General features: G+C 38.9%; 3 protein-coding genes and 1 long non-coding RNA gene across 8 annotated transcripts; 3 read left to right on the top strand and 1 right to left on the bottom strand.

Moving 5' to 3' along the window:
- The first annotated feature begins 12,412 nt into the window (after positions 1-12,412).
- On the top strand, positions 12,413-38,323 carry LOC145642610 (protein STRICTOSIDINE SYNTHASE-LIKE 7-like). 2 transcript variants are annotated; one of them, XM_081693813.1, is made up of 5 exons: positions 12,413-12,766; positions 12,848-12,981; positions 35,656-35,963; positions 36,291-36,423; positions 37,955-38,323. In XM_081693813.1, exons 1-5 carry the CDS (start codon positions 12,604-12,606, stop codon positions 38,222-38,224), a joined length of 1,008 nt encoding a protein of 335 aa, XP_081549939.1. In that variant the 5' UTR covers positions 12,413-12,603; the 3' UTR covers positions 38,225-38,323. The 2 variants fall into 2 exon arrangements, with proteins under 2 accessions (XP_081549939.1, XP_081549931.1); XM_081693805.1 differs by having other exon boundaries at positions 12,460-12,981.
- LOC145642625 (uncharacterized) lies at positions 13,935-19,272 on the bottom strand. 4 transcript variants are annotated; one of them, XR_014115709.1, is made up of 5 exons: positions 18,836-19,272; positions 18,397-18,611; positions 17,599-17,699; positions 15,947-16,653; positions 13,935-15,258 (listed from the first exon to the last, which is right to left on the bottom strand). It is a non-coding gene; the product is annotated as an uncharacterized LOC145642625 (long non-coding RNA). The 4 variants fall into 4 exon arrangements; XR_014115708.1 differs by having other exon boundaries at positions 13,935-14,747; positions 18,397-18,605; positions 18,836-19,267; XR_014115707.1 differs by having other exon boundaries at positions 13,935-14,889; positions 18,397-18,605; positions 18,836-19,267.
- Positions 38,324-47,814: 9,491 nt separating the features above from the next.
- On the top strand, positions 47,815-49,007 carry LOC145629416 (uncharacterized). Its single transcript, XM_081682017.1, has 4 exons — positions 47,815-48,096; positions 48,169-48,330; positions 48,409-48,732; positions 48,810-49,007. The coding sequence occupies exons 1-4, from the start codon at positions 47,845-47,847 to the stop codon at positions 49,005-49,007; spliced, it is 936 nt and encodes a 311-aa protein (XP_081538143.1). The 5' UTR covers positions 47,815-47,844.
- Positions 49,008-49,034: 27 nt separating this feature from the next.
- Positions 49,035-49,749, top strand: LOC145571558 (uncharacterized). The gene is made up of 2 exons (XM_081630622.1): positions 49,035-49,140; positions 49,220-49,749. The coding sequence occupies exons 1-2, from the start codon at positions 49,048-49,050 to the stop codon at positions 49,736-49,738; spliced, it is 612 nt and encodes a 203-aa protein (XP_081486748.1). The 5' UTR covers positions 49,035-49,047; the 3' UTR covers positions 49,739-49,749.
- Positions 49,750-72,089: the final 22,340 nt, after the last annotated feature.

The following is a 72,089-nucleotide window of genomic DNA, read 5'->3' on the forward strand; positions in this document are numbered from 1 at the left end:
CATCTCGTGCTATCTTCTCAAATCTTGGTGACAACCTCCACAATCTTAGCGAATGCTGTCGAAGACTGCCCATCTCGTACTGTCTTCTCAAATCTTTGGTGACAATCTCCACAATCTTAGCGAATGCTGTCGAAAATAACTTTACTTGAAGTCATCCTCAGTTTTTGCGATAATATTCCGAAGAAAATCACCGAAGACCAACGCTTGTTGATCTTTAAAGCTCGCTTGAACTTTGCTTTAGCCGGTGCGTCGGCACTTCCGCTGCTTGTAAACCAGTATGTCGGTGCTTTAATTGCGAACCTGTATGTCGGTGCTTCTGTTGTTTATGAACCATTATGTTGGTGCCTTTGAGATGAGCCAATGTTTAGGCGCTTTAAGCTAAGTGAGACGATCTTTCGTCAGGTCGATCACTTATTTGCGATTGTAATCAAGCCGACTACTTAATAATGTTAAATTGCTTATAGGGGCTAACTGGCGTACCAAGCAACCCAAAATTGCTGCACTAGGTTCGCATAATCTAATATGGGGGCCACGCATTGTGTTGCTGAACCAGCGCTCGCTAGAACTATCTGTCGCCGCGCTTTTCTTCTGCCGCTAGGCGATTGCCTTGTCGTCTGGCGCTGGATTTGGGTCTTCCCTATTTTTTCCTTGCTGCTGCTGTTCGTTGCTCGGTTTCACTTCGTACTTTGTACTTGGTCGTTTCCTTTCAACCAAATCCGCTCAAATCTTTTGTAAATTAAAGCTCTTAATCTCTAATTTACCGATCCATGTAATTTTGCTCAAATTCTTCTCATCTTGGAAGAATCTCTTGTGTCATATTCGCGGTTTTTTTGAAAAAAAAAATCCGGGAATGTTCTTTCTCGCTGGGATGTACCTGCATTTATATCTTTGACTATAGGACTTTGATAATCTCTTTAATTATCTTAGGGTTGACCTAAGGTTTAGTGTTGCTTGACTCATTGACTTGACATGACTCAAGTTATAAACTTGACTTAATGATGACTCACTTCGTGTGACTCGTGTGTGTATAGTGTTGACTCAATGTGATAACACGACATGACTCAATATGTACATGAGTCGTGTGTGCATTGTGATCGTGCGACTCGAAAATGCAAAAGAGCAAAAAAAATTCGTCATTTTTGTGGAGGGTACTGACTTTCTCCCGAAAAAGAATCAAAGTTTTTGAAGGTGCATGTTGAATTAGCTTAGTCAAATGTTGTTTGATACTCTCCCTCAAGGTGCAAGGATTAATTTATCGTAGGCTATCTCAATTGTTGACTCAATGATGAAAGTATGTAGGTAACTTAGGCACGGAGGCTAATCACTTTATACTTCGATGCAATGATGATTGTGATTGATGAGTGATGTTGATATGACAAGGCATGCTTCAACGTTGTGTTAAGATTTCATGACAAAGGGTTCCTAAGGGAAGTATATTTAGTCATGTATCTGTGATGTGTGTGAAAGTGACACTAAAGTTAGGCTGCAAAGGCTAAGTGTGTGGAAAAATATTATTTTTAGAAGAGTCAAATAATGGTGACTCTTAGGCTGGGTAGGCTAATGATGTAAGGATCAAGCCCCCAAGTCTAGCTTTAAATGAATAGGGATGAGCACAGGAGATCCCTTGATATGATCATGATGTGAGAATGTGAATGTGAATATGAATGCATGTTTATTACGGCCGCACCTCGATGTGAGGTTGCCTACGTATCCGTTAGGAATCAGGCCGAACGTAGCTCTAGCCGAACCCCGCACAAGTGTGTATACCTCAAAAAGGACTTTTTAAGGGTTGTAATGTGGTTAGGATAAAGGTTATAGAAGAAGGGGATAAAAGGCTCAGGACCCTCGATAAGCCCCCAAGGTGTGCAATCTTGCTTTTGAATCTTTGTATTTTTATGCTTGAGGCTATCTACTCTTTTTTAGCTTTTTCTTTTGCTTTAGCATTTATCTTATTTTTTATAAGTGTGGGCAATCCCAATCATGCGGTCTATCACTCACTTGGCATTCATGTTTCTCAGGCACGGTACCGAGTACTCGATAAGAGACGCAATCTGAGACGTGTTCATATCAAAGACATGTTTATGTCAAAGACATTGGAACACTTGCCCTTTTGTACACTTTTATTTATTATTATTATTTTTTATTTATTGAATTCACTCAAGCTTTTGAAGTTACATAAGTTACACACCATCCCATCCCAAGGTTAGGTAGATAAGGGTTGAAAAATGAAAGGTCTATCGTTAGACGAGGCTCAAAGTGGTTTATCAAAAAAGATTGTGTATATGAAGGGTGAGAGGTAATATATAATGTGGCTACAAGGGATGCCTATAATCATTGGTATACCTTGTGCTTAGTTTGACATGGACTCTTTTTTTTTTTTTTTTTTTTTTTTTTTTTTTTTTTTTTTTTTTCAATGCAATGATCTATGTAAGGAAATAAATGCTCATCAATATACCTATACTAAAGGCGAAACCAGAAATGACACTTGTCATAACCTGGTTAAAAAATTTCCCTCCAAAAAGTCTTTCTTTTTTTTTTTTTTGGCAAAGTTTTTAGAGAAGTATCTAATTTAATACTTACTTTACAATAATATTTCTTTTCTATTTGGCAAGTATATTCATTTTTACACATTCAACAAAGATTTATATATTTATTTATTTTATGACGGGAACAAAGTCATGTAATACAATAATGTAATATTACCTATAACTTTGTAATGTAATCCATAGTTATTTTTATTAGTCGTGCATGCATTTCTTCCTCTGTTTTCTTTAAAGATTTAAAAAAATTATAATTACAGAACTTTCATCCTATTTTGCAATTTAATATTATATTTATAGTAAAATAATTGTATTAAACTAATGATAAATATTGAAATTACCGTGCATGGCACGGGATCTAACCTAGTTTTATTAAAAGGGAAAAAGAAAGAATCTACAAAATTAATATAAGGGAAAAGAAAGGTTCTTATGCTAGACTTATTGGGGGAAGGGTAAATAAAAGAAACAGAAAAAGAGGAGGTCACGAAATCTTGTCGTTGAAGCTCGCCTCTTGTCTTGTGTCGTTTGCTTTATCATCACTCGCTCTTCTTGTTAGCCGGAGGCATGGGAAGCTTGTTATTATTGATCAAATGTTGGATAGCCTCCTTTAGCTTCCAACAGCTCTCAGTAGCATGACCCCTACCTTGATGGTACTTGCAGTGTTCATCTGGATTCCAACTAGGCAAACTCTTTTCAGGTACGGGATCTTGAATAGGTCCAATGGGAGTAATGAGTCCCTTAGCATGGAGTCGATCAAAGGCAGTATCATAACTCAACCCAATGGGGGTGAAGTCTTTCCTTAGTTGCTTCTTAGATCCTTGGTTATCCATGGATAAAACTTCACTGAGATCAAAGGTACTAACATTGTTACTAGAGTGGGCGTTTTCGGAAGAAGAAGGATTGTCGTTCTTCTTTCCTTTCCAGCCACTGTTGTTGCTATTGTTAGTAGCTTTTTGCTTTGCGAGGTCATCTTCGATCTTGATACCTATGTCATAGACAGCTTTGAAAGTATTTAAGTTGTGTTGATATTTTAAGTGCTTTAAATACTTTTCTTGTAAGTTTTTTATGAACATCCTCACGGATTCTTTTTCGGGGGGCACCTCAATCATTTTAGCGGAAGTTTCCCTCCACTTATTGAAGAAAGAAGTAAAGCCTTCATTCTCTCTTTGTCTTATCATCTCAAGTTGTCTATAATCGGTTTCGACTTGAATATTGCAGTTATATCTATCAATGAAAGCACTTACTATCGATTCCCATGTAGAGGTTTTCTCTTTGTCAAGGGAAAAGAACCATTGTTGACAAACGGTCTCAAGAGATAAAGAAAATAAGGAATGAAAGACTTTCCTATCGATCCCCTTATTGCTCATTATAGTTTCAAAGGCTCTTAAGTGACGATAAGGATTATCTGTTGCTTTGAATTTAGGGATGTCAATGGCATTGAACTTATGCGGAAGAAGTTCCTTGTCCAGCGAGACCCCTTGTGAACTAATGCCTTGGAACTTGTAGCCACTAGATAGCTTGCTCAAGCTTTATTGCATAAGATCCATTTTTTGTTGCTTCACATGGTCATTGATTTGAAGGGTTAAAGCCTTCAACACTTCAGTTACATCAGTCAATTGATTCCTAAGTTCGTTGACTTCTTATTGAGTTGCCATTATCTTTTTAGCTTTCCTCTTTTGGCGAATCAGTTTATCAAAAAGTAAGACTTGAACAAACATGTTGTCCTTGATTAACCGCCCTTCTCTCCTTGACCAAGTAATGTGGAAAGGGAAATTAGGGATATTCACTGTTAATTATTTGACTTAAACTCGATTCAACATGCATGGATGGAAGAAGGTAGAAAGAATGAAGGTCGTGATATGGAGAAAGCATGATGTAGATGATGGAAAGATGATGTAGATGGAGAGATATGAAAAAAAATAGGAATGGAATGTACCCCCAACTCAAATGACGGAAAAAACCGACTCATGCATGAACCTAAGACATGGTCATGGTGACATATACTCAAAGTGTGTGCTAAGACTAGTGAGTGTAGTGAGTGTAGGTGACATATTAAGACTCTTGTGTAAGACCATGTGGCTAGACTATGTGACTGGACTCAATTAAGGACTTAACGAAGGTATTGTTATTAATAAAAATAATCGAATTAATTAGCAAATTGTTTAATTAGACACAAAGTGATGACTCGAATAATATACCGAACTGTCGCCAAAACGACAGAACTGGCGCCGCAATCTGCAGTGTAGCGCAAGATGACAGAGATGTCGCCAGGCGCTGCACTCCACAGAGTGGCGCTGCAGTCCAAATCGCGGCGCCATTGCTGGAACGTTGATCTGGGACTGCTTTCAGTATTATTACTCTACAGGGTATGCCTAAAGTCATACTAAGTCAATTCTGATTAAATTATTAGACTTTAATTACTCAAAATTAATTAATTAATTAATTAATTAGGAAAATTCCTTTTATTCATTAAGAAGTTTATTTAATCTTAAACACAAGTCAAACAAATGGTTAGGAAAAAACACATAGAGTATGCACAACAAATAATGCACAATTAGTCAAGTAGGCACATTATGATGCAATGAGTTCGCAACCAAACCATGGCTCTAGTTCTCTAAAGTTTGGGATATGGGTTAGTCAAAGAAGGTCCATGGTTAATTGTCTGGATGCACTGCGCGGAAGCCTTACCTTTGAAGGGTTGGCGCGAGTGGATGGGACATTGCAAGTTAAAAACTCGCTTCCATGGTTTGGTGAATTCAACATTCTCGGATGTACCTTTTGTTGCACAGAGCGTTCAATCAGGTAGATGGAGCATGAATTCCCAGAGGGTTATGTCCATATGTAGAACACATATGGGTTTCAGAAAAGTGAGAAAAACTCAATCAGGAAGTAGGATCGAGCAAACAGTGCTAAAATATGGTCAAAATTAGAACGCATATTTCTGGCTCGGTATTGGAAGAACTTGGCGCCAGCGAACAGAGGTCGGCGCCGCGATTTGGCTCTGGCGCCAGGCGACAAGAGCTGTCTCCTGGCGCCAGAGTCAAATCATTGGCACTAGACTCTGTTTTCTGACGCTAATTCCTACATGCCTCAGCAGCTTTCTGTGCTTGATAAAATTTTCCAGTTTTGCGCAGCATTATTTCGATCCTAGTTGTGAAAGATATTCCTCAAATTGCCTACGTATAAAAATCCTATGTTTTTAACTCATTACGGATGGTCTTTCCAATGCGATCTTTTTTATGCATATGACAATAATTTTAATCAAAATTACGCATATGAAATACTTAGAACTTTTTGAGTCTCATCCACTCATTCTAAATCATTGCCAAAATACATTTTAGGAATTAAAATAGAAATACTCCCCAGTGGAGTCGCCAAAAACTGTAGGGAATATTTCAAGCATTACCCCAAACTTGAACCCCACTGTGATCATACACTAAAGTACGGTGGCGTCCAAAGGGAAAGAAGATAGAGCAAAAGAGTCGCCAACAAATTTTAGGAACTTGTAAACCGTTCACAAGGTGAAGGTTAGACCCCTTAACGATCCAAGAGATCGTCAACTCCAATAGGTCTGGAACCATGACTGGTAGTTCGGGGATGAAAGTACAAATCCAATCTAAAAGAGACTGAACCTGCCCTAATAATAGGCCTCTACTTTATTCTGATCGTATTCATGTGCGCTTTCTGACTAACATGCAATCAATAAGTTTACCCTAAATCTGTTTATCTATGTTGGTTGAATATGAATGCACAAATAAACTATTATTGGCGATCACTTGAATTATAATCAAATTAACCCTAAACAAGATTATTAATTATCTTATTAAGCCTGATTACAGGTACCAATTCCCTTTTAACATGCATAAAAGGTGTGATCAAGCAATAACAATAAATACCAAGCAACATAATAATAAACATAATAATAATAATAATAATAATAATAATAATAATAATAATAATAATAATAATAATAATAATAATAATAATAATAATAATAATAATAATAATCATAACAATTATAATAATCTTAATAATAATAATCCAAATCATAATCATAATTATCATAATCATGTTAAAGCATAATATTAATAGCAAGATCCTAGGCATAACACTAACAAGATTAATAACAAACCCTAGCATGTCACTAAACAATAAAAATCAAAGCTTTAACCCTAACATGATACTAACAATCATAAATATTAGGAAAGAATAGGAAGCATCGCAGAAATCACAATTGTCATATTTGATATTAGAAATAATAGCTGTTACCCTAAACATGATACTAGGAAAAACAAAACGCCCTAACACAACACTAGGAATTATAATAACAACCTAGACATGATTTCTATATCATAATATCAATAAATCAATTAAAGTACTTACTTGGATGCCTCGTACCTCTTTCTAATAACAAAATACACGCGTTAGTAACTTCAAGGAAAATATAAATCAAACAATTAAATTAAATAATTGAAAGAGAGATTTGGGACCAAACCCTCAGAAATCAAACCTTTCACGTCTAGGGCGAAGGCAACTTCGAATTTGGCTAGGTGTGTCTAGATCTTGTGAATGCGGAATTTTGTATGCAAAAGGTTTAGTTTAGAAAAGAGAGAGAGAGAGAATAATCAAGAATTTCTTGAAGAGAGAGAATTGAGAATTAGAGAGTTGTTGATAATTCAAAATGGAGATTTTAGGAGGCTATTTATAGAGAAAATCAGCCGGATGGATAAAAAAAAAATCAGAGTTTCGAAGAGAATAAAATGAATTAGCGCCAGACGCCAAGGTTAGCGCCAGGCTCTAATCCCGTCGTCAGGCGCTAGAAAACAATTTCCACGCGTTTTCTTAATTTTGATAAAATTTAGCCGTACAGGAGGGAAAAATCATATTTTTCCTTAAAGACACTTCTTTTATTCTGATTAAAACTCTAAAAAGTCAACTAAAGTCAATTTATCAATGCTAATTAAATTAGGAATGAAAAGAACCTTCTAGAAGAATCTAGAAAACTATAATCAATTCTAATTGCATTAGGAATGATAAATCAATATTAGGCCTTCCTCTAGATCATTGGGCCACATATAAATATCAAACCGGGCCCAGTTTAGTATTTTTGCCATAACTTTCTCATTATTTATCGGAATTGGGCTTATAATATATCGTTGGAAAGCTCTTTTCGAACCCGACCTAACTATACTATCATTGGACCCTTGCCATGGACTAAACCAAACTGGATTGGCTGTTTTCTTAAAATAGGTTTTCAAAAATAGAGAGAAAGAAATGAAATAAAAACTAACCGCAACACTAGACTTTCCACACTTTTGCTTTATTCGATAATCAAATGACGTGAAAGGTATTCATCACTGGGTTTGGTTTTGGGGAGACACATTTGGCTGTCTACAACTTCAATCATATTAGCGGAAGTTTCCTTCTACTTGTTGAAGAAGGAGGTAAACCCTTCGTTTTCTTTTTGCTTTAGCATCTCAAGTTTTCTATGGTCAGTTTCAACTTGAATAGTACAGTTATATCTATCAATGAAAGCGTTTACAATAGCATCCCATGTACATGTTTTTTCTTTGTCAAGAGAAAAGAACCATTGCTGACAAACAGTTTCAAGAGATAAAGAAAACAATGAATGAAAGGCTTTCCTCTCAATCATGTTTATTTTTAATATACTATATGTTTATTTTTATACTTGTTCATTTTTATTACTAAATGTTCAATTTTTTTGTTTATGTTTTCATATTTAACTAAATGTTTACAAGAATTCTAAAGGGTGTGGTCCAGCTATACTAAGATTATATGATAGTCATTTTCATTTTAATATGCTACATGTTCATTTTTTTTTGATGTGTTTTCTTTTTATTATTAAATATTCATTTTTGTGAAAGTGTATTTTTTTATTCATTAATGTTCATATATTGTTATTTAATTTTTTTTGGAAATTTAGTAAAAACCAAACCCTAAATACACAACTTTTCTAAATAACCACTTTTTTTTTCCAAATTAACATGTAATACACAAAACTAGTAGGAATCACCACCCCCTCCCTTATCCCGACTAGTTTTTCGGCAAATTTTTCGATTTAGATTTTAGAATTAAAATTAAATTAAAAGAAACCCAAACCCAGCCCTGCCACCTCTAGCACCCCTCGCTTCCCTGTCTCCCTTACCTACACCTCCTCCCTTCCTCGTCTCTTTTTCCAGCCCCCTTTCCTTCCCCTCCTTGGTTTAGGGTATATAGTTTCGGGATGGCGAGGGTTATGTGATGCCGCGACAACGACAACGCGTCTCCATCTTATACACCACATACGACAACGCCAGCAACCAATTACTACCCTAAACCAATCCCAAAACCCCTTTATGATTTCCTTGCAAACGAGAACAATCTCATTATTGGGGTCGAGATTCAATTTTATGTTAAGTAGCTTATGATTGAGTGCAAATTGTTGTGAAGAACACACTCAATCTGGGTTCATCTAGCGGTGGAGAAGGTAACAAGTCTTTGAAAAGGAATGTGTTTCAAAGGACTTGCGAAGATTTTAATGGTGGAGAAGGGGGTTTTGCGGCAGCGATGGGGGACCGGTTGGGATTTTGCGAGCAGGGTAGGGCCTTCGTAAGGTTTGTGGTGAGGGATAGGGGATTGGTGGGGTTCGACAACTAGGGTAGTGGTTGGTTGGGGTCGGAATGGTCTAGAAGGTGGTTGGTTGTTTTTGTTTTGTTTTTTTTTTTAAAAAAAAAAAATTTGTTTTAATCTCTATAGTTTTTTTTTTTTTTTACAATTTTATTATTTTTTATCAATATGGTGGTGACACGTGGGGCCTAAGTCAGAAAACAGGCTAGAATAAGTGATGAGGTGGTGAATCCTACTGGTTTTGTGTTTTATTTTTTTTATTTTTTTTTGTAAAAAAAAAGGTAGTTATTTAGAAAAATGGCGTATTTGGAGGTGGTTTTTTTTTCAAAAAATTTCCTTTTTTTAATTAAAATTTTATTTTATTTTATATGATGTGATGAAACAATGAAACCCCATTTGGCTCATATGCATCTCATTTTGTAGAATTCAACCAAACACTAAGGCGTGGAAATAGGGATGGCAAGATTGGCAACGGGTCGAATTTGGAGCAAATTATACTAAATTCTACTCCGACCCTAAAGGAAGTCATGCCTAAATTTGACTCTGAATTCGATCCAACGTTATTATACGGCCTTAGACTCCGACTCGGATCTGATCCGACTCGACCGAGTTTCTTTGCTTTTTTCGATTTCTTAAAATACATTTATAATGAATTGCCAATTGACAAATGTAAATTGCGATGCCTCTTTGAGCGATGAAGGGTGGGTAAGCCTTGGTGCTGCTGCGTGTATAACAGTGGTGATGTTCTTTTTGCTGGAATTCGATGAACCAGAGGCAGCTGGCCTACTAAAGTGGCAGAGTGCAAAGCGATCTTGTTTGGGTTGAAGCTTACTCGAAGATATGGAGTCAAGAAGTTGGTGATTGAATCGGATAGCCAAGTGGTCATTAATCGTCTATTGAAAGCTGCAGCTTTCTTTTCAGATCTTGATACGATTCTAGATGATGTTATGTTTGTTTGTAAGGATTTTGATTTTGTTTCGTTGTCTCATGTTTGTAGGGATGAGAACTTTGTTGCCCACCATTTAGGTAGGATAGTACCTTTTGGTCTTGAGCACGTATGGGAGTCTCATTGTCCTCCTTCCATTGCTCCTTATGGACAATTTGTCCAAATCTTAATGGAAGGTGCATCTAGCTTTGTTTCAAAAGAAAAAAATAATAATAAAAAATAAAAAATCCAAATAACAACAATAAAACAGTAAAAAAATCCAAAAAAAAAAAAGTAACAATAACAATAAATCCAAATAACAACAAAGCAAACAGTAGACTTTACTTGTTAAATTGTCTACATTATGACAAAAAAAAATTCCTAAAACTCATAGTAAATATCTAGTACAATAGCAACAACCAACTAAACTCGAAGTCGGTTATTTTCTTGGATTTTTTTATAGGATCTGACCTCAATCCTTGAATCGGATTATTTTAACGGAGTTGAACACGGAGTAAATTTTTTTCTCGGATCGACGCAGAGTAGGGTTGGATCTAGACTGAATTGCCAAGCCTACATGGAAATATTACTCACCATGATTATATCCAAGTAGTGAAAGGGCAAGATGTTGGGATCAACCGAAATTACCTCACTAAATGGGAAGTGGATTTTGCTGTCATGTTTGGAGCCAAAACACTTGGATTAGCACAACACTAGGAGGGTCCTTTCGACGGTAGGGCTCGCTTAACTTGATTTGGGCAAGTCGAGGTTATATGGGGCTATGGGCTTAGCCCTTTTGTGAAATGGTTTGTCAAGTACATTGTTTCATGCATATTCATCACTTCTCTTGTCGGATAACAAAATCATGTCCAACGGGCAGCGACTCTATATTTGGCCGTAAACTAAGAGCGTAGCCCAAGTCTTAAGTCTTTAGATTTGAGATGACATCATCATCTCGAATGTGTCATCTCAAATCTAAAGACTTATGTCTAAGATTTCCTCTATTTGTCTTCTTAAATCTCAAGCAAGTCTCAAGTTGAGTCTTGGAAGTTGAGTCTTGAAATTCCAAAACTCAACTTAAGACTTGAGATTGGAACTCACCTCAAGCTTTGTTCATTAATGTTGTTATTATATACTTCCTCTGTTCTTTTTTACTTGACCCGCTTTGACTTTTGCACTATTCACCACCCCTCCTTTGACCGTGTTTTGTGAATAATATGTAAGGATCGGAAAAACATATTCATGTTGGATCATTTTAAATTCGTCTCAATAAGTACTATCATAATATATAACTTTTATATTTTTTAATTATGGAGAAATAAAGTTATTGACCGTTAAAGTTTTGCATTGGCAAGCGTGATAAAAGAAACAGGTCAAGTAAAAATGAACAGAGAAAGTAGAAAATATATAGAGATAGTTAAAAAAAAAAAAAAATTTATATATTTGAGTCTTAATGCTAAAGTGATAAATTTGAACAAGTCTTAGTGAGTATCAACAAAAATTTAAAGACATAATTTTCTATGGAGATCACAAAAAATGATGGCATATCTAAGTTTTAAGAGTTAGGGCTAAACTTACTCTACTCCAACAATCAAGTTTTTTTTTTTTTTTTTTTTTTTTTTTTTTTTTTTTGAAAGTAAAATACATTGGGGAGCTTAGGTACGTCTTCTCACAAGACCGTGACCTAAACTATCTAGGAGCAAAAAATAAGAAAATTTACTATCCAAAAAAGGATCTATATCCTGATGAGTCGGAGTAGAGTAGCCAAGAGAGGCAACATAGTCTGCTGCCCGATTGCCTTCCCGATAGATATGTCTTGCCTGAAAATTCGTAAAAGAATCCAAAATAGCCTTGACATCCGCCATAAGAAGCTGGAGTTTCCAAGGGCAGCTGAAATGACCCTGCAAAATATTAATAACAGTAAGATTATCCCCTTCAATAAAAATATCAGAAATATGAAATTCCTTAGCAAGAAGGAGGCCATTTCGAAGTGCAATGGCTTCGGCAAGGAAGGCCGGACAAGAACCTAAATTATAAGTTCGACTAGTAATATGATTTCCTAAGTGATCCCGAATGACCACAACTGCAGTAGCAGAATTCTGGTAGGATGAACCATCAAAATTGAGTTTACAAAAACCGACAGGAGGTGGAGACCATGAGACAATAGGTGACACATTCGGTAAGTGAATTGTGTCAAGAAGGGAGCGAGAGTATTGTTTAATACTAACAAAGTCATGTCCTCCTCGGAATGGGCTTGTGCTTGTCCTATACGTTGTAAGTGTCTACGTTCCACTTGGCCCCATGTCCTTTGTGTTGCACTGTTGCTCACAACCGCCTATTCAAGTAGTCGAGATAACCATAAACTCTAAAATTAAATTAACTGACACTGAGTTCAATATCTGTCTACTACTCTAAACTTCTATCACAATTGAAACAAAAAACAAAAAAAAATTGGAAGAAGAGACGACGTCGTTCAACAACTCAACCCAACCATCTCCTCGAAACTCCACCATGTTAGGCTCATACTACACCTTCATCCTCATATTCTTATCCCCGGTATTCATCGCAACTTTCATGTATCACTTAGACCCACTCGAACCGGCTGAGTTACCTCTACACGAGCTAAGTAAGCCGGAGACGGTGGCGGCCCGAGTCAATAACAACCTGCTAAAAGGTGCTGAGTTCATCGGTGTTGGAAAATTGGTTGGACCCGAGGATATCGCTTTTGATCCGATTTCTGATATTATATACACAGGTTGTTCTGATGGGTGGATTAAGCGAGTCAGGGTGAAAGATTCGGTGGTTGACGATTGGGTTTTTATTGGTGGTCGACCTCTTGGACTTGCTCTTGGGTTAAATAACGAGCTTATTGTTGCGGATCCTTTTCAGGTACGTTACTCTTGTAGCAAATACTTTGAAATGCAGATAATATTTAATTTGATTTCTCTGAAAATGAGCTGAAAAATGTTTTAAAATTTATTTTCTCCTCCTTTCCTTGATGTGTGCACCATTTTTATTTTACTGTATCTAAAAATTATAATTTATATCTTTACTACTCTCTCGGTCTCCAAGATTTCGTTCCTTTAGGATTAATTTTCCGGTTATTAAGAAATTTAAATAAGAGGAAATAAAACATATTTGAAAAATAAATTTATATGGATTTGTAAAAAAGTAGAGAGATAAAGTCGGTGGCTAATCCACCCTTATGTGTCACGTGACCTAGGAAAATCAAAGGATATAGATATTAAACATTGCAATTATTACTTGTATATGCTCATTGGTGCAGTGGTTGAGGCATAACATTTCTATGTAATGATCTTGGGTTCAAAACCCATGAGCAACATTGCCTTCGTTTTTTTTTTTTTTTTAAAAATTTCCCCTCTTTTTACCTTTTTAGTTCTTGGGCAAACTTGTTGAAATTTATTTTTTTACTAGGGTTGTACACGCGCGTGTTGCGCGCGAAGCAATGTAGTGATGCTAGTGAGCGAGGCCGAAAGTGTGACTTTTTTTTGGCTAGTATGTTTGCTTTCTTAATAGACATTAAAATAAACGTAAGTTAATTAGTAAACATAAATGTCGATAAATAGAATTGTGCCGATAGAACAAAATTGTTTAATTATTTAAGGAATTGGGTTTGAGATTTTATTTAGACTATGTTATGGGGTGTTTTATTGTTTAAATCTCATATTAGTTTGTTTGTAACAATTTTTATACACAATAATACAAGTTAATAGAACTACAAACAATAGAGAATTAACATGTAAGTGATTACCCAACAAAAAAAAATTAAGCTCAAAATAAGGCTAGGAATGTTCCTAGTCAATATCGCACATATTTTAAAATATTAAAGCTTCTTTTTTTTTGAAGCAAGATTAGTAGGCTATTTATTAAATATCGCTCTCCGCCAAGTAATTAAGCTTTGGAGAAAGGAGTTCATACAAACTAACTCCGTACTACCACGGGTGTCACACCTCGCAACGAGATGAGCCACCACATTGCCTACTCTCTTGACATGTGAAAAGTAACAAAAATCAAACCATTTAGACATAGCTTTAATATCATCATAAATTAGCAATAGAGGAGAAAAACCCAAGCTGTTGTTCCTGCTACCCCATCTACTAGCTTGTTGTAAACCGAATCTAATAGCAGCAGCTTCAGCACTTTCCACATCCATTCTCCTTCCAGCCGTCTGACAGTAGCCCACACCAAACCACCATTTTCATTTTGAGCCACAGCCCCAACCGAAGCAAACGACCCAGTAATATGGGCATCAATATTGATCTTGGTAACCCCAGCAAAAGGCTTCATCCAAGAGCTGACCATAGGGGCAGCAGGGGCACCATGCTTCACAAAGACTCGCTTAGCGTAGGAGCAATAATTAGACATAAGTTTAGCAAAACTCGCTACTGTGTAGACAACATTTAGGGACTGTTGCTCATAAAAAAAAATTGTTCCTACAATACCAATAAGACCAGGCCAGAGCAAGCAATATACGCAATTCCTGTTTCTCTAATTTGCTGTTAAACCACAACAAATTATCCATAAAAGAACCTACAGGAGCTTCATCAATCAGAGCTTGAAAGATACTACTCGCACATACCACTTTAGCCTTTGTGCATTCGAAAAGGACATGATTCACGGACTCCCCCACCAGGCTGCAGCAAGGACACAAATGATCAGTAACAATGTGACGCCGAAAGAGCTTTTCCCTAACAGCCATACGTCCCTTAAATTAAAAGCTACTTGATAAAGAGCATTTATTATCCCTTGCTTTTCTTCTCCTCATATCCACAACCTCTAAAATAAACAATAAAGATCACTAAAAAGGAGTTTTTAAAAAAATAATGTAGAAAGGAGCAAACATATTTAAACAAATACAATAATTTGATAACCCAACATGCTAATCCCCAAACTGAACATATGAGTTTCTAATTAATAAGCAAATCAATTTAACAGTCTGAAACAATCAAAATGATGTGTTAAGATACTTAAGACCATGAATCATACTTGGGATTGTTCATGTTTGCTTTTATCCGTTATCAGGGGTAATCCTTGGATAGTACAAAGAATGTTTTCTCCCAAATAATTAAAAATGCATACAAATTAAACCAGTAGAAGAGTGAGGAACTTGAAGAGCAACAACAAGATCTCCAAGTTGAGCAACACCTGAACACCAGGAAATAATTACATATTTACATGGAAGTTCTAGCAACTCAAAAGTGACCCATGAGTTTAAACACATATGAGGATTTTATCAAAGGCAAGCTTAATCTAAATTTGGTGTACATCAATTCCCACATACAATAAAAATAGATAATAATGACTTCAAGAAATGCACAAATATACATCTAAATTAAAAATGGCATGTTAGGATCTAGAACGGGAATATGATGACGGTTAGTCTCTTATATTGTTTCCCAAGAATACACAATAACAATTCCTTAGTAGTGTGTTCTTATTTCTTTGGCTGGCACTTCATTACTTAATAAATGCAATCAGGCCCAACTCCAAGATTGTAACTCTGTAAGTGATGAGAAAAGAAAAACAAACTCCCTAACCACCAAACCAAAATACCATATCACAATAATACATAATTCATTTATTTATTAGAAGAAAATATGGTACTCTGTTCACAAAATGCTTAATTTAGTAATGTATAATAGCATTTGGTTATAAATCCTTGTTTAGATGACAAATAATTAAGAGTTATACATAAATAAATGATTTTAGTGCCTTATTATGAAATGAAATAGAATTATGAAGTCGTAGGAAAGAGTAAAGGTTTAAGAGTTAAGACTAATTAAATCTACAAAATTAATATTTGATAATTTAAAGAATAAAAAGAAAAATTTACCTCAAATACTACTTCAATGGAGGAGAGAACAAGGTACTCAAGAACAACAGCTAAGTAAACAAGGGGCACCAGGCTCAACAAGATGAGCTAACCTTCCTTTCTTTAAATTTAATTCCATTATTATTTCATCTTATACCTGCAATTAATCCTCCAATCAACTGAGTAAAAAGGGCAACCACAAATATACTACTCTCACAGACCACATACACAACCAATAATGTGTAAATCCCCCTATGTTTTTTTAAAGACTCAAAGAGCATACTATATTCGATAGTAAAAACATCAACCAACATCAAGTTCAGCAAGTGAGACAACAACCTACGGGAAATTATCTACGCACATATGCTCAAAGTCATTAGATGGGTATTGCTTAGCCATCAGTTGAGCAGCACAATTACTCAACCTTTTTTACATGAAAACAAGAGAAAATACTCGTATCAAACTCCCTATTCATAAACTTGTCACTATATCATCAATAATATTATAATCAGGTCCAATGATGCTTAACCCGCCTTTAATGAGCTAATCAGCTTAGTCACAATAAGAGTGCCTGACTCCAGCTCCACACGTTCATACCCATAAGCTCAAGCTGCTTTCCACTCCCATCCTCGCAGCCAATACTTCCAGAACCATGACAGAGAGAAACCCCTTGACCCGTTGCACCTTAGCAGCCACAATTACGCCCCTTTCATCCCTTAACACTGCACCTAAGCAAATTCAAGGTGACTGATTATTATGCATCTCCTTTGTTCCTTTAAAACAGTGAAAGTTTTCAGAATACCAAGAAAATTTTTAAAACATTGAAAACTATTACACTTAATCCAACTCACAATATAATTTCACAAACCAAACTAATTCAAGCAAAAACATAAATATCATACCAGCAGCCATAAGCATTTAGACTCGTTCGATCACTTGAATAGAAAACCATCACTGTAAAATCCATCACTCTATCCCCAATTTGACTTCCCACTTTTCTTTTCAGGATGTAAGCAATAAAATTCCTTATTTCGTTTTTAAAGTTGAAAATTCACTCTCTTTCTATCTCATGATTCACATAAATAATCCTTTTATTTTCTTTCTCAACATCAATGCTTAAGTGCTTCTTCCTACTTTTCCATCTTTATCCAAAATCAATTTTCCCTTTGACTTTGGACATTATTATTTAATCTCTAGGCGTATGCCACTCAAAATGGAAAGCTAAATATAGGACACAGTGAGTATGGTTAAATGGCCAATAATCGAATACAAGATGTATTGGTCAAGTGAGTATGGTTAAATGGCCAATAATCGAATATAGTAAGTATGGTTAAATGGCCAATAATCAAATACAAAGCAGACAAAGGACGACACAGCTGAATGACCCATATAACAATTACGCCGCATCAACCACAACTTGTAAGTTGTAACGCAACACCATAATAAAGTATGTGCCACTATAATAATTGACCAGAATGGTTAGAACATCAACAAACTTAAAAGTTAAAATCATGATACAAATAAACTGCCGGAATCAGCTGTTAGAAACTCAAAAGAACTTGCACATAACAAAGGGAGAATTACATAATAAGCCACCAGAAAACTAATATCCAGCTTCCTTTATCATAAGTAATAAATGTCTCTTCATTAACCAAAATAGAGAGCAAATATACCTGTCCAAGAAGAGCGGGAACATTATCGGGATCACCATCAAGTACAATCTTGAATGTATTAAATGCTTGCTCTACATCACCTTTAGCTAGTAAAAGCTGTCCTGCGGCATCAAAGATGATAAAGAGTTCACCAATAAATCATTATCACCTTAATACTCTCCTATATTATCAAGAAAATTAAACAATAACCCAGAAATTATTCAATCATGTAAAATAGAACGGGACAATTAAAAATCACAGGAAAGAAGAATAGTGCACTACGGTAGAAGTGATAAAGGCGAGATATTGCAAGCCAAGCAAGTTTTTTAAGATAAAAAATGCCAAGAAAGCATTTAATCATAGGATAAAAGATGCAAACAACCCCCTATCAAAGAAGATATCATCAATTAAATGGATTCAATGACACTCTGTCACACTTCTGAAATCCAATTCTAAGGAAATGTGGAATAGAACTACTGCATTTTTTTACTTGCCTCTTCCCATTACCATTAAAAAATAAAATCTCTTCACACACATTTTTTTTTTTTGAATCCGCATCAAAAACCATATTCTATGTTCACCGGAGCAAATCAAACCATATTGTATGTACATTGTACACCGGAACAAAACACTACCTTTAAAACACCATTATAAAGGTCGCTATTATTGCCAATATATACCACCTTAATTTTCAGGATCTAAACCATGATTGCCAATCATAATTGCATTTGGAGAAAATCTATTCAATAATCCATAATTTATAATTTCAATTAAAATAAGAAACAAAATCCACATAAATTGCAACAACAATAATCATACCTTTACAATTTTGAATTTGAATGTGACGGATGAGAGAAAATACGGGGCTCCGAAGAAGACCCATTTGAATGAGATGGGTCCAAAGATGAATTGAATGATGGGGTTGGATTTGAGAAACAAGATGCCCGCAACTGTAATCGGCAGAAGGCGAGTTGACTCGGTGGTTGGTGGTAGCAAAACACCGAGTTTCTAGATTGCGGTGGTGGCACCTGCATCTTACAAATTTCCCATCAAATTAAAGTAAATTAATTCATAAATTGAATTTAAAAAAATTTGGAAAAAACAAAAATTAAAATTTAAAAAATACCTACCATGAGATATATCTCATACATAAATTTCAACAACAAAGCTTATAATTAAACTATTATGGAAGAACTTCAAAAGAATTTAACAAAACTAGAAATTAAAATTTAAAAAATAAATAAAAATGAATACAAACCAGTAGAATAGTGAGGAATTTGAAAAGCAAGCATGCCGCAACCACAAGATCTCCAGGTTCAGCAAACCAGAGCCGACATTCAAGCGACCACCGCAAGAAACACCTTCACATTCGGCGGCTTCTTTCTTAACCACGCCATAATAGTATGGATGTTCTATCTCTGAGGCCTCATCTTCTCTTAATTTCTTCAAATTTTGGGATTTATTCCTGAAATTAGGGTTTTTTGAATTCTAGAACATTATAATTGAAAAAAAAAAAAACTTTGAGTTGAGAGGATGACAAAGCTCTTGCTCGCAACGCATGCATTAGCTCTTACAAGATAGAGAAAGCTGAGAGAGGAGAGAGCCAAAGAGGAAAGCAGGAAGCTGAGAAAGGAGGGAGGGACGTAGGAGGCTCATAGAAGGGTCACAATCAACTCACGACAAAAAAAAAAAAAAATAAACAAAGCCACATAGCTTTCTCACACATGCACCCCACACATGTGAGCACTATTCATAAGGGAACAAGTGAAACATTTTAAGGGTTGTAGATTTATTAACTTCATCCTTCAAATCCCAAGTCCTTAGTTCTCACTTGGTAACTTGTTAAAGTTTATCATTCTAAATCTTTTTGGTAATTTAATTGGTTAATTGTCGTTATCTGTCACAATACTCACAAATCCCCCTTATCCTCTCCCTTAAGATATTTACTATCCTCCTTATCCTCACCCATAAAATATTTACTATTTTTGGAGTGACTTTTTTTATTAGCTTTTAGAATCTTTATGTTTTAATTATTGATTTGTATGCGGTTCATGGAAGACGGTGACCCAGCACCCGTAAAATCCTAGATCCGCTACTGGATAAAGTATTAAAAATAAGTGGAAGAACAAAATTTTATATGGAAAAGTTAATTTTGCACAAATATTGTTATAAATTGGTGGGTATTTTAATACAAATGGGTTATTCATTTTGAAATTAAAACTAGGCCAAAAGGGTCGAAGTTTTGAGGACGAAGGGAGTAATGTATTATGGAGTAATATAAAAGATGTTTATATATATATATATATATATATATATATATATATATATATATATATATATATATATATATATAAAGCAAATGTTATGGATCTATATCGTACGAGTATTACTTTTAATGTTTTTTTGGAAAATTTGTGACAAAACCTATAATAACACTCTTTTTGTCAGAAAAAACCTTTTAAAAACCTGTTTCTAAATTTTTTTAAAAAAGATTAAGTAGTTAATAATTAAATTTTAAAATTTATCAATTTATTTGTTATTTGATGGTGATGATGGGGTTGGGGGTGGTTTAAGTTTTTTTTTTTTTTTTTTTTTTTTTAAATTTATCAATTTATTTGTTATTTCTAAATAATTAAATAAGATTAAGTAGTTAATTAGGGGTAATCAGGGGCTAATTAGGTTAATTAGAGGTTTTGGTTGTCTTAAAAAAAAAAAAAATTTAGAAACAGGTTTCTCTTGGCCAAAAAAATTTTAAAAGGTTTGTTTTGACAAAAAGAGGGTTATAATAGGTTTTTTTTTTTTTTTTTTTTTTTTTTTTTTTTTTTTTTTTAAATTTTCCTTTCTTTTTAAAAGGCATTGTACAAGTATTACTTAAAGTAAGAGTTGAATTAAAAGTTAAATGATGAATTTGAACACTTTGTGCACGGAATTTCCTAAATGATGTGCTCCGTACAAGTATATAATTCCACTAGATTAGTATCTAACAACTATTATGAAATTTTCAAAAACTCATATGAAATATCTGCCAAAATCTAATATCCATTTCACCTTTGAGTTTACGGTGTTTCCGGTAAAACAATGGGACCTTCGGCGAGGTCCTCAGAAGTGAGCTGAAGACTGGGCTCGGTCCAAATGATGATGGGTCGAGGATTTCCTGCACAACGAAACACACGTAAATTGGCCTCGGGGGTTGTGCCGAGGAAGGCCCCTCCGATGCCGAAGTCAGTACAGTGCGTAACAAAAAGAGAGCTATGCAAGAGAATTAATTGCTTGAGGCTATATGTGAATAAATGTAAAATGGGACAATTGGTGGCTTTTATACCTTAGCACATGAGGAGAAATGGACCTAAAGCCAAGTGGGCTTGCCATGTTTACCGGACCTTGACTTGACTTGGCATGGATTGGAGAGTTGAACCTTTGACCTTGGGCTTATGATTAAATCATTTATGGACTGACCCAATTAGGCTAAATTTGACCCAAACGCATGGTATCTTCTCAAAAAATAATTAAAATAATAATAATTAAAATAATAATAATACGTAGTAATAGTTTTAATATAGCATAAACATTACTCTGTATTGCGTACGGTCGTACAAAGTAGCTAGTTCTCTGCATTCCAAACACAACCTCTCGTTTTTTACACGTGCTTTGAAAAATGAAAACATAAACATCACTAAATTTACATAATCTATCGTTTTCTAATTATTTTTTTTTTTTTTTTTTTTTTTTTTTTTTTTTTATACTTTTTCCAAGAAAAAAAATAAAAAATTGTTTTTTACCCAAAATTTTTAAAAGTTTTATTTTACCATAAAAAAAATTAAAAAATTATTTTTATCGCATGTCGTCAAAATTCTAACGAAATTCTAAAAAAATTTCAATTTTCGAGCCAAATACATGATCTTTAGGGGTTTTAAAGGCCTTTTGGCCTTTGGGATCCAAATTGAGGTCAGAATTGACAAAAAAAATGAACGAAAATGCTTCCTTTTGTGTGTTTAAAAATATCTCGCTTTGCGTGAAATATGCAAAGTGAGGCATTTTCGATCACTTTTTGTCAATTTTGACCTCAAATTGGTTTCAAAAAACCAAAATGCCCTCTAAACGTTTGAAAAACATGTTTTGCATACAAAAATAGAATAAATATTATTTAATTCCGTTAGATTTACGATTTTCTTGACAATATGTTGTAAAAAATAATTTATAGAAATTTTTTGGGTGGTAAATTTTTTTTGATTTTTTTATTTTTATGGTAAAACGTAAAAGTCAAAAAATCCTTTTCTAATCATAAAGATGTGTCATGTCCTGTTAGATGATTAACGTTGTAGGCTTGTGCAAACATGTGTCTTGTGTCAACTTTGCATTAGTTATAAATATTTATGACTTGTGAAGTTATAAGTATGCACATGAGTATATATTGTACGGCTATTTCACCAAATGCCAACTGAGTATTTTAAATATTCACCAAATGTCATCAAGTTTTTCAAAATTCACCAAATGCCACTGACAAACAATATATTGTCATGGCGTGCCATTAATGAGCTCTGATCATTAGCTATTTGTTACTGCAATTCTTAATTCTCCAAATGCCACCGACTACTTTTGGTTTTCATGAAATGTCATTACTTATATAAATTATTACACAATATACCTCAGACTTAATGAGTTATAACAGCTAGTTAGTTTCACCTTTTTTTTTTTTTTTTTTTTTTTTTTTTTTTTTTTTTAAGGGTAAACTAGCTGTTATACCCAATTTGTTGTATAAACTTGATACTTAGAACACACATAGTAAGTAGCCCTCTATTTGCATAATCATGAGTATTGCCTGTTACAAAAACTCTTTTGTAACAAATTTAATTGTGCTCGTTACAAATAATGTTTTTTCTACTAGTGCACCAACAAAAAATTCTCAATTTTGTTCTTAAATTAGGTGTACTAATGTGAGTAATGGTTGTGACCATAATGGTGAAGTGAACTATTGTAATTACAATTAAATTGAATAAAGTGGAAAATTGAACATTCATTTAAGCATAATTGCTTACTGTTTAAATCATGTGCTGAAAAACTTGATTTCCCGTTTACATCAAAATACCCAAAACATAACAGAGAATTTGTCCATAAAAAAGATACCAAAAAACACAGCACACTGTTTGTTGGGGATTTTGTGTTCAAACAAGGGTCACAAAGAAAGCAAACAAAATTAACAAAAATTTTTTTGAGGCGTGAACGGAATCACTTTCCCAAAAATATAAATTTGAGTATCACTTAAATTTACTCAGGATATACAACGAAGATGATTGGTGATGATAATAGTTAAAGAAACCTTTGTAAACAAGAAAATGAAAAAATGGATAAGTTACTGTTTTATCTTTCATTCTCTAACTTCCATCATGTATATAGTATATAATTATAGAGCAAAACCCATCAACTTAACCGTCAAAATCAAGCAGCGTTTAACCCAGAAATTAGAGCTAATCAAAACTAGCCCGGCCCGGCGGGTTTTGGGCAGCTTTTTTTGGCCCTAAATCGGGTTGGGCTTGGCCCGAATTTTATATTTTTTTGGTTGGGCTTGTGAATGCTTTTTTTAATGTTATTTTAGTTCTTTTTTTGGCCCGGCCTGAAAAGCCTGCACGGCTTGGCCATTTTGGCCGGGTTTTGGCATGAAAATTTTGGCTCGAAGCTTAAATGAGCATATTTTTTATGCAACGGCCCGGCTCGCTCATTGATTAGGTCTACCAAAAATCACCCGGGCTTGATCGGGCTAAAGAACCTCTGCGAAAATATCAGCTCTCAGGCCCGATCGAGCAGCTACTGCCCGATTGAGCGACGGAGCCCCAATTTTCTCAACCTCGCTTACGCGCCTGATCGAGTGGTGATGGCACGATCAAAGCGGCAATTCAATGAGTTTTACCCTCACTCTCGCGTTCGATCGAGCTGCTTTAATGGAGTTTACTACTCCTTGATTTGCTCTTATTAATTGTTTAATTAATTGCAACACTATTTCCTAAGAAAATAATTAAACACCATAAATTTATCTCAAATACTCTAAATTATTCAACACTATTGACTTCTACTGTTCAAAAACTAGAATGGCATAACAATTTAGCTCTGCATTCAAATTTATACAACAAATTGGGTGTAACGGCTAGTTTACCCCAAATAAATTCAAAAAAGGTGAAACTAACCGGTCGTTATAACTCATTAGGTCAAAGGTATATTGTGTAATAATTTATACGTAGTATAAATAATAACATTTCATGAAAACTCAAAAGTAGTCACTGACATTTGGTGAATTAAGAATTGTAGTAACGAAAAGTTAACGGTCATACCTTATTAATGGCACACCATGACAATATAATGTTTGTTAGTGGCATTTGGTGAATTTAGAAAAACCCGATAGCATTTTGGTGAATTTTTAAAGTACGGTGGCCTGACATTTGGTGAAATAGCCATATATTCTATATATAGTCTCTGTAACCAGTGACGGGTCCAGGATTTTCGAGCATGTGAGTCACCCTGAATTATTGATTCAACGTCACCGATGCCTATTTTATTGTCTAAGAGCCTCCCTAATATAATAATGTGATTCCTACCCAACAACGTTTTTCGATTTTCTTAATGACAGGCCCGCCACAGGTGACGTGGGAGACCCAAACCCTAAATTAAGTCCAAATTCATCAAATCTTCCGCTCGATTAACCATCAAATCGACACTAATTGGGGAGAACTATAAACCCTACTCTAACTCCCTAATGGTACTCAAAATTCAATAAAAATCTCAATTAATTTCAACAATATAGCATGTTAAATCTCATACCATTTCAGTTGAAAACCAAAATTCGATACAAACCTTAATTTTTTTCCATCAATCATGAATGATCCAAAAAGACCAAATTAAGGGTATGTTCTCATACGTTTATTTTCAGTTCAGTTAAGCTTAGTTCAGTTCAATTTAGTTCAGCTCCTAATTTCCTTCTCTTATAAAATATTCATTTCAGTTCAGCTCAGTTTAGTTCAGTTCAATTCAGCTGAGTTCAGCTTATGAGAACAGGCCCTAAGACCAATTTAGAAAACCCCAAATAGATAAAGATACATCTAAACAACAAAAAAAAAATGAAAATTAAAAATCCAACCTTTGTCCAGTCCTCTCTTAAAATCCCAACCTTCAGTTTATCTCACAAAAATCCAACCTTTATACCCCACCTTCATCTAAAGATCCATTACCTGTTGATAACCGATTTTTATAAGTAATATGCCACGTGTCAGTTAATAGGTCAATTATCTTTTCCATTATTAAAAAATAAAAATAATTAAAAGAAAAGAAAAAAAAATGCAGAAACCCTTTTCCTCCACCACCACCACCACCTTTCCTTGCCACCACTCCTTCTCCCCCTCCCTCCCTTGCGCGCCCACTGCCCATCGAAACCCCAACACACGCCACCAACAAAAACGCACAGCCCACACCGGAACCCGACGCACACCACCACCACCACCTTCCCAGACACCAACTCCACCGCCCAGCCACCAACACACACGCCCAGCTACCAACAAAAACGCTCAGCCACCTACTCCACCGCCCCACCAACAAAAACACACACGCACATATATATATATACACGGATTACTATCTACCTTATGCCCTTATCCATTATCTTGCACACGTCAAAGCTAACTCCATTATCTTAAAAGACTTACATTATTACAAACGTCAATGCTAAAGACAAACGATTTACTTTGATTTTACGTATAACATATTTTATTATCAAAATTCTTTAAAATGTATTCCATTCTATTACATGTGTCGTAGCTAAGTTATTGCATCAAATCATGAATCGTAGCTCCATTAATTTAAATTTTAAAAGTATAAAAAAATAGTGTGATTTACACAATTAGCGGCTAATTTAAGCTATTTATCAACAAATGCGATCCATTAATTTAAATTTAAAAAGTATAAAAAAAAAAAGGTGTGATTTAGAAAGTATAAAAATATGAGTAGAGGTGTTAAAAACCGGTTCAATTAATCAAACCCGAAATCAATTCAATAAAATTAAATTTAAAATTCAAATTAGATAGTTATATGATACAATCATTGAACATGACTTAAATCCGATTTAACCTTATCAAATTCAACTCAAACACTTAAATTTAAAGAGGAAGTAGAAGTACTTTTCTTTACACATTAATTCGAACTACAACATTTAAGGCACGTAAGATGCATTGTCATACCAAATTAGAACCAACTATGTGGCAATCTCTTTTGGATTAATGAGATAAGCACTTTGACATTTTGATTTGGCTAGTAAAAGTATTCGAAGATTTGAATAATTGGTATGTATACAATCCAATAATTTAGAATACATGATTTTTTTTTTTTTTTGAATAAATGATTTAGAATACATGATTTGATATTAATTTCTTATCGAATATCCGGTCATAAAATTTTGGATATTGGATACATATTTAGATATTAATTTTTAAATATCTAGATGTTCGATGTCCGAACAATATCAAAAATAAATTGGATTTTTGAAAATGTATATCTAATCCAATTATTTAAAAAATTGAGAGTTATTACATCATCTTAAAAAAAATTAAGTCAAATTAAAATTAATTCTAAAGTATTTCGGATATTGCACGATTATTAGTATATCCGATTTGTAATTTGCAAGTTTTCGAATTAAGAGTTTATATTTTAACCCTCAAAGTATAACCTCTTAATTCTATTTGTCCATTTTAGTTGATACACTAGCTTTAGTTATTGTTGTAATTTAAAATTTATCAATGTTTTGTATAAATGCCAAATTTCTAGTTGTTTTTCCCTTGATTAACTATTAACTAATAGCCAATATCCATTGTAATTGAGAACGGTTGTGTAAGTTGTAGTGTAAAGGCTAACCAAAATCTAATACTTGTTATTAAAGATGAAGATAGCCTAGTTTGTTATTAGTCTAATTATAAACATTGACTACCCTGTCAAATAAATAAATAAATAAATAAATAAATAATTGACTCACCATCTTTAGCACAAAGTTCCAGAAGAATTAGATATATATCTAATATTCCAACTCCCTTGAAAGAAAGGGTTCTCTCTATCTCAAATAGCGACCTGCTGGTTTTCTACAGGATTTTGTGCCCACCGGGATCGATCTTCTCCTAGTTCCAATGGCTGAGGAGATTATTAACCAATGTGAAAACCTTTCCCTTGATGAATCGAGGGAAACAATAGACTTGGGTGCTATAAACCATAACGAGGATGAATCAAATCTTGCCCTAATGCTTATAGGGCGAAGTTTGACTGAACAATCTTACAATTTCGAAGCTGTTAAGCGCATGATGACAAACATTTGGGCTCCTTTCACAAGGTATGGCAATTAGATTTTTAAGCCCTAATCTTTTTGCAATACAATTCTTTCATTGGAAGGACAAAGAGAAAGTTTTGGAAGGTAGACCATGGTGTTTTGACAATATGCTTATTCTATTAAAAGTGATTGAGGGCGATGAACAATCCGAAGAGGTAAAATTAACTCACTCGCCTTTTTGGGTCAGAATTAAAAATCTACCCTTTAATTGTTGATCTGATATTTATGTTTGAGCTCTTGCTAGTAAGATGGGAGAGATACGTGAAACTGAAGAGGATGTTCTAGGGATTGAGAAGTATAGGAGGGTGAAAGTTCTACTTGACATCTCAATGCCATTACGTCGTTTTTAGAAAATCATAGACAAAAGGGGGGGGGGAGTTGAGGGTGGTCTTTGCTTATGAACGTCTATTGTATTTTTGCTTTGCTTGTGGGGTTATGGGGCATTCGGTGAAAGATTGTTTAATAGTTGATGAGGAAAAAAAGCAGAAGAAGCTAGGCTGGGGGACTGCTCTAAAGGCCACACCTCGGAAGGGAAGAGCAAAGGAAGTTGAGGAAGTTGAGAGTATTTTGGAGAGGAAGAAAATACTTTTTGTTGCTAAGGAAAATAAACAGGTTTCTTCATATGACAAAAAGAGGGAGGAGCATGAACAACTCCTTCTCGACACTAGTGAAGGGAGTAATGCAGCTCATGAGAACCTTGACCTTAATCACATGTTGAGTTCGAGGGAGTAGATTTTTGAACAATCTATCCATGCTACTATGACTGATAGTGATCAAACCTCGAACATGAGCGTCCCTGTTGATAACCAAGATGTTGTTTTCAAGTTTAAAGTATGGGAGAAGGTGAAAAAGGGTGAAGGTTCGTGGAAGAAAATTACTATGTAGTACAAGAAAATGTTAGTATGGAAGATGCTATTACTGTTCCTATAAAGTGCAGCCTTGATGAGAATGCGGAGGGAGAAGGATTAGGGAGTATTAAACGTTCTAGAGTTACTTTAAGCTCACCTAATGAATCGGCGGTGGTTGGTGTGACCCAACCCCACCGGGATAAATGAATCTCCTCTGTTGGAACTGCCGAGGGATGGGCAACCCTCGGCTAGTTCGTCAACTCCAAAAATGGAGCAATATATATGCCCCCGACATTATCTTCTTGTCGGAAACAATGATAATAAAGAATGAGCCGAGAACTTGAAGGGGTTTGGTTGTTCGAATGCATTTGGAATAGCGAGTTTAGGGAAAGCAGGTGGTCTTTCTCTTTATTGGAGAGAGGATTTTGATTTCAAGCTTATTTCGTTTTCCCAAAACCACATTTGTGGGGATGTGAAGCGAGATGGGCCTGCTGCTTGGCGTTTTGTTGGAGTTTATGGGTGGCCGAAAGAGGAGGAGAGATACAAAACTTGGAACTTGATTAAGATTCTTTGTGATGAGGTGGAAATTCCCATCATTTTTGGTGGCGATTCTAACAAAATCCTTGGCTATGAGGAGAAAGAGGGGGTGCGGACAGGGTTAGAAGGGAGATGGAAGGCTTTAGGGAATATATTGACGTGTGCAGACTTTGTGATATGGGTTTTCATGGACTATGGTATACATGGGAGCGTGGAGACTCGGTGGAAACTAGAGTGCGGGAACGTTTAAATCGATACTTGGCATCTACATCTTGGGCTGAGCTTCACCCGAATGCTTTTGTGGAGCATTTAATGCGGTACAAATCTGATCACACCGCAATTTTACTTAGTCACAAGATAACAAAGAAGAGCAAGAAAAAAAGAAAGCGATGTTTTAAATTCAAGACTTGCTGACTCTTGGATGATGAATGTGAATATGTCGTAAGAAGGTCTTCGTAAGATGCTGATGGGCTCCTAATTTTTGAGAAGCTAGCTGCGGTGGGGCGTGGCCTAATTTAGTGGAGTGGTGATAGCCTCAACAATTTGAGCAAACAAATCAGTGAGGTCGAGGACAAACTGAAATTTGTTCAAAGCAAACCGATTTCGAGGAGTAGATGTGCGAAGTGTGTTAAACTCAAAAGCAAGTTGGATGAGCTAAATGAGAAGAATGAAGCTTATTGATATATCCGTTCTAAAGTCTCAGAAGTCCGAGATGGGGACAAAAATACTTAATACTTCCACCACAAGGCGTCGCAAAGAAAGAAGTAAAACCGAATTGTGGGCTTATTTCATTCTCAAGGAGGCTGGAAAACGAATGAAAAAGAATTAGAGTAAATCATCTCTGACTACTACCTTGGTTTTTTTTCTTCTAATTCTCCTTCTAACTCCGATATATAGGAAGTGCTATGCTTAGTAGAGCCATGTATTGCTGAGGACATTAAATCGGAGCTCCTTAGACCTTTTACGAAGAACGAGATTTTTTCGGCCTTAAAATTTATGCACCCTTGCAAATCTACTGGCCCGGATGGTATGCATGCTATCTTTTATCAATGTTTTTGGCATATTGTTGGGGATGATGTTTATAATTTTGTGAGTAGTAATTTGCACGGTAATTTGTCTTCAAGATGTGTGAATAATGCCAATATTGTGCTTATCCCTAAAATCAATTCCCCGACTAATATGACATAATATCGCCCTATAGCATTGTGTAATGTGATTTACAAAAATGTGTCGTAGGCTATAGTCATGAGGTTGAAAAGTGTCCTTCCTGATATTGTGTCAGAAAATTAGAGTGCGGCGTTTGTGCCAGGTAGGCTGATCACAAACAATGCACTAATAGCTCTTGAATTATTCCACACTAAGAAGAAAAGAAATAGAAGCAAGGAAGGGCTAATTTCTATGAAGCTTGATATGAGCAAGGCTTACGATAGAGTTGAATGGGGCTTTTTGCAAAACTTCTCCTCACTATGGGATTTGATGGTAGGTGGGTGAACTTGATAATGAGCTGTGTTGATTCAATGTCTTACTCCTTTGTTTTTAATGGAGGAGTTCGAGGCGAGGGGAAACCTTCTTTAGGGCTCCGACAAGGTGATCTTCTCTCTCCGTACCTTTTTTTATTCTTGTCTCTGATGCTTTCTCTAGGATGATTTAGGATAAAATACGAGGAGGCTTGTTACATGGGGCCGGAGCTAGCAGGAATGGACCGAAAATTTCTCATCTTCTTTTTGCAGACGATAGCCTCCTTTTCACAAGGGCTAACCGAAAGGAATGCTCAACCATCGTTGATATTCTCAACCACTATGAAGCAGCATCCGGGTAGAAAATTAACTATGAAAAGTCAGAAGTCTCTTTCATTTCGGGAGTAAGTGAGGAAAGAAGAAATGAGCTTATGACGGTTCTCAATATGCGGCAAGTGGATAGGCACGAGAAGTAACTTGGTATTTCGACTATTGCAGGGAGATCGAAAAAAGCAGTGTTTAGAGCTCTCTTGGATCGAATATGGAAAAAGCTCTAAGGATGAAAGGAAATTTTTTTATCACGGGCCGGGATGGAAATCCTCCTTAAATCTGTTATTCAAGTTATTCCCACGTATTTAATGGGGGTTTAGAAGTTTCCGGCTTCCGTCATCCAAAGTATCCAGTTAGCCATAGCTAGATTTTGGTGGGGCTAGAAAAACAACCGGAGAAAGGTGCATTGGAAGAGTTGGGAGCATATGTGCGTTCCTAAGTGTTTTTTTTGGGGGGGGGGCATGGACTTCAAAGACCTTGATGTTTATAATACTTCACATCTGGGGTGCCAAGCTTGGCGTCGAATTCATTTCCCTAACTCACTTTTGGGAAGGGTCTTCACAGCCAAGTATTTTCCCAATTGCTCTTTCCTTGAGTCATCTTGGGCTTAAAATTGCAGCTTCTCATGGAGAAGTGTGTGGGGAGCAAAGGGGCTTGTCACTGAGGATACTCTTTGGCGTGTTGAAAATGGCTCACAAATTAGAATCTGGAACGATCCCTGGGTTGCGGATGGGCAGGGACATTTCATAATGAGTAATGAGTGTGATAGGGTCAATGTGGTACAAGATTTGATTGATTTTGATAGAATGGAGTGGCACTATGGCTTGATTGATGATATTTTTTGTGAGAGGGATAGAGCTTCCACCCTTGCTATCCCTCTTAATAGTTTTGCTCAGCTAGATGAATTAGCATTGGCTTTTTCAAAAACGAGAGAGTACATTGTTAAGATGGCCTACATGATTGGAAAAGGGTGCGATTTTGACTCTTTTCATCATGCGTTTGTGGATATCTGGAAGCTAGATGTGAGGCCTAAAGCTAGACATTTCCTATGGAGATTGTGCACCAACACTCTACCGGTTTGAGACCTTCTTTTCAACTTCCATATGATTGATGCAACGAATTGCCCCTGGTGTAATGCTGAGATTGAAAATGTAGGCCACACAATTTTTTACTGCCACGGGTGCATGATTTGTGGGTGGAATGTGGATGCCCGAGCATGAAAAATTGGGGTGGCTTTGACTCCATGTACAATTTCATTGCGAGCTGGGGCAAGCTGGAGCTAGAATAAAGCAAGCACGTGCGTTTCTTGCTTGGAGCATCTGGGGTGAGAGGAACCGAAAGGTTTTTGTGAATAAATGCACCCCCAACTCTGTTATTTTGAGCATAGTTTCAAGGTACGTAGAGGAGCAAGGAAAGTACGCCAACTGCATCTACAAAGGGCCACCTGTGACTGTGAAGAACAGCCCAAAAACCTGGCAACGCCCACGTAGTGAATTTGCTAAAATAAATGCTGATGCGTATGTTACAGAAGATGGGTGGGTTGGACTGGGGTAATTTCTTGTGACCACAAGGGAGATGTCCTATTTGTTGCCACTAGAAGGATGCGGGCTTACTAGAGTGTTGAAGTGGCTAAGGCGAAAGCAATTGCTCTTGTTGCTAAACTGGGAAGAAGCTTTGGTCTTGTGAATGTGATCTTGGAAACTGACTCCTTGATGATTACAAACCGGCTGGAAAGAGGAGCTATTTTTCTGTCAGAGCTTGATACTGACTTAGGAGAAATCCTTTCTTCTTGTTGCTATTTTAATATGATTAGATGGTCTCATGTAAAAAGGGATGACAGTTTTGTTGCACATCGTCTAGCTAGGCTAATTCCTTTGGGAATCGAATAAGCGTGGGAAAATTCTTGTCCCCCGGATGTAACTCCGTATGTTCTTACAGATAAACTTACCTTAATATAAGCCTAGTCCGTTTGGTTTCAAAAGGAAAAAAAAAAAAGTTCTTCAAGAATTATACCCGTAGATAGGTCAATATAAGGTTGTTGATATAATTGAGAATCAAGGTTGAACAACTAGCTGGAGGCCCCTTTTTCCATTTCTATGAGAGGAGTTCGATTTTCATACAAAGAAAATGAGATCCCAATTTCAATGTAAATTAAATTTTGTGAGAAGTTGGAAAAAATTAAATTTTATGATAAGGAACAGTTAATATAAGTACAATTTTGTGAGAAAGTGGAAAATTATATTTCAATAGAAGTTTTTTTTAAAAAGTATATAAAGGACGTGAGCAAATAAATAATGAAAAAAGTTAAAATTAAAGTGGGAACCCTATTTATAGAAATATAAATTATTTAAAAGGAATACTTAATATAAGTTCAATTTACATGTTAAAGACATTACGGACTAATGATTTATTTCATAGTCTTGAATAAGTAGATACATTTTAATTTTTAAAAAATTTATAAAAATAACCCCAAATAATTTTGCCTAATTGTTTGAATTAAATAATCCCAATCATGGATTAAATTTAATTATTTTAAACTTTGGGGATCTTTGCTTTAATGAGTCCTAACCGGTAACTTAACATGCTATAACAGGATAGGAGACGCGTGTCTCTACGTAATTGGTTGAAAAAAAAATTAATAAACTGAAAAAAAATTAGCCAACCCCTCACGACCACCTTCCCCACCCCCTCTGACATTAACCCTCTTATCCCTTCTCACCCTTCAGCAACCCTCCTCCCCAACCCACAAACCACTGAAATCTTCCCCGTCACCACGACCCACACACCAAAACCGCCCCCTCCCCAGAATCCACCCCGATTCTCACTGCCACCCCCTTTCTTTTCCCCTAACCCTAAAAACCACTCGTCTCCTTTACCCAGGTGTTGAATCATTGTTTTTGAGGTTTTTCGACATTAGGGAAGGGGCGAAGAGTGGTTTTCGGGGTAGGGGGAAAGGGAAGGGGTGGTTTAAGGGGATGTGGGAATCGTGGGTGGATTTCAAAGTGGGGGAGCGGTTTTGATGGGTGGGTCGTGATGAGGGGGGAGATTTTGGTGGTTTGCATAGGGGGGTAAAGACGGGGTTGTCGGCAGGGTAAGGAGGGTGGCCGTGGGGGATAACTAGTTTTTTTTTTTTTTTTTCAATCAATCACGTGGTGACACATGTTCTTTAAACAAGAAAAAAAATCACCACTTTTACAGGTTACCGGTCACTTGAAACCCTTAACCCTAAAATTTGAATTATTAAATAGGAAAAATTGCCTAAAATAATCCGACTTTTGTCACATCCATCCTAAATAATCCCAGCTTTCGATAATTTTTTAATAATCTGACCTTTATACCCATTCTGCTCAACATGGACCCAACTAGTCATGTAAATTGTACTCCTTTGGTCCTAGTTTACTTGCAGCATTTTGACTGGACACGCTTATCTTTTATTATATACTTATAACCTATAAAAATTTTATATTAAGAAACTATACATTAAAATAGACCCAACAACATCTTTACATGATTACATTGGCTTCCATATAATAGTTAAAAAAGATGGTCAAAGCGCATGTGTGAATAGTAAAAAAAGTCTAAACTTTGCGAGTAATTTAAGATGGAGGAATTATAACAATTTACCAGACATGTGGCGGCGCGACCTGTGATTGGTAAAAATAAAAAAAAAATCAAAAAGGAGTTTCTAATTTTTTTTAAAGATAAAATAAAAAATAATTTTTAAACAACCATCCCACTAACTGCTCAAGCCACCGTGCCCGCCTCCTGAGTCCCTTGCTCCGAGGATCCGACCACCCATAACCCCATTTCTAGCACTGGTGCCGCACCTGACCACCCTTCCCTGAACCATCAATCCCGTCCCTTCCCCAAGAATCCATACAATGTTTCGAAAAACCATCAGCAATAAAACTATCCTCCAACCCTCGAAAATGCCTTTTTCCGTCCTGATCCTAGCCCCTCGTCCCTTTTTAGGCCACATTCCCTTCCCCACGCCTTGATTTCGGCCACTCCTTCCTTTCCTCATTTCTAGTCATCCCTCCCTTTTCCTCCTCGATTTCAACAACCACTGATCCAAGCACCAGCTCGCAACACCACCGAAATTGTAGCACTACTGCTGTTGCTCCTTCTTCAATTTGCAAACGCACCACCCATAAACATACTGCTGCTAGTTTTGGTGGGTTGTCGGGTAGGGAAGGTGGTTTTGGTGGATGGCTGGGTAGGAAAGGTGAATTGGTGGTGGGCCTGTCGAAGAGCACAACGTGGGTTTTTGTTTTTTTTTTTTTTTTTCAATAATTTTTTAGATAAATCTTTCTTGTTTGTTTTAAATATTTTTTTATTTTTGACCAATCACGTAGTGGCACGTGTGCAATTCAATTCCATGTCACAAATGGTAACCTGATTAGCCGGTTTCAAGTCACTTTGGGACCATTGGAAGCGGATTGAGTATAAGGCCGAATTATTAAATATAATCAAAAGGTGTGATTATTTTGGCGGATGAGGTAAATGTCGGATTATTCTGGGCAATTTGTCCTATTTAATAACAATCTATATTTAGGATTATATTGAGTGAACGGGCAAAAGTTGAGATTATTTTACAAAAATTTTCTGTAAATTTTGTACATTATTTACAAATTTTACTTTGACTAGCTTTTGTAATGAGTAGAAAGGTATTAAATATTCCATCCATTCTTTATTTTTTGCTCCATAGTGTAATGCTAACTAATTAAATTTTGGTTGGAAAATAGTGATGAGAGAGAAAAGTAGTGGGGTTGGCCGTTGATGTGATGGTTGTGAAAGTAAAATGTGACCCATAAATTCAAATTATAATAGGACAAAATTAAAGGGACGGACTAAAAAGAAATTGGAGTACAAAATAAGAGACCGAGAGAGTAGATAGGAAAAATTGAAAGATCCAGCCGTGTATGTTATTTTTTATAGTTTAGTGATACTTTGTGATCAAAAGTTGGTAAAATATGACTAAAAAAATGCAATGGAAAAAAAAAATAAAGACCACGAAAGTAGGCATTCACAAATCACAATACGAGTACCTTCTATGAGGCCTTCCAAAGGGAGGTTAGTTATGTATGAGTAAATGCATAACGAGGGGCATGGGAGTCATTTCACGTAAATGCATTTCTGAATTTAGAGTAGTATCACTAGGTAATCAATTGTATCACTAGATGATTAAATGGTATCATTGAATATTTCAATACTACTATTTATGTATGTAATGGTATTATATATTCATTCAGTGGTACTCACTACGTGTAGAAATAGTATCACTACATAGTCAATGGTACTATCTAAGCTTTCAACGGTACATTTAAAAATGGCCCCACTTACCCATCTCTCTCCTCCTTTCTCTCACCCCCATGTGCTTTTTAATATTTTAGTATTTGTTATGCATTTGCAAATGCATAACTAACCTCCCTCACTACTTCCTCTACCTTCTATACCCTCAAATAAATTCTTCATGTCTTCCAACAATTTTCTCCCTATATAAGATTACGACAATTAATTATAATATGCTTAATTTTGTATTTTTGTGTGGTAGGGACTATTGAATGTGAGTGCAGAAGGCAAGGTAGAGCTCTTAACAGATGAAGTAGAGGGCAGAAAATTAAAATTTGCTGATGGAGTTGATGTTGCTAAAGATGGGATGATTTATTTTACAGAAGCTTCCTATAAATATGGCCTGCGCGATTTTATATTTGACGTTTTCGAAGGAAAGCCTCATGGTAGCTTGTTGAGCTTTGATCCCATCACTAAAGAAACCAAAGTTCTAGTTCGAGATCTTTACTTTGCTAATGGGGTTCAAATCTCTGCTGATCAAAAGTCAGTCATCTTCTGTGAGACTGTCATGTAAGCGTTGTGGTTCATTAAAAGTTTATTTCGTTCGTCTCACTAAAATGACCCTATTTAATTTATTGGAATGATTTTCTAAAGAGTATTTTGGGTCAATTTAGAAGATATTAATAGGATACAGGTAGTAATGTACAATTTAATAGTATGATATTAATTGTCGTATGTTTATCTTTAACATATGTAACGTGAAACTAAGGTAAAATATAGGAGTTACTGATTAACTAATTTGATAAATATAGATATCTTGTGCGTGAGGAAAATTGTACATAAAAATAGTGTTTGAAGTTCGATTCACTTAATTCACATTGCATTTTGTAATTACAGGAAAAGATGTAAGAAGTACATCCGGGAAGTGGAAAAGCAAGGAATATTGGAACATTTTGTTGATAATTTGCCTGGTGTGCCTGATAATATTCGATACGATGACAAAGGCCACTACTGGGTTGCATTTTCTACGGTATTGATCTTTCTCCTTATGATATAAAACGTGTTGTTGTCTACAATTGAATTTAAGAAAAATTGACATTTACTACCAGCGAAAACACCTTGTGTCACATTTGCTACCCATTTAAAATTTTATTTTACATTACTACCACCCAAATCCCAAAAAAATATATATTATTACCACTTAACATAATCCGTTTCTGTTCCGTTAAGTGGGACCCAATATTCATTAAATAATAATTTAATTTATTAAAAAAAAACTTTAAAAAATTAATAAATTCCCAAACACTTCCCCCTCCCTTTTGCCACCCTCCCCACTCCCCTTGTCGGCGCCTATACATTCCCTCGATGCCGGGGAACCCTACCTCCTTCATGTCCCCCCTTCCGACTACCCCTAACTCAGGCGACGTCGCATATCTCTTCCCGTGGCCGGCACACCACCTTCTCCCCTTCGCGCAACACCGCCCCTTCTCTCCTAGCCCCTAAACCACGATCCCCTTTCCCTCACACAAAACCCAGAAAAACCCCTCCCCTATCCTTAAACCTCTCAATCACTCCTTGCCCTATAGCTCATTATGGTTTAAATTTTATTTTAAATTACTGCTACCCAAAATTTACTCAACAAATATCGAATTTTTCTGGGTTTTTCTCTAAATTTAAGATTGCAGCAGAGTTTTGGATATTTTCCACATTTTTTTGGCGGAAAAAAAAGCTGATTTTTGGGTTGAAATGTTAAATCTGCTTCAATTTTCATCTGGGTATCTTAAATCTTCGTAAAGTTTGAACAATTTTTTCTGAATTCATTGTTTTGAGTCTTTAATTTTCCAATGCAAGTTGGTATTTTTGTTAAATTGTTAGATGATAATGGTGGCTGCCATTTCTGAATTTGGTACTCATAAAACCAAGCAAATTCTCGACCGCTATTGTTGCACCAGGAGAGAGAAAATGGTGTTGGGTCCTACCTTAATAAATTAAATTATTATCTAATGCAATATTGGGTTCCACTTAACAAAAACTTAACGGATTATGTTAAGCGGTAGCAATATATATTTTTTTGGAATTTGGGTGGTAGTAATATGAAATAAAATTTTTAATGGGTAGCAAATATGACTCAAGGTGCTTTCGCTGATAGCAAATGTCAATTTTTCCTTGAATTTATGCATTGAGAAACATGAAAAAAGGCACGCATCAATTAGATTTATTCAAATGAGCAAAGCAATTGGTTGGGAGCTCACCTTGACCTTGTGACCTCAAATTCACAAAAACCCCACTAACTACATTTGCTTGGGAATATATAATAGGGGGATTCCCTGACCTTAATCCCTAGCCTCCCCCTCTACTTTCAAGTTTAACCTGCGGAGTTGGGTTGACTTAATCTGTGAGAGATGTGAGTTTAATAGGGTCCTTCGTCTTACATTTTAAAAAATATATATATATATTCAAATAAGGAATACTTATTGTTTTTATTTTCTTTGTTTTCCCAATTTATATACTTTAATTTGTACTATATGTACTAAATTTTGTATGATATAATGTTGTAACAGTCATCGAAGCCATATTGGGATATAGCGTTGAGGTACCCTTTTATTAGAAAAGGATTGGCAATTATAACAAGATATATTGGTCGACCACACATGGAGAAAAATGGAGGATTGGGTGCATTTGATTTGGAAGGAAATCTTTTGGCTCACTATTATGATCCAAAATTAACAATGATCTCAGGTGGAAATAAAATTGGAAACTATTTGTATGTTGGTTCACTTCATGCTCCTCATATCTTACGTCTTAATTTAACTGCAAATGCTGCTAAATAAGCTGTTAAAACTATATAGCTATGTGAGATTTGGTTAGATTTATTTTAATGTGCATCTTGACAATGTTTTAATTATAATAATAAAAATTGCCTTTTGATATATACTCCCTTCGTTTTTAAATACTTGCTCCATTTTTCTATGTGCGGTGTTTTAGGAGAAATTGGAAAAAGTAATATAATATGGAGGTAGTGAGGTAGGTGGAAGAATAAAAAAAAATTGTAAAAATCAAAAGTGTAGAGAGAATTGGTGGAGAGAGAATATGAAATTAATAAAATATAATTTATGTTTGATCCACTAGGTGATAGAAATGAATTAAATATTATAAAATCTTTCCAAATAAGAAAATGGAGCAAATATTTAAAAATGGCCGAAAAAGAAAAGTGGAGCAAGTAACTAAAAACGGAGGGAGTATATTTTTCTTAGAAAGACCAATTTGATATTAGCAGTTTTTGTGTGTGTCTACACGGTGTGGCCAGCTAACACACAATCCTTGACTTACCTATTATCCCATGACCAAGTAACCCCTCTGAGCTAGTAACCCCTTCGAGCTAGTAACCCCTGACTGACCTTGTTTTGGGGTGTTTTTGTCCCTTGGGAGAGTTACGTCACGAAGTCTGATCCGGTTGAGCTGTACCTGCAAAATAACGAAGACTCCGGGTGGTCGGAGCTCCGCCTCCGACGGTCAAGTTAGTAACTTGAAACAGAATAGAGAGAACGGAAATTTAGGCGGGTATCTGCTCGGATTCCAAGCTCAGGTCTTTCTCTGATGTAAGAGAATAAGGGTGTAATAAATGATTGAATCTGTCCCCCAAAATGGGGGAATATCTCCCTATTTATAGGGTCGTTGGAGAATGTGCCCCTATCTAGATCATTTGACCTAGACTTTAGTGGGCTGCGCCGTTTTACGGCGCTCCTAGGGATTTGGGCCCTTGAAGGCCGCCATTTAAGAGGCATATCTGAGGGCGCCAAGTGTTAAGAGGATGTTGAGCCACATGGGCCATCCTGAGCTCGACACGTGGCGACCTCTCATTGGTCCACGTGTCTAGGGTAAAAATACCCTAAACATTTGCCCCTCACAGGTCGCACGTGCATATCACGTGGGGCCTGTGACACGTGTCCACCTTTCATAGGTGAATAGTAACGGGTAAATTTTTGAATTTCAAATCAAAAATTTTCCCCCCACTTTTACTTTCTATAAATAGAAAGGTACCCCCCTCCTTTTCACACCTTACGTTCACATTGACTTTTTAGAGAGAGAAAAAGAGAGATTCTAGAGAGAGATTTTTCTGCTCCCGCCTGCATCACAACAAGTTTCAAGCTTCCGAGTGCTAGCAGTTCATCACCCGGTTCACCGGCTGTAGCGGTTTTCAGATTTTTCAGAGTTAAAGCAAGGTAACCGCGTGTACCATTTTAGCTTTTCTCCCTTTCAATTTGCATACCATTTTTTCCGCCTGTATATCCGACTTTCTTAAGAGAATATAAATGAGTTCCCAATCCACCCACTTGGCATTGCCTAGGACACTCAGCCGATCCCCCGGAACGGCTGAGTCTAGAACAGGGGGTGCCTCTTCTGGACTGTCGGAACCAATATGCTCATCTCCGAATTCCTCCCTCTTTGTGTCTGTGCAGGACACAATGGCCAGAACGAAATAAACGGCCAGGCGGTCTAAAAGCCGGCGCACCATGAGAGTGCCAGCCGATGAGGTTTTCCCGGAAGGGGAACAGAGGAATTGGGAGGAGAGCGGATCTGACGAAGAGGCTCCCTCTACCTCCGGGAGCTCTGGAGTAAGAGAGGTAGACGATGAGGGAGCCGCCTCCTCTAATGAAGCCGGCGATGCTGAGACCGGCCAGGGATCAAGAGCGGAATCTTTCGGCTCTGACCAGGGTGATTTTGCGGCTGACTATCAGCAGCCGCCCAAGGTTGCTGACAATCCCAACCCCAAGAAGACCAGGATGTTGTCGAGTAACATTGCACTTCTGAATAGCGGGTTCAGGGCCTTCAAAGAGAAACATCCATTTGGAAGGGGTTGGGAAGTTATTGTCCCTCCAGCTGATGCTGTGATGACCTGGGGGGACGACATTGACCATGCAGATGATTACTTCATCTGCTATGAGGCGGTTATCGAAGCCAGCCTCCGGTTCCCCCCTCCACCCTGGGATTAGGAAAATCCTCAAGGGGTATGATCTGGGGGTTTGGCAACTCACCCCTAACTCGTGGGTGAATATATTAAGTTACATCGCCGCCTGCGAGTTTCAGAACTTGAACCCCAGCTTTTCAGCCTTCGCTCATATGCACTACCTGAGCAAGGCCCCAGGCGGTCATGGGGCATGGTATACGCTGACTACCTTGCCCCAATATCTAATGACTTTGGACAAAGTGTCCAAGTGGTCCGGGTGGAAGGACAAATTTTACTTGATTTCTTCCCCCACCTTGAGACACAACCGGACACTGCGCCGGTACAACACCGAGCCGACTCTTCTAGGCCGGAAATGCCCTCTCCCGGCGCTATCTACTAAGGCCCGGGAGCAAATAATAGAGCCGGGATTTTTTGAGACAACAACTGAGCCCATGGGGGATGGGACTCACATCATAGTTCCCAAGAACTGGATCCCCCATCCGGACTTCTTCAAGGACGAGTGCTTCTTGTCCGCCTGCGGGATGAGTACAATGTTTCCTAGGGGTAGAATACTTCTCATCCGGAATGATTGTTATTTCATTTTTATTGCAAACTTGCCTTAATTTCTTCTAACTTGAAATTCTTGTTTTTGCAGATGAAGCCTTGAGGATGGTTGACCAGGGTAAAACTCCTGCTAAGTCTGCGGCGCTGCTGCGCAAGGACGCGACACTTGCCAAAAAGGCAGCCGTCGAGGCTAAGGATACGAAGAAAGGCGGGGTAAGACTGCCTTACTTTATATGTTATATATATATATATATATATATATATATATATATATATATATATATATATATATATATACCGGTTGGGTATGCTTACATTTTTCTTCTTTCTCAAGAGTCCGTCAAGAGGATTCCACGATCATTCTCCAAGTTGCTCAAAAGGCAGGGAAATGATCTGGAGAAGGCTCCGGCTGCCAAAGCCGCCAGGAAGGATCCCCCCCAGAAACAAACATCTGCCCAATCCGGTCGTCCAACGACTGGGGGCAAATCCCCTGTTGTTCTGAAAAACTCAGCCAAAGCTCAGAACAGCAGAAAGCGCTGGATGTCTCAACGGCATCGAAGGGTGGCGAGACACCTAAGGTTGCAGGCGGTGCGGCAACCACTGGGGAGGAGAACAAGCTAGAGACCCATCCGGAAGCTCAAGGTAAGGAACGAACTGAAATACCTTGGCCACTTGATTTTATGAGATTCAAGGCCAAGGTTGATTCTTCAAAAGGGTCAGTCAGCAGCCGGCAACGAATGAATGCCGACTACGCTGCTTTTATCTCACAAAGCATTACTTTTGATGCAGATATGACTTCTGACCCGCCGGATCTTGCAAGCTTCGCAAAGCAGATGGTGAGGACCCTTACCCGGTCTGAGAAGGCTTCCATACCTGATCTGCAGGTCGTGGACTTTGACCGGATAATGGGTTCTCTGGCTGAGGTAAATGATTCCTCTATCTTGATGTCTTTAATCTTTAATTTGACTAAGTAACTCATAAACCGGCTGTCATTGTCTCAGGCTATGGTGAGAGTGAACAGTCTCCGGGGCCCCTTCAGGCGGAAGCAAGAAGAGGTAAATGACGCCAAACGGAGGGCCCTAGAAAACCTCAACTTTGCTGAACATTCTGATTATATGTGTAATTTAAAGATTAAAGCAGTAGAGTTGAAACAGGAGGAGCTGATCCGGAGTTTGACGGCTGCAAACGATGAAGCTAACAGCCAGGCTGATGACCTTGACAAGAAGCTGAAAGATGCCAAATCAAATCTCAAGGCATTGGAAGATGCTGACAAGGAGAATGCCCAACTCCGGGTTGACAATGACCGCCTGAAGCTCGAGCTCATGAATCTGCGCAACAAGCAGTCGGATGAGCTAGCCCAGGAGCAGACCCGGCTGACTGAGGAGAATGAACGGGACAACTTGGCCCGGCTGAAGATCACCTGGGGCCTCCTTTACCCAGAAATAGACTTTGAGGTCTATAAGCTGAGGTATGATTACGCCACTGCGGTGTATGATGCCCAGCAACTGGGTGATGCTCCACCGCCTCGCTTTAAAGACTAGGCTGCTGAGCAAGGATATGAAGTCTCTGATGATGAGGAGCAGGCAGATGATCATTATGAGGGCCAGGCCAGCCAAACTCAGCCGGAGAAGACTCCACCTCAGCCTTAGGCGGGCCTCCCCACTTTCTGCGGCAGTATGCCAACAATGTTATTTACCGGCTTGCATGCCGTGCTTTGTTGTATCTTTTTACCAACCATGGGGTTGGATTAACATTTTCTCTTTCTTTCTTCACCGGATGTGTCCGGTTAACACTTATTCTGGCCTTTGTGCCATTTCAAATATAAATGAAGTATTCCGACTCAGTCGGTTTTTATATATGTCTGTGTTTTGAGGTTTTTCAATTTGAATTTTGCATCTGTTTGCAATTCTTTAGTATTTTTCCTAACTTAAAAAAGCATGCGACAATTTGCAATCCGGGTGCTCTTGTCCCTGGGCGGCTGTGTGGTTGGTTTAATGTCAAGCTGATTGATTGGCTTGAAAACACTTGATACTTGGAGAAGTATGGAGTGTTTTTAGGCTAATCAATCACAATGGTGATTGCCCCAAACCAAGTGCACAGCCGACCATAAAAGCGGGTGCTTTGAGCTTCTTACCCAGGCGGTTATATTCCGTCTGGGGTTAACGCGTAGCCATTACACAATCTTTTGCCTCAATAGGGGAAGTGAGTGCAACTTTGGAATAAATAACCCAAGTAAGAATTTCTACCAATGACCGACTGATGCCTTAGTGTAGGCGTCGTTCGAAGTGCGCCTACGTTAAAAAGCATGTTGTGTATATGCTTGGCACTCATAGGAAGTGGGAATTGACATAATACGATTAGGGACAAGGAAAGTAGGGAGCCGCCAACAAGTTTTTTTAGGAACTTGTAAACCGTTCACGGATCATAAAAAAAGGCAACCACGATAAGGGACAACGATAGGCAACAACGATTGACCCGTGAAGGTTACACCCCATTCATAATCCATGAGATTACTAACTCCATATGGTTCGGAACCACGAAAGGAGGATCGGGGATGATGGTACGAAGTGAGTCATGGAGTCACATTCGCCCGTATTGGCCTCTACTCGATTCTTATAGTGAAAAGTATTCCTGCGATCTCAAAGGCATACAAACAAAATATTCAATTCGCTCCAAACTATTATTAAGCTCAATTGGTTGAATATTAATGCAACATATAATTCTAAAATATTGTGATCACTTGGTTAAACAACAAGATTAAAAAGGAACCTAAACCGGTTGTCCAAATTATCTTATTAGGCGTGATTTTCAATTACATATTCCCTTTAACATGCAATATTGTGATCAATAAATAATAGAATCAATATAAACATAAAAAGAACCAATTTAATCATAATTCTAACAACAGAAAAAAAATCGTTAGAAAAATAATAATAAAAAGAGCATAACTCTTACTTTGAATCTGTTTGCTTGCAACTACAAAATAATAAAACGAGTTAGTAACTTCAAGGAAATAATAAAACAACAATTAAATTAAATTAAATAAAAACAAGGTTAATTTTGGGGCCAAACCCTCAAACGATTCTACCTTTCACGCCTTGGTTTAAGGACAGAACCTCGAGTAAAATATGGACTCCTTTGAGTGCTTGAAGAGGGAATTTTGAAGTGAAAAGGGTAGGCTAGTGTTTAGGTTAAGAGCATAGAAGAGAAAAAATAAGAATAATAGAATTCTCGTTGCCCCGTTCATCAGAAATGAGGGGGTATTTATAGGGAAATGTGCTGAGGGAGCACACGGAACCCTAAAATGATAAAAAACCCTAAAAAAATATCCCGTGACACGGTCAGACTGTACCGTGACACGGTTAGACTGTACCGTCAGACGGTACAAGTTCCCGTGACACGGTCAGTCTTTGGAGTGTCGCGGGAAATTTTCAGAAAACGGAACGGAAAACGCGTTAAGGGTTTACGCGGAAAGGACACAGAACTCCCCGTGTCACGGCAGAACCTCCCGTGTCACGGGAAGTCTTACCGTCAAACGGGAAGTGTTCCCGTGACACGGTCAAGCTTGACCGTGACACGGTCAATTCCAGTTCATTTTTCCGTCTAAATTCATTTTTAACTCTAATTTCATTCGGCTTTTTGAGTGCCGATTGATGATTACGGGCTTTTTTCTGACTTTTAATATTCGGGCTAAAATAATAAATAAAATTAAATAAAATATTTGGGCAAAAAATAATAATAAAATAAAAAAGGTTTGGGCTTAAATTAAAACTATGCTTTTACCAAACACCAAGACTGATCCATGGACCTTTCAAAAATATGAATTTAATAAAATACGATTTTTTAAGCACTCTCGGGATTAAATACTAAACCCGACCAACAGTGGCGGTGAAAGGGTATTTATCATCGGACTTGGTTTTGGGGAGACATTTTTAGGTGTCTACAGAAGCCCCCACTTTGACTGAGTTTGTAGAAACGTCAGTTTCGAAAACGATAGTCAAAGTTGTCGATAGGGACGGAGAATGATTTAAGACGTTCTGCGATCCTAAATCACTCTGTATACGCCGATACCTGCAGAAAAATGTTAGTTCTACAGATAAAAGAGTAAAGGGATAGAATGCGTATCTGACACCAGTGTGTCGGTGACAAACGAATTTGGTATTTTCCTATACTTGAAGGAATCTACCGAGTGACATTGGTTGAAACGCTTTCCATGCTTGAGGAAAGCCGACTGAGGAGTTTGGTACCTTTCTAAGCCTGAAGAAAGCTACCGGATAATACTTTCCATGCCTGAGGAAAGTCGACAAACGAATTTGGTGTCATTCTATGCTTGAAGAATTCCACCGATAATGCCTTCCATACTGGAGGAAAGCCGACAAAGGAATTTCATGGTTTTCTATACTTGAAGAAAAATCCACGGATGATGCTTTCCATGCCTGAGGAAAGCCGACTTGGCGGTTTTCTATACTTGAAGAAAAATCCACGGATGATGCTTTCCATGCCTGAGGAAAGCCGACTTGGCGGTTTTCTATACTTGAAGAAAAATCCACCGATAACGCTTTCCAAGCTTGAGGAAAGCCGACTTGGCGGTTTTCTATACTTGAAGAAAAATCCACCGATAACGCTTTCCAAGCCTGAGGAAAACCGACGGTTGCTGAAAATTGATAAATGTATGGTGGTTTGATTATCCCCGAACATGGGCTATAAGTGATTCACAATTTGAAACCGATTATCCGACCATATTAAATGTTTAAAATGCCGCAAAATAGGCTTTGACGCTTGCCAGGGGTAAAATGGTAATTTTAGTCCCCCTTAAACATCAGTTGGGATTTTCCGCGTAACTGTAGCGAAAAAAATAATCTCCCAATAAACCCGGAAAGTCAGCCAAACTGGTCAAAAAGCAAGGAATATTCCCTGACCAGACTCGGATTTGCCGCGCCACGTCAGAAGGTTCCCGTGACACGGTCAGGGATTCCCGTCTGACGGGACTAGTATCCCGTGTCACGGGACACATGTTTTCCTTTTTTTTTTTTCTTTTTTTTTTTCATTTGCGCTGTTTGAATCAGTCAACAACGACTCTTTTCTTTTTGTCCTTTTCTGCCTTTAAATTCGCATACTTGCTTTCACACTTCACCATTTCACACCTCCTCTTCATTTCTCCATTTTTGCTCCTTGCTTACCAAAATTGCCGAGCCACGTTTAAGCTGAACCGCCGGCCGTCAAAGCTTACCGTGACACGGTAAATGGAAACCGTGACACGGTTGTTCTGATTTTTGTTTTCTTTTTTTTTTTTATTTTCTTTTGTCGCGTTTTGCTGCTGCCTCGCTGCTGTTGTTTGCTTCTGTTGTTGCTGTGTCCGCCGGAACTGCCGCCTAAATCATCGGAGCTCCGTCGGCTTTGAAGCTCGCCGTGACACGGAACTGCTTTGCCGTGTCACGGTTGTTGTTGACCGTGTCGCGGCAGTCGTGCTGGTGGCCGAAATTTTTTTTTTTTTTTTTTTTTGAATTTTGGAGTTCGATCTCACCAATTTGCTGTAATTCTTCGATCTTCTCCTCATTTTCGACTTTTTACACACATCCATGTAAGTTCCCTTTGATTTTTGCTTTGAATTTGCTTCACATTAACAATTTCATGACAAACCCTAAAAAAAAAATCAATTTGGGGGTTTTTGATTTTGAAGCTTTATGTTGAAATTCTTGCCATGATTTTATTTGTATATGTGTACATGTGTGTTTGTGAGAAATTCGAGATAAAAATTGCATGATTAGATGGAGATAATGTTCATGCTTTGAAATGGTGAAAAAATAGTGATGAATCTTGTGAAATGATGTGTTGATGTATATGTACTATATTGTCATGGAGAACATAGTATCATGCGGCTAGGAGCACTGTAGTATTAGTTTATCATGGAGAAACTAAATACTATAATTTTTGCCAATTTTTAGCCTTGAGGTAAAAATTTAGCGTATAATTCAATAAACAATTAAATAACTCAGGAAATGATGCCGAGTATTTAGATTATTATTTTGCAATTTAAAATGTTTAGGAAATGATGCTAAACATTTAGATTTTGATAAAATTTAGCATATAATTCAATAAACAACTAAATAGCTTAGGAAATGATGCTAAGTATTTAGATTTTATTATAAATATGCAATTTGAACTAAATAGCTTAGGAAATGATGCTAAGTATTTAGATTTTATTATAAATATGCAATTTGAATTAAATGTTTAGGAAATGATGCTAAACATTTAGATTTTGACAATAGCATGCCTAGACGACGAAATTGCGACATTTCTACTCGCGGTCGGCGTCGGGCTTTTCGGGAGGACACTCCCACTGTCCCTGAGGGCGTGGACGACGACATCTTGGAGTCCGAGCCTCGGACTTCTACGAGTAGGGGTAGGTGGGTTCCACCTCCCTGGACTCCAGACCAGTTGGTTTTCTGCCGTGAAAACCACGTTTCTCATCGTGCACTCTCCGGCATAGTCGATGGCACACTTCGCCAACATGGTTCTGGGGCCGGTGATTTGATCCCTCGACTTCACCAGGTCATTACGGAGGATCCTGCTACGAGCGCCCTATGGGAGTCGTCTGGCTTGGTCGATTTCTATGCGGCGATTGTAGGGTTTCGCAGCCCCCGGGGTTGCGGCGCGACGGTTGTTCGTGCGTTGTTGGAGTATTTTTGGGATACTACCAACACGTTTCACTTCGCCTGGGGGGAGATGACGGTGACCCCTTTAGACTTCAGGATGATCAGCGGGCTGCGCTTTACCGACCGGGCAGTAGGCCAGATGTCTGATCTATCCTGGACATCGGCTGAGGTAGCTGATTTGTTAGGTCCGATCGTTCAGCACATCAGGACTCGTCCGGTGTCACGAGGTGGTCCTAGGAGTGGACGATCGGAGTCGGCTTCAGTTCTTGCTCGCGGCTTCGATATGGAGGACACGACGGCCGAGCAGCGGGTGCGGATCTTCATCTTGATCCTGATCTCTATGACCCTCTCTCCTGACAGGAGTTCACGCGTGCTCCTCTGTTACCTCCCTTCTTTGGCCAGGATTCCCGAGATAGGATCCTACAGCTGGGCCAGTCTTGGATACGCGGATCTTCTTCTATCTCTACGTCATGGCTGCCGTCAGCTGAATGACGAGTCCCCTGTCACTGTTTACGGCCTGTGGAGAGTCGTAGAGGTGATGATCTTTTCCTTTTCTTGTTCCATTTCGGCTTTTCGATTGGTATGCTGAATGTTATTTTTGTTGCAGTTATGGTTCTATGAGTACTTCCCAGGCTTGGCTCCTCGCCGGCGTCGGGGAGTGGTCCATGACTTCCCCGTCGGGGCCAGCTGGCGTGACCGAGGAGAGTCACGGGTGGAGTCTGTTCCGGCGCTTCGTGGGGTACTACGCCGAGGCACCTCTTCCGTTGGCGTAAGGATTAGCTTTGTTGCGTTTTTTCCTTCTGATGTTGTTTCTGTCGTTTCACGCCTAACATTTTATGGTTTTCAGGTTCCCATTGATGTTCAGTATCGTCCTTGGGCCGGGATGACTGATCTGCCCGAGGCCCTACGTCTTTCAGTGTACCGTACCATTTTGGTTGGTACTGGGCGCTTCGTCTGGTATTTGGGGGAGCGAGTCGTCCGTCAGCATAGCGGCGATCGCTTTGTGGTGCCTTCTTCCCCGCCAGAGTCGATGCTGGACTCCCGCTTGATCAGAGGGTTGATCAACAGGGGAGAGCGCTACACTTTTCCGTGGCAGGAGCTTGTTCACATGGAGAGTGACTACGCGCGGGATTTGCTTCCCTCTCTGGCTCCTCCACCCCGTCTTCCCGAGGTATGATTTCGAGAATCTTCTTTACTAGTCTCTGTTTTAAATAGTCGAATAACTTGATTATTCGATCATATTTTCAGACGACCATTCACCCTGTGGGGAGGATTCAGATTCCTCCTCAGTCTGTCCGCTACCCTGGGCCGATCGGTATCACGGAGGACCATATTGCTGACGCGCCGGAGGGTTATAGACAGGCGCAGGAGTCAGTGCCTGAGGCTTTTGAGCCGGTGAGTTTTCTTCGACGTATTATCCACTCTTTTAATGCTGCCTATTACTGATTTTTCTTTGTTTTGTCCTCAGCCTAACCGCCCGGAGGTGATGGGAATTATGAAGCTGGTGGACGCGCTGAAGTATTGCATCATCAAGCTTCGGCGTGGTGCGAGTTGTCGGAGCTCTAGCGACGTCCTTGAGGTATCACTTATTACTTTTTCATTTCCACCATTTGTTTTGTTTTGCATCATTGACGCCTTTTGATTTTGTGTTTTTTCAGGAGCGACGGAGGTCCCGCTCGCGCTCGAGGCCCAGAGGCTCGGACGAGGAGGAGCTTGGTCGTAGTAGACGATCTCCTGAGGCTCACCGACGTTCTCAGCGAGAGCCGCGGACTACTCAGCCGTTCCAGGAGGCTCAGAGGCAGCAGGGGCAGTCTTCTCAGCGTCCGTCATTTTCACAGCCTCCAGTTCCTGAGTTTGGGTCTCCTTTGGATCCTGGTTCATTCTCGGCCCCATTATCCGGGGTTCCTCCACCACTGTCGGGCCTATTCTCAGTTCCGCTATATGGGACGATGCCTTCGCCGACGATTCCAGTATCTTTGGGCCAGTCTACTCCGCTTTCCGGCTGGACGGGTCCTGCTTTGAGCTTGACTACTACTGGGCCTGCGGGGACTAGTAGGGACGCTACTCCCCGTACTCGGATGGTCGAGGGACTCTTTGGTTCGCCGTTTCCATACACACAGGGAGGTCCACATGCACAGGGACAAGATGAGACTGATTCTGATTCTAGAGATTTTTGACCGAGGGTTTATGTGCATACTGTGATAACACTTGATACATTTATGTATTATGACTCCTTGTACATTATTTACAGTTTATATATCTACTATTGTGTGTGTTAGTGTGTTTGAGACTCTTTGTGTGTGATTGTGTACTTAGTAATGACACGATAAAAGAAGACATAAGTGGAGTAATGGAGGGTACCGACCTTCCCCAAAAGAAAAGAAATAAAATTACCTTCCTCAAAAGAAAAGAAAAGAAAAGAAATAAAGATAAAATGATGAATAAATGACTAAAAAAAAAAAAAATCATCTTCCCCAAAAAGAAAAATAAAAAATAAAAAAATAAAAAATAAAAAATAAAAAGCATCGTAAAATAAAGATAAAAAAAAATAAAAAAATAAAATAAAAAGTATCGTAAAATAAAGATAAAAATAAAATAGAAAAAAAAAAAGGTGAGAATTGTATTAGGAATAGAACTCTCAAAAAAAGACTGAAAAAACAAGCGTTAAAAAAAATCCGGATAGATACGGAAAAGATGAAACAAAAGCAGGCGCGTAAGGTGCCGTGACACGGCACTGTTCACCGTGTCACGGCAAAACCTGCCGTGTCACGGCAAAGATTCCCGTGACACGGTGGAATTTCCCGTGTCACGGGAAGCTTAGTATTCAGCAATTTTTTTCCACGCGTGCGAAAAGATAAATTCTGGGCAGTTTCGAGCGCTTTTGCTATAAAATAAGACCAGATTATTCATGATATGCATAATTACGAAACACAAAATAATTTAGAATTTCATATTTCAATAATCATGTCTCAGAATTTTGATAATACATTGCGCGACTGGTCTTATTCTCTGACCAATGCTGAAAAAAGAGAGTTAGAATTGTTTCATGTCAGGGGTTTGCTAGCCCTGCGACATGTAGCTATTGAACATGATTTTCTTAGGGCAGCATTAGATTATTGGAGTCCAGAAACGCACTGTTTCAAATTTGATTATGATGAAATCTGTCCTCTGCCGGAGGAATTTGGCGCAATTTTTGGATTTCCTGCTAGGAATCTTATAGCCATGCCTACCTTACGTGAATACTATTACCAAGACTTTGAACGCCATCTGAATCTAACAGATCCAGATTTAAATAGAATTGTTTGTGGTAATGAAGTAGACATAGAAAAACTTGCTAACTTATATTTTAATCGCCCTGTCTCTGAGTCTTATCATGTGTATCGTAGAAGGGCATATATTTTTTGCATGTTTAGCAAGCTACTTTTTGCAAACGGTAAGGTAGGACATGCTTGTCTAGCGTCTGTGCTTGAGCATGTGGAATCCGGAAGATCTCCTATGCCGACGTGCCTTGGAGAAACATTTCGTGGTTTAGATGAGGCAAAATCTGACCGGAAAGCCATCAGGAAGGGCTCTATGGTACTATTACAGGTAAAAATACGCTCTGAATAGCCCCCGTGACACAAAACAGTCACCGTGTCACGGTCAGGTTCTGCCGTGACACGGTCAAAACTGCCGTGTCACGGGAATCTGCATTTTTTTTTTCTTTTTTTTTTTTTTTGACGATTAATGGTCTTTTTGTTTTCTTGTTTTGCAGATTTGGTTGATGGAGCGTTTGGAATTATTTGAAGCCCCCGATGACATTGAAAAATATGGCCCTAACGACTTAGTCCGTAGGAAGAAGAATTATTCTGCGAACATGTCGTATGAAGATTGGAAAAATTTCTTTGCAAAGAGAGAATTTTCCATTCGTTGGGTGGTGCCTTGGTGGAGGCTTACTAGGATGGTTGGCACGAATGAAACACCATATTGCCGTGTTCCTAGTATCTCCAAATTGACCTTTTACTGTCCCTCTCGACTGATGCGGCAGTATGGACTTGAACAAGTAATTCCACGCTATAACGATAGTCCTCGTGAAGTATCGTTGCATGAAAGTAACGTTCACAAGTACGAGACTTATTGGATTGGAAGACCTTTGTGGACCGTTTCTGCAAGTGACCAAGCTCCTCCTCCCTTATCTAGTGCATACAAGGCATGGTTGAACCCTAGAAGCAAGAGGGAACGATTCGGATCACGCAAGTCTGATGTGAAGAGTCGTCTTGGAGATAAGAAAGCTCCTCTTAAAGATCGCCTAGGTCCGAGAACACAAGGAATTGAGTTTAAGACTCCTAAGATGCCAAGGAAGAAGACCTATGTGAAAGGAAAGGGTAAAGAAAAGATGGTGTATAGGGAGAAACAACCAAAAAGGTTCAAGAAAGGTGAAAGGGGCGAAAGCTCGACTAGAGGTGTGACGGTTCGGGCTACAAAAGACACACTAATGGTGAGGGCCGACCTAATTGAGCAAGAGAAGGATGTTCCTAAAGAGAAGAGAGATTAGATCAATAGTGCTTTGCATTTTATTATTTAATTTTTATTTAAAATAAGGCGTATGATGCCAATATTGTAGTCGCATTTATTTTAATAATAATAGCGCATTTATTTCTTAAATAAAAATTACAATGACTTTTATATATTATCCGAGTCAAGGAGTCGGACGCAATGGAAGAACAAAGCTAGAACCGGAAATTCGCAACGAATGCGCCAATAAATAAAACGGGAAACTAAAAAAAGACTGTCGTGTCACGGTCAAAAGGTCCCGTGACACGGTTGAAGTTCTCGCGTCACGGCAAAACCCCTTTTTTTTTTTTTTTTTTTCAGATTTTGCCGTGACACGGGATTTTTTCCCGTCAGCCGGGAATTTTTTTTTTTTTTTTTTTTTTTTTTTTGCGTGACGCAATGTTGAACCGGACACATATTAAATCAATGGAGGGAGCATTTTTTTTTTAGTGTGGCCGGGCCCCCTTGAGGGGTTGCCTACGTATCCTAAAAAGGAATCAGGCCAGACGTAGCTCTATTGAGTCATGAACCCATGCGACTAGGCGTATAACTTTTTGAGTTGATCCAAGTTGGTTAAATTATGGAAGCCGTTACCGTCCATGTCTACCAATTGTGCCGCTCCGCCGGACAGAATGGCTTTAACAATGTACGGTCCTGACCAGTTTGGTCTGAATTTTCCTCTTGGATCTAACACATTTTTGCGGAGGGCCTTAAGCACTAGGTCACCCTCCTTGATGTTCCTGGTCTTGACTTTTTTATTAAAATGTCGTGCCATACGCTGTTGGTAGGTTTGGACATGATGCAAAGCTGCCAAGCGTTTTTCATCAAGCAAGACCAGTTCGTCGTATCTTGCTCTAATCCAGTCGACTTCATCTAGTTGGCTTTCCAATGCGATTCGGAGAGAAGGTATCTCGAGCTCGATTGGTTGTACCGCTTTGACGCCATAGACCAAGGAAAAGGGGGTAGCCCCTGTCGATGTACGGACAGAGGTTCGATAACCCCAAAGGGCGAAATGTAGCTTACTTGGCCAATCTTTATAATTTTCCGTCATCTTTTCGACGATGGTTTTCACGTTTTTGTTGGCCGATTCGACTGCTCCGTTTGTTTGTGGTCTGTAAGGTGATGATCGATGATGTTTGATGTGATATTTCTGCAACAATTCCGCGCATTCGGCTTGGAAATGTGTTCCATTGTCACTGATCATCTCATGTGGTACCCCATAGCGGCATATAATATTTTTCTCAATGAATTGAGCTACATGTTTTGCCGTCAGCTTGGCATATGAGGCTGCCTCAACCCATTTGGTGAAGTAATCGATTGCTACGAGAATGAATTCATGCCCCCCTTGTCCTGGTGGTGTGATTTTTCCAATGATGTCGATGCCCCAAGTGGAGAAAGGCCATGGAGAAGTATACGTGTAGAGAAGTGAAGGTGGAACATGCTGTAAGTTTGCATAGATTTGGCACTTCATACATTTCTTGACGTACTCGTGACAATCTCGCTCCATAGTAGTCCAATAGTAACCTTGTCGTTGAATCTTTTGGACTAACATCTTTGCATTCATGTGAGTTCCACATATACCAGCATGAAGGTTTTCCATGGTTTTCTGTGCTTCTTTTTTAGTTACACATAAAAGATTCCTTCCTGTTGCGGTTCTCTTATGGAGTTCTCCCCTGATGAGCACATACTGTGAGGCCAGGAGCCTCAAAGCACGGCGTGCCCTTTTATCAGTATTAGGAGGATACTCTGCTCTTGTCACATAATTGAGGATGTCTGTATACCATGGTTCTTCATCTTCTTCTTGTTCATCATCAAGTGCATGAACATAAGCTGGTTCATATCTTCTCTCTATGGTAAGTGGCATTCTGATCGTGTCAGCTGGAATTCGCACCATTGATGCTAACTTAGCTAGTGCGTCGGCGAACTGGTTTTCTTCTCTTGGCAAATATGTATATTCCACTTCATCTAGTTGCTCCGTGAGAGTTTCCAGATGAGCTTGATACGTAGCGAGACTTTCACTCCTCACTTTCCATCTCTTAGAGATTTGGTTAATGATTAGTGAGGAGTCACCATAGATTCTGAGTTTCTTGATTCCCAAGGCGACAGCTGTTTCTAATCCCAAAATGCATGCTTCATATTCTGCGGCATTATTGGTGACATCAAAGTCGAGCTTCATGGAAATTGGGATGTGTTCTTCATTGGGCGATACAAGCAAGACTCCCACACCACATCCCTTTTGGTTTGAGGCTCCATCGAAATAGAGTGTCTAACTATCGTCTTCGGTCATGAGTAAATCTTCGTCAGGGAAATCGTACTCATCTTCTTCTTTTTCAGCTTCTTCTAGCGGAAAGTCTGCTAAGAAGTCAGAAACTGCAGAACCTTTGATGGCCTTTTGTGGTACAAATCTCAAGTCAAATTGAGCTAGATTGACTATCCACCTTGATAATCTGCCGTTGAGTGTTGCTTTCTCGAACAGATATTTGAGAGGATCCATCTTAGATACGACATGCACTGTATGAGTGAGCATGTAATGTCTCAGTTTTTGTGCGGCCCATACAAGTGCGAGACACAATTTCTCGAGTGGCGTGTATCGCGTCTCATATCCTTGGAGTTTCTTGCTCAGGTAATAGATTGCATTCTCCTTGCTTTCGATCTCTTGTGCTAGCATCGCCCCCATCGTTTCTCTTGTGACCGTAAGGTAGAGTCGAAGAGGAAAGTCAGGTATTGCCGGCGCTAGCACGGGTGGGTTTGCCAAATACTCTTTGATTTTGTCGAAAGCCTTTTGGCAGTCATTATCCCATGTGACTGGGACATTCTTCTTTAGCTTCTTGAATATAGGTTCGCATATCGCTTTGAGCTTTGATATGAACCTACTTATGTACTGCAACCTTCCAATGAAGCCTCGAATTTCCTTCTCATTTTTGGGTGGTGGCATGGCCATGATCGCTTTTACTTTTGAAGGATCTATTTCAATCCCTCGAGAACTGATCACATATCCAAGTAATTTGCCTGACGTGACCCCGAATGCACATTTTGCTGGATTTAATCTCATGTTGTACTTACGGAGTCTTGCAAAAAATTTGCGAAGTGCGACAATATGGCCTGGGCGATCTTTAGACTTGACAATCATATCATCGACATAAACCTCCACCTCTTTATGCATCATATCATGTAAGAGTGCTGTAGCTGCTATTTGGTAGGTGGCACCCGCGTTTTTTAACCCGAATGGCATTACCGTATAGCAATATGTACCCCACTGTGTGATGAATGTGGTTTTCTCCATGTCTTCTTCGGCCATTAATACTTGATTATATCCGGCGTAACCATCCATGAATGACAGGAGTGCATGATTTGCTGTATTATCGACCAGAATGTCAATATGAGGTAGAGGGAACCCATCTTTTGGGCTTGCTTTATTGAGATCCCTGTAATCAACACACATTCTGACTCTTCCGTCCTTCTTTGGAACTGGGACCACATTTGCTATCCATTCCGGATACTTGGATACTCTGATGAAACCTGCGGCCAATTGCTTCCTGATTTCTTCTTTGATTTTGAGAGCCACATCTGGTTTCATTCGGCGCAGCTTTTGTTTGACAGGCTTCATACCTGGGATGAGTGGTATCGTGTGCTGAGCTATATCCCTGTCAATTCCTGGCATATCTTGGTATGACCAAGCAAATACATCAACAAATTCACTAAGCAAGTTAATTAGCTCTTTGCGTTCATCTTGACTTAGCGTTAATCCAATTTTTACTTCTTTAACAGTCGTATCATTGGAAATATTAACTGTTTCTGTATCTTCAATAACTGCTGTTTTATTTTCGTGTTCTTCCATTGCTTTTATTATTTCTTTGTCATTTTTATCATTAGCAAAGCAATATTGATCAGGGCTAGGGAAATGGCACACATCGTAAGCAAAGGTATTCATTTTATTGAATTCACTGGCTAAAACATCAAGAGAGGCAAGGTCAGCTGCGACCTCACCAGAATTATTAGGACTAGAAAGATAAGGCTCAACAAGAGACTCAGGGCTGAACTCTATAGCAGAAAGAGGGTCGGCCTCAAACTCTAAGGACTCATCTACAGACTTAGACTCAGACTCAGACTTGGACCCAGATGATTCAGACTCATCAAACATAGGACCCTCGCCAGCGGTTATTTCCAACTTCTCTCCACTTGGCGTAGTGATCCTCAATGTCTTGCTCTACAGTGCTGACTCTAGTAGTGAGTGTCTGCATCATGTCAGACAACCTTTCGATTGTCCTGTTGAGGTTCTCGATGTCTTCCTTAGTGGCCATTGGTTGAAAGTAGACTGGAGACGGATCTTGTGGAGATGACTGAGGTGGTTTCCTTGTACGCCTCTTTGGTACGAGAGGTTGTTGAGGTATGGACTTGCACCGTAACAATCTACCCTTGCTTCTTGCCCAAGCGCTGTGACACCGAAACAAATACACCTTTTAATGACCACACTTAACCTTAACCCATCCGGAAAGAAAAAGAAAAAAAAAATTGAAGTTCTACTTATTTTTTTTTTAAAAAAAACATGGGAGGATACCATCCGACTTACTCCGAAAAAAAAAACGACACAAAAAAAACGAGACTTCCCTAAAATACGGTCAAAAGTGGTGTACGACTAAAAAGAAAAGTGTGTGGACATAACATGTAAGTGATTAGGTGAGGTTATAGACGCGTGTTTTGACCATATAACTAGACACGACTTAATACTGGACACAAAATCGAGAAAAAAGACTGACGGGACACTTTCCTGGGCACCGTGTCACGGTGCAGACTGGCGTGACACGGTTAAGACTAACCGTCAGACGGTAGTTTTTACCGTGTCACGGCACTGTTCACCGTGACACGGCAGAAAATGCCGTGACACGGTGCACAGTTCCAGGTCAGCTTTGTGATTTTTTTTATTTTAATCGATTTTAAGTCCGGACTAATTACTATGTGAGAAAAAACCCTCGGTCATGGGTCAAACAAAAAAGCAAACACATTAGGGTTAGCACCGAACAAACACATAGCATGTAGGCACGATGATGTAAAAAAAGTTCGCAACCTAAAGTCGAGGTCTATGTTCAACTATTGGTCAAGCTTTGGGTGTCAAAAGGGTACCATGGTTAAGAGTTTGGACGCGTTAGCAAGGCAGCCTCCCTTGAGGGTGTATGCCAACGGGCGGCTCCGCGAGTTCGTGATGAAATCGAACTCGACTCCATGGTTTGGGTGGATTTAATAACTCGGATGAACCCTTATTGCCATGAGCGTTTTTTTTGGGTTGATAGAGCTTAAATCCCCCGGGGCTAAGACGCATGTAGAACACATACGTTTTTTCAGAAAAATCGAAGGAAGTCGACTGTGAAAAAAGAAAATAGGTTACTGGACAGATTTTAGGACTGCCGTGACACGGCAAAAATTCCCGTGTCACGGTACAGTCTACCGTCAGACGGTACTCTGTACCGTGACACGGCAGACTCTGCCGTGACACGGCAGTCAAAAAATCTGACTGGTGCCCTGTTTGCTTTTGCGCGCAACCGAGTTATCCAATTTTTCCTACGGGTCAGACCTGAATGTGACGTTAAAACGTCTATGCAGATGCAAAAATGCCAAATTAATCACAGGAATATTTTTTCAAGAATCTTTCAAGTCTCATCCACTCATCTTAATTAAATACCGATCACTCAAATCGATAAATAATTAAGAATCCTCCCCAGTGGAGTCGCCAAATTGTAGGCGTCGTTCGAAGTGCGCCTACGTTAAAAAGCATGTTGTGAATATGCTTGGCACTCATAGGAAGTGGGAATTGACATAATACGATTAGGGACAAGGAAAGTAGGGAGCCGCCAACAAGTTTTTTTAGGAACTTGTAAACCGTTCACGGATCATAAAAAAAGGCAACCACGATAAGGGACAACGATAGGCAACAACGATTGACCCGTGAAGGTTACACCCCATTCATAATCCATGAGATTACTAACTCCATATGGTTCGGAACCACGAAAGGAGGATCGGGGATGATGGTACGAAGTGAGTCATGGAGTCACATTCGCCCGTATTGGCCTCTACTCGATTCTTATAGTGAAAAGTATTCCTGCGATCTCAAAGGCATACAAACAAAATATTCAATTCGCTCCAAACTATTATTAAGCTCAATTGGTTGAATATTAATGCAACATATAATTCTAAAATATTGTGATCACTTGATTAAACAACAAGATTAAAAAGGAACCTAAACCGGTTGTCCAAATTATCTTATTAGGCGTGATTTTCAATTACATATTCCCTTTAACATGCAATATTGTGATCAATAAATAATAGAATCAATATAAACATAAAAAGAACCAATTTAATCATAATTCTAACAACAGAAAAAAAATCGTTAGAAAAATAATAATAAAATGAGCATAACTCTTACTTTGAATCTGTTTGCTTGCAACTACAAAATAATAAAACGAGTTAGTAACTTCAAGGAAATAATAAAACAACAATTAAATTAAATTAAATAAAAACAAGGTTAATTTTGGGGCCAAACCCTCAAACGATTCTACCTTTCACGCCTTGGTTTAAGGACAGAACCTCGAGTAAAATATGGACTCCTTTGAGTGCTTGAAGAGGGAATTTTGAAGTGAAAAGGGTAGGCTAGTGTTTAGGTTAAGAGCATAGAAGAGAAAAAATAAGAATAATAGAATTCTCGTTGCCCCGTTCATCAGAAATGAGGGGGTATTTATAGGGAAATGTGCTGAGGGAGCACACGGAACCCTAAAATGATAAAAAAAACCCTAAAAAAATATCCCGTGACACGGTTAGACTGTACCGTCAGACGGTACAAGTTCCCGTGACACGGTCAGTCTTTGGAGTGTCGCGGGAAATTTTCAGAAAACGGAACGGAAAACGCGTTAAGGGTTTACGCGGAAAGGACACGGAACTCCCCGTGTCACGGCAGAACCTCCCGTGTCACGGGAAGTCTTACCGTCAAACGGGAAGTGTTCCCGTGACACGGTCAAGCTTGACCGTGACACGGTCAATTCCAGTTCATTTTTCCGTCTAAATTCATTTTTAACCCTAATTTCATTCGGCTTTTTGAGTGCCGATTGATGATTACGGGCTTTTTTCTGACTTTTAATATTCGGGCTAAAATAATAAAATAATAAATAAAATTAAATAAAATATTTGAGCCAAAAATAATAATAAAATAAAAAAGGTTTGGGCTTAAATTAAAACTATGCTTTTACCAAACACCAAGACTGATCCATGGACCTTTCAAAAATATGAATTTAATAAAATACGATTTTTTAAGCACTCTCGGGATTAAATACTAAACCCGACCAACAGTGGCGGTGAAAGGTTATTTATCATCGGACTTGGTTTTGGGGAGACATTTTTAGGTGTCTACACTTAGGGCATCCAGTACTTGGTTACTTAATTGTTCTTCGTAGGTTATTCTGGTCAGACAACTATGAGTTGACCAATTTGGTCGTTCAATTTTTGCAGTCTGCATGGATACGTAGAACCGACAAATAGTCTGTTCTCTGCGACGATTGCACCCAGAGGGGTGTCGCCGGACGCCCTTGTCCATGTTGGGACAGGCGATTTCATAAAATAAGCAACCATCCGGCCATATTGGCCTTTGGTCTCGTTTGAGACCGGTTGTATAGCTACTAAGCATTTTTGTGCTTAGTTTTTTAATCGGATCATTTGGCCGAGCATAATTACAACATTGAATTTACACTAAGTATCGAACTTAGTTTGTTGAACAAATAGTCCGTCCGAGTGTTACCCAGGCGGTCCAACAATTATTAAGTTACATTATCAAACATAGTTAAATAAATAAAGAATCCGTCTGGGCTCTACCCAGGCAGTTAGGCAGTTATAATATTCAACCAAACTAAGTATCAAACTTAGTAAGTTAAACACAGGGTCCGTCTGGGTATTGCCCCGGCGTAATAAAAATGGCAAAATAATTCTGCAAACAAAGCCTGAATTTTCATTAATTGACTTACTGTTTACAAAAATTACACACTCAGAAGTAGTACTTTTTTAGATTGTCTACATTCCAAGTTCTAGGCAGGCGGCGTCCGTCCGGAGTTTCTAGACGGTAGGTGCCGTTCTTGACTTCTTCATAAATCCGGTAGGGGCCTTCCCAATTAGGGGTTAGCTTCCCAGCCTCATTGGCCCTACCGGTTGCCTCCATTTTCCGCAACACAAAGTCATCCACTTTCAAAGGACGCTTGTGCACTCTCTTGTTATAGGCTCTGTTCATCCTCAGACGGTATATCTCATGGCGCAGGGCAGCATTGCCCCTACGTTCCGGGAGGGAGTCCAATGCCAGCCGCATGGCCTCCCAATTTGCCTCTTCATCATAGAGCATAACTCTGAGAGTCGGCTCATAATGCTCAATAGGCAAGACGGCTTCAGCACCGTATACCATAAGAAATGGGGTTTCTCCGGTTGCCCCTTTAGCAGTGGTCCGGATGGCCCATAGGACATGAATTAATTCTTCTGCCCATAAACCACCGGCCCGTTCAATTTTCTTTTTTATGCCGTCTGAGATGAGTTTGTTGAAGGCCTCAACTTGGCCGTTTGCTTGGGGTCGGCCGACTGATGCAAAACAATGTGAGATACCCTGATCTCCCAACCAAGTCTTGAGCTGAGGGGTCTCAAAATGAGGACCATTGTCAAACACCATAGACATAGGTACCCCAAACCGGGTGATGATGTTCTTCCAGATGAAGGAGATGACATCCTTAGTCTTGATGTTTTTAACCGGCTCAGCTTCTACCCATTTGGTGAAATAATCCACAGCCACCAAAATGTAGCGCTTTCCACCTGGAGCAGGCGTATAAGGACCCAAGATATCCATGCCCCATTTAGCAAATGGGATTGGGCTGTGGATTGCCGTCAGATCAGTAGCCGGGCGGCGAATCAATGGGCCAAACTTTTGGCACTTGTCACATCTTTTGACCAACTCTTTGGCGTCTGCTTCAAGAGTAGGCCAGAAGTATTGCCGCCTGGCTCTGACGGCTAAAGACCTGCCGCCTATATGAGAGGCGCAGTATCCGGCATGCAATTCTTCGAGAATTTCTTTTCCCTTTTCTGGGGTAACACACTTCAATAAAGGTTTGAGGAAACCTGCCTTGAAGAGTTCTCCATTTCTCAACTCGAAGTTTGCTGCCCGCTTTTTCAAGACGGCTGCCTCCTGTGATGAATCAGGAATCGTACCGTCTGCTAAATACGCCCGGATGCCATCCATCCAGGTAGAGCTTCGGTCTAAGGTTCAAATGGGCTCTTCATGTATGCTTCACTTTTCAAGAACTTCCCAAAAGACCGACCGAGGAGTATCACAGCAGGCGGATGAAGCCAATTTGGACAATGCATCCGCCTGGTTGTTATCTGACCTGGGCACTTGATTCAGACGAAATTCCTCAAGTGCCCCAGTCTCTTCTTTGACTGCCTGAAGGTATTTGATCATAGCCGGATGAGTTGCCTCATATGCTCCCTCATACTGGCTAACGACCAACTGCGAATCAGAATAGGCGTCAATTTTAGTTGCCCCTGCTGCCTTACACATGCGGATTCCGGCTAGCAGGGCTTCATATTCCGCCTCGTTATTTGAGGCTTGAAACTTAAACCGCAGTGCATATTCAAATTTGGTTGCACCGGTCGTGTCATTTCAACAATGAAGTCGGCAAACGCCTGACCTTTCACTGCCTTTCTAGGTTCAAAAGTGATTTCAAGACTTTGCATTTCAATAGCCCATTTCAACATTCTACTGGATGACTCCAAAGTAGACATTGGCCGCTTGAGGGGCTGATCGGTGTAGATTACCACCGGATGAGCCAGGAAGTATGGTTTCAATTTTTTGAAAGCCATATAAAGAGCAAGGCCAAATTTTTCTACCATGGGGTACCGGAGCTCAGCATTTTTTAAGACATGGCTTATGAAATAGACCGGAAGCTGAACACCGTCTCTCTCAGCAAGGAGAACGGCGCTGAGGGCATGATCTGAGACGGCTAAGTACATGTATAACACCTCCCTAGGCAGTGGACTAACAAGTCTTGACAAAGAGTGGAGGTGTTCTTTCAGCCGTTGAAAGGCCGCCTCAGCCTCATCTCCCCATTTAAATCTGGTTTTCTTCCTGATTGCTTCGAAGAAGTAAAGGCATTTGTCACCTGACCGGCTGAGGAATCTCCCCAGAGCAGCCAGGCAACCGGTTAATCTCTATGCTTCCTTGATAGAGCGGGGTGACTTCATGTCAATCACCGCCTGTATCTTCTCAGGGTTAGCCTCTATCCCCCTTTGATCAATCAGGAATCCGAGAAACTTCCCAGACTCAACACCAAAGACGCATTTCTTAGGATTCAACATGACCTTATGCCGCCTGAGTGTGGTGAAGGTTTCTCGGAGATCAGCAAGGTGATCCGCCTGCTGTTTGGATTTGACTATCATGTCGTCACTGTATGCCTCTACATTCCTCCCAATCTGATTAATAAAGACAGTATTAATCATCCGTTGGAACGTAGCCGGTGCATTTTTCAAGCCAAACGGCATCACCGTGTAACAGAATAGCCCCTGATCGGTGACGAAGGTCGTCTTTTCTTGATCTTTCTTCCACAGGGGTATTTGATGGAAGCCGGAGTAGGCATCCATAAAACTCATCAAGGCATGCCCGACTGTTGAATCGACCAGACTGTCGATCTTAGGAAGCGGATAATTGTCCTTGGGACATGCCTTGTTGAGATCTGTGTAATTAACACACATCCGCCAGGTACCATTCGGCTTCTTTACAAGCACAACATTTGCCACCCAGTCGGGGAAATTACATGGCCGAATGAACCCAGCATCCAACAACTTTTTTACTTCGGCAGCTGCCGCCTGACTTCTTTCCTCGCCGTGATTTCTTTTCTTTTGCCGGATGGGCTTCTTTTTAGGGTCCACGGCGAGTTTGTGGACATCAAGATCCGGGCTGACGCCTGGCATCTCTTCCACTTCAAAGGCAAAAATGTCCTTGAATTCTTTCAGCAGAAGGTGCAAGTCTGCACCTAACTTAGCAAAGGCAACCGTCCCAACCTTCACAGTACGCTCCGGACGGCTGTCGTCCAGAGGTATGTCAATATGTTCACCAGCCGGTTGGGGACGGAGCTCATCTGACCGTTCACCGGTCAGTGATTGCTATTTTTTCTCCTTCTTTACCTCCACCAGCATAGGTGCCTTTCTTTTCTTTCCGGCGGCTGGTGGGGCAGGCGCTGGGTCAGCATCCTTGACATTGTCAATGTCTATTGGTTCCTGGCCGCCTGGGGTTACAGTATCTTTGACGGCTGAAAGATAGCACTCTCGAGCCGTCTTCTGATCCCCATTCAGGGAACCAAAAGTGCCGTCATCCCTCTCATACTTGATGAGCATGAGAGATGGGATGATTACTGCCTTGGCTATGTTGAGGGTTGGCCTGCCAAGGATAATGTTGTAGGCGGTCAACTCCTCAACGACCAAGAATCTGACGACAATATGTCGTCCTTGGCCCTTCTCTCCCAGCCGGATGGGTAAGTCAATTCTTCCGGCTGGGTAGACCATCCCACCCCCAAAACCAACCAAGGGGTGGGTAACCGGATGCATGCTGCTGATATTGTATTTCAGCTTTTGCAAGCACCGGAGGCTGATGATGTCTGATGAGCTGCCGGTGTCTATAAGGATCCGTCCAACCAGCTGGTTGGCAACCTTACATTCAATGACTACCGGGTCATCATGCGGGCGGCGGACGCTGCCCCTATCCTTCTCAGTGATCAAGACGTCCGGGAAGGAATAGCTGGCAGACGCCTGCTCATCATCATCTTTGTCCATCTTTCGAAGATGGCTCTTGGTGCCCCGGATGGTAGGGCCACCACATGAGAACCCGCCTGCTATAGTGTAGACCGGCTCCTTATCGGTATCCGAACTACTAGCAGGCTGGGGGGTAGTCTTGGAGGACTGACCCTTGTTCTTCTTCTTAGCCCCGGGTGGGGACTTAGAAATATAGGACTTCAGCATCCCCTTGTCAGCCCGACGGTCCAACGTCCGTTGAAGGCTGAAGCAGTCTTTGGTGTCATGGCCAACTTCCTCATGGTATTGACAAAATTTATTTTTGTTCCTTGATTGAATGGAACTTTTCATTGGATTCGGCTTCTCTAGGGGTTATTCTGTTATTCTGCGATGTCATTTGGCTTGAAGAATGCGCCTGCTACTTTTTAACGAATGATTAATACAGTCATACAATCTTCATTAATCAGATTGGGAGGAATGTAGAGGCGTATATTGATGACATGATAGTCAAATCCAAGCAGCGGATCATCTAGCTGATCTCCGAGAAACGTTCGCCACACTCAGGCGGCACAAGGTCATGCTTAACCCCAAGAAGTGTGTCTTTGGTGTTGAGTCTGGCAAGTTTTTTGGATTCCTGATTGACCAAAGGGGAATAGAGTCCAACCCTGAAAAAATGCAGGCGGTCATCGACATGAAGGCGCCCCGCACTGTTAAGGAGGTACAAAAGCTAATAAGTTGCCTGGCGGCCCTAGGGAGATTCCTCAGCCGGTCATGCGACAAGTGCCTCTACTTCTTCCAGTCGATCAGAAAGAAGACTAGATTTGAATGGGGGAATGATTCTGAGGCGGCCTTTCAAAAATTGAAAGAACATTTGCACTCTTTGCCAAGGCCGGTTAGCCCTATGCCCAAAGAGACGCTCTATATGTACCTGGTTGTCTTAGATCATGCCCTCAGTGCTGTTCTCATAGCTGAAAGAGACAACATCCAAATTTCGATCTACTTCATTAGGCACGTTCTCAAGAACATAAGGCTTCGGTATCCCATAGTCGAAAAATTTGGCCTTGCTCTTCACATGACTGTCAAAAAGTTAAAGCCTTACTTCTTAGCACATCCGGTTGTGGTCTACACTAACCAACCAATCAAGCGGCCAATGACGACCCTAGAATCCTCATGTCGAATGCTCAAATGGGCAATTGAGTTGCAGGGACTGGAAATCAATTTCGAACAAAGTGTAGACACCTAAAATTGTCTCCCTAAAACCAAACCCCATGATGAACAACCTTTTACCGCCATTATTGGTCGGGTTGAGTATTTAATCTTGGAGTGCTTAAATCCATATTTCCATTTCATAAACCAACCCAACTCCTATCCCATTTCCCCAAACCGTAACTTATTTTCCTCTTTTCGTGCCTTTAAACCCAAAATAATTCATTTCGTGTCCTTTTTATAAAAACTTTTAATACAGTTTATTTTGGTCCATAATATGGGTCCAGTGATTTAATAGTTGGATGGAGATTTAAAAGATCTTTCCAACGATATATTATAATCCCAAATTCGAGTTATAACGAATAAGTTATGGTCAAAATATTAAACTGAGCCCAAACCGAACCTAAGCCCACCTTACCTACGACCCAATGATCATGTGGAGGGTCCAAATGATTAATCCAATTCCTAAACCAATTAGGATTAATTAGAAGCTTCTATAAGTTTCTAAAAGATCCTAATTATCCTTTTTGAAAAGATAAGATTAAAGAGTTTGAAATTGAATAAAACTCCTTTTTTTAAAAGTCCTAATTTTATTCGAATTGAAAGACATTCAAAGATAGAAAGATATTATTTTTGTGCCTCATAGTTTTTATCCAAATTTTATATGGTTGGATAGCCATTGAAATTATCTTTCCAATGAAACATTATAATATCAATTCCGAGCTATAACGGAAAAGATATGAATAAAAGGTCAAACTCTATCCAAAACTGACACCGTCTCACTATTTCGTCCATATCTTTTATTCTAAATATTATTTTAATCTGATTCTAATTGGGTTAGAAATTAGACTTCAAGAGATTTCCAACTATATCTTTTTCATCTTATTCCGATTTCTGGATCAAAAGATATGATAAAAACAAAAACCACAAAAACTGTTGTCTATCGAGTTTTATTCCGATTTAATTCGGATCTTATCTTGTTTTTTCGACCCTTCTTTTTTTATCTATAAATAGAGGTCATATCATCCCTTTTCCAATCATCAACAAGCTTGATCATCAAATAATTCTCTTCTCTCTCTTTAGCCTAAACACTAGCCACTCTATTATCTCATAATACTTCCCCTAAGCACTCCAAGGAGTCCATGTAATACCCAAAGTTCTATACTTAAACCAAGGCGTGAAAGGTATAATTGACAGAGGGTTTGGACTAAATCAACTCTAATTTTTATTTAATTTAATTGTTTCAGTTTGATTTATATTTTACTTGAAGTTACTAACAGTTTATTTCTGATGTAGCAATTTAAAGGAACGTGCGGAATGTGAGTAATTAATTAATTTAATTACTCTTATTTTATTTTATATTTCTAGTATCATGATTAGGTTATTTTATATTTGATTTGACTCACATTATTATTGTTAAATTGCTTCCAATATTAATGTTTATTCTATTATTATTTTTATTGATCACCATATTGCATGTTTAAGGGGAATATGTAATTGAAAATCACGCCTAATAAGATAATTTGGACAACCGGTTTAGGTTCCTTTTTAATCTTATTGTTTAATCAAGTGATCACGATATTTTAGAATTATGTGTTGCATTAATATTAAACCAATTTAGCTTAATAATAGGTTGGAGCAAATTGAATCTTTGTTTGTATGCCTTTGAGATCGTAGGAATCACTTTTCACTATAAGAATCGAGTAGAGGCCAATACGGGCGAATGTGACTCCATGACTCACTTCGTACCATCATCCCCGATCCTCCTTTCGTGGTTCCGAACCATATGGAGTTAGTAATCTCATGGATTATGAATAGGGTGTAACCTTCACGGGTCAATCGTTGTTGCTTATCGTTGTCCCTTATCGTGGTTGCCTTTATATGATCCGTGAACGGTTTACAAGTTCCTTAAAACTTGTTGGCGGCTCCCTACTTTATTTGTCCCTAATCTTATTATGTCAAATCCCACTTCCTATGAGTGCCAAGCATATTCACACTTGCTTTAACGTAGGCGCAATTCGAGCAACGCCTACACCAAGGAAGGCAATAAAGGGGTAGGCATTCGCCAACTTTTTTGTCGAAACAACAAGGCCGGCTGAGCCGGATACTACTGATCAGGTTTGGAAAGTGTATGTGGACGGGAGCTCCACTATGAACGCCTATTGTGCAGGAGTTATATATCAGTCCCCTGAAGGGGACAAGTACAAGAATGCACTACGGTTCATGTTCCAGGCCTTAAATAATAAGGCTGAATATGAAGCCCTGCTAGCCGGCATCCGCACGTACAAGGCGGCAAGGGCAACAAAGATTGACGCCTGCTCTGACTCTGTAGGGAATATTTCAAGCCATCCCACACTTAGGCCCCACTGTGATCATACACTTAAGCATGGTGGCGTCCAAACGGAAGGAAGCTAGAGCAAAAGAATCGCCAACAAGTTTTAGGAATTTGTAAACCGTTCACAGGGTGAAGGTTACACCCCTTAACAATCCAGGAGATCGTTAACTCCAATAGGTTTGGAACCATGACTGGAAATTCGGGGATGAAGGTACAAATCCAACCTAAAAGAGATTGAGATTGCCCTAAAAAATAGGCCTCTACTTTAGTCTTCCTGTATTCATGTGCGCTTTCTGACTAACATACAAAGGTTTACCCTAAACCTGTTTATCTATGTTAGTTGAATATTAATGCACAAATAAAACTATTATTGGCGATCACTTGAAGTATAATCAAATTAGCCTAAAGAAGATTATTAATTATCTTATTAAGCGTGATTACAAGTACAAATTCCCTTTATACATGCATAAAATGTGTGATCAAGCAATAAAAATAATAATCATAATCATAACAATTATAATGAAAATAATCATGTTAAAGCATAATATTATTAGCAAGATCCTAAGCATGATACTAACAAGATTAATAACAAACCCCAGCATGTCACTAGACAATAAAGATCAAATCTTTAGCCCTAACATGATACTAACATGATATTAAGAAAGAAATAGGAAGCATCAAAATAATTATACTTGATATTAGAAATATTAATTAACCCTAAACATGATACTAGGAAGCAATAAAACATCCTAACATGATACTTGGAATCAAAATAATAATCTAAGCACGATTTCTATATCAAAAGAATAATTAGACAATTAAAGGACTTACTTCGATGCCTCGTACCTCTTTCTAATAACAAAATACACACGTTAATAACTTTGAACTTGGCTTGGTGTGTCTAAACCTAATGTATGAGGAATTTTGAGAGAGGGAAGATTTAGAAAAAGAATAGAAAGAGAGAAAGCTTCTAGCTTTTAGAGAGAGAAAGAGAATTAAAGAAATCTAGGTGTTGATGATTTGAAAACAGGGAGATACGACCCCTATTTATAGGAAATATAGCACGGGATCGAAGAAAATCATATTCGGAATAAAATACCTCCTATCGCAAACGATAGGAGTCAGCGCCAGACGACAAGCTCGTCGCCAGGCGACGAAGGCCAACGCCAAGCGAAGAAGGTTAGCGCCTAGCGACGACTTTGTCGTCTCGCGCTAGTCCAAAAGTCAATGAGCTTTTCCACGCGTAATTACCTTACAAACCGGTTGCAGGTAATTATGCGTCCGAGCAGTTTCGAAATCAGATTTAATATATTTTATTCTAAATAAAAAATCTTTTAAAATATAATTATCAATCCTAACCTTTTTAGAATTAAAAAGAACCTTTTATATATTCCTAGAAGACTAAAATCAATCCTAATCACTTTAGGAATAATAATTAATAGGCCATCCTCTAGATCATTGGGCTACTTTTAAAATCATTGGGCCTAATCTAATTTAATCCATAACTTCCTCATAATTCATCGGAATTAGGCTTATAATATACCATTGGAAAGCTCTTTTCGAGCCCAATCCAACTACACTATTATTGGATCCTTATTATGGACCAAGCTAAATTAGACTGGCTATTTTTCATAAATAGGAGTAAGAAAAGAAATATTTTCAAAAACAGAAATAGAAATATTTTAATAATAACATTCTCATCATTAGACTTTCCACACTTTCACTTCGTTCGATAATCAAATGACGTGAAAGGTATTCATCACTGGGTTTGGTTTTGGGGAGACACATTTAGGTGTCTACAGACTCCCAATTGGTCATAAGCTAATACCATGGTGATTATGAAGCTACCCATCCGGCCATGATCAAATACTTGCAGGCGGTAAAAGCTAAAGCTGAGACAATTGAAGAATTTCATCTAAGTCAAGTGCTCAGGTCTGAAAACAATCAAGCGGATGCTCTGTCAAAATTGGCATCCTCTGCCTCCTGTGATACGCCTCGGTCAGTCTTCTGGGAAGTTATGAAAAAAGGAGTATATCTGATAAAGAGCCCATTGGAGTACTTGAACGAAGCTCTACCTGGATGGATGCATCCGGGCATATCTAACAGATAGAATGCTCCTTGATTCACCCCAGGAGGCGGCCGTGCTGAAGAAGAGAGATGCAAACTTCTAGATGAGATAAGGAGAGCTCTACAAAGTAGGGTTTTTGAAGCCTCTATTGAAATGTGTTACCCTAGAAAAGGGGAAAGATGTTCTCGAAGAATTGCATGCGGGATACTGTGCCTCTCACATAGGCGGCAGGTCCTTGGTTGTCAAAGCCAGGCGGCACTTCTTCTGGAGATGGTTAAAAAATGCGATAAGTGTCAAAATTTTGGCAAGTTAATCCATCGTCCGGTGACCTAACGGCAATCCACAGCCCAATACCATTTGCTAAATGGGGAATGGACATGCTGGAGCCTTATACGGCTGCACCAAGCGACAAGCGCTACATCTTAGTGGATGTGCATTACTTTAACAAATGGGTATAGGAAGAGGCGGTCAAAAACATCAAGACAAAGGACGTCATCTCCTTAATTTGGAGGAACATCATCACCCGGTTTTGGGTGCCTATGTCTATGGTTTTTGACAATGGTCCTCAGTTTGAGACGCCTCAACTTAAGACTTGGTTGGGTGATCAAAGGATCTCAAGTTATTTTGCATCAGTCGGCAGACCCCAAGCAAAGGCTAGGTCAAAGCCTTCAACAAGTTAATCTCAAACGGTATAAAAAAGAATATTGAAAGAACTGGCGGCCTATGGGCGGATGAATTATCACACGTCCTATGGGCCATTAGAACAACAGCGAAAGGGGCAACTGGAGAGACCCCATTTCTCATGGTGTACGGTGCAAAGGTCGTCTTGCCCATCAAACACTATGAGTCGACTCTTCGAATCATGTTGTATGATGAAGAGGAAAACTGGGAGGCCATGCGGCTGGCATTGGACTCACTCCCAGAGTGCAGGGGCAATGCCGCCTTGCGCCATGAGATCTACTACTTGAGAATGACTTGGTCCTATAACAAGAGAGCATAAAAGCACCCCCTAAAGGTTGGGGGCTTTGTGTTACAGAAAATGAAGGTAGTCGGTAGGGCGAATGAGAAAGGGAAGCTAACCCCAAATTGGGAAGGTCCCTACTGAATTCATGAAGAAGTAAGAGGCGGGACCTATCGTCTGGAGACACCAAACGGAAGACAGCTACCTAGAACTTGGAATGTAGATAACTTTTAAAAAGTACTACTTCTGAAATTTTGTAATTTTTGACTTGTCAATGAAAATCTTCCTTCATTTCCAAACTTGTCTTTTAAATTTTGCAAAGCATCACTTGTATAATGTGCAGACGGACCAAGCTCAAGATTTTATAAGAGCGCCGCCTGCACAATGTGCAAAAGAACTAAGCTCAAGATTTTATAAGAGCGATGCCTGCACAATGTGCAGACAGACCAAGCTCAAGATTTAATAAGAGCGCCACCTGCACAATATGCAGACGGACCAAGCTCAAGATTCTCGAAAAATCGAACATCGCCTGCACATTGTGCAGGCGAGCCACGTTCAAAATCTATAAGGTACTGCCTGCACAATGTGCAGGAAGCCTTATTCGCTTAACATTTTGTTTAATTGTCTTATAAAGGGATTGTCTTCCCTAACAGCTGACGACCCAAACCTTACTAAAAAATGTCGACCGCACAAGAGCAGTCGTCCCTAATATTCTTCACCGTTAAAAAGTTAAGTCCCAAAGACTTAACGGCTATCTATTCTTGAAATAAGCGGCCCTAACGTCTGCATTAAGGCAACGCTCGCAGTCGTTTGATTTAATCTTACTTGAAATCTAAAAAGTGTTGAGTTTTTCGGACTGTTCTAATACAGGTGAAAAGTGGCTACTGTTTCATTTTAGAGGCTATGATATAAAAATTCTACCGCCTGTTGTTTCTCTGGGGAACTCCAGGCGGATAGATTATTCTTTTAAACTATTAGCTAAACCCAAAAACTTAGCCGCTTAAATATATCTAAAGAGGCCTTTGGCGGGATTTATAGATCTTATGCCATTAACCGTCTGCTCTACATGGCCATATGTCGCTTGGTTTGGGGCAATCACCATAGTGATTGATTTCCTTAGAAATCTGCATACTCCCAAAAGGGTTTTAATAATTTCTAAGTCAATTAATCCATTTTTTGAAACTAATCGACATCTATAGACACCTAAAATGTCTCCCCAAAATCAAACCTGATGATGAATAACCTTTCACCGCAATTATTGGTCGGGTTGAGTATTTAATCTTTGTAGTGATTAAATCTAGTTTACATTCAATACATTTCATAAACCAATCCATTTCCTAGCTCATTTTCCTAAACCATAATTTATTTTCCTCTTTTCGTGTCTACATCGCAAAACCAAGAGAAACTGATTTTGTTGCCATATAATTTTTATCCAATTTTATTTAGTTATATAGGACTTTTAATAAGATTTCAAACAATATATCGTAAGCCCAAACCGAGTTATAACGAAAAAGATAGGAGCCAAACACTAAACTCGGCTCAAAACCGACACCCTTTTACTAAAATGTACATATCTTAAAATATAAAACGTATTTTGAACTTATTCTAATTAGGTTGGAAATTGAACTT

This window comes from Chenopodium album, chromosome 1 (assembly GCF_948465745.1).
Source record: "Chenopodium album chromosome 1, dcCheAlbu1.1, whole genome shotgun sequence".
Lineage (NCBI taxonomy): Eukaryota > Viridiplantae > Streptophyta > Magnoliopsida > Caryophyllales > Amaranthaceae > Chenopodium > Chenopodium album.

What these genes read in the sequence shown, in the direction of transcription:
- LOC145642610 (XM_081693805.1), top strand. Translation starts at nt 12,604, where the DNA reads ATGTTAGGCTCATACTACACCTTCATCCTCATATTCTTATCCCCGGTA. An exon ending in ATCTTCTGTGAGACTGTCAT is followed by an intron (nt 35,964 to 36,290) that starts GTAAGCGTTGTG and finishes TTGTAATTACAG; the next exon opens with GAAAAGATGTAAGAAGTACA. An exon ending in ACTGGGTTGCATTTTCTACG is followed by an intron (nt 36,424 to 37,954) that starts GTATTGATCTTT and finishes ATGTTGTAACAG; the next exon opens with TCATCGAAGCCATATTGGGA.
- LOC145629416 (XM_081682017.1), top strand. Translation starts at nt 47,845, where the DNA reads ATGGAGGACACGACGGCCGAGCAGCGGGTGCGGATCTTCATCTTGATC. An exon ending in GCCTGTGGAGAGTCGTAGAG is followed by an intron (nt 48,097 to 48,168) that starts GTGATGATCTTT and finishes TTTTTGTTGCAG; the next exon opens with TTATGGTTCTATGAGTACTT. An exon ending in GAGGCACCTCTTCCGTTGGC is followed by an intron (nt 48,331 to 48,408) that starts GTAAGGATTAGC and finishes TATGGTTTTCAG; the next exon opens with GTTCCCATTGATGTTCAGTA.
- LOC145571558 (XM_081630622.1), top strand. Translation starts at nt 49,048, where the DNA reads ATGGGAATTATGAAGCTGGTGGACGCGCTGAAGTATTGCATCATCAAG. An exon ending in GCTCTAGCGACGTCCTTGAG is followed by an intron (nt 49,141 to 49,219) that starts GTATCACTTATT and finishes GTGTTTTTTCAG; the next exon opens with GAGCGACGGAGGTCCCGCTC.